The sequence below is a fragment of the Pinus tabuliformis genome, chromosome Q (genome assembly GCF_031772625.1).
Source record: "Pinus tabuliformis cultivar Carrire ecotype Pingquan chromosome Q, CPIR1, whole genome shotgun sequence".
Lineage (NCBI taxonomy): Eukaryota > Viridiplantae > Streptophyta > Pinopsida > Pinales > Pinaceae > Pinus > Pinus tabuliformis.
Window position 1 is genome coordinate 355,623,969 of NC_142296.1, and position 72,089 is coordinate 355,696,057.

The 72,089-nt window shown below is 37.1% G+C and overlaps 1 protein-coding gene across 1 annotated transcript; it reads right to left on the reverse strand.

Moving 5' to 3' along the window:
* Positions 1–8,005: 8,005 nt before the first annotated feature.
* LOC149219642 (uncharacterized) lies at positions 8,006–59,178 on the reverse strand. Its single transcript, XM_089386877.1, has 4 exons — positions 59,092–59,178; positions 58,597–58,941; positions 58,254–58,368; positions 8,006–8,073 (listed from the first exon to the last, which is right to left on the reverse strand). Exons 1-4 carry the CDS (start codon positions 59,176–59,178, stop codon positions 8,006–8,008), a joined length of 615 nt encoding a protein of 204 aa, XP_089243003.1.
* Between the last annotated feature and the right edge of the window lie 12,911 nt (positions 59,179–72,089).

Genomic DNA, 72,089 nt, shown 5'->3' on the forward strand with positions numbered 1-72,089 from the left:
AATGTATTGTATTGTATCTTATTACAGGTCACCTTCCAGTTCGAAAAACCTCAGATCCTCATTATAAAGCATTTCACCCAACATCAAAATATTTACGACCTCCTGCTTTAGGGGGCAGCTGTTATAGACATATTTGGGCACTACAACCCCAATTACATATGTCTATAATCCAAGGGATTTTAAACCCCTAAAAGTGTTGTTCCATACCCTAAAGGAACAAGTTTAGTTGATTACATCATCTCCCAGAAGTTCTCCATGAAAAACTACTCAGAAGTAGTCAAAACAGGACCATACAGACTGCTCCATGCATAAGGTGCGATGAACCTCACATATTACACACCGAGGGTGCGATGCATACTGGAAATCCCTTTTGTAGGGGTGTGATGAGTGAGAGCAGACAGATGGAAAAAGTAGTTAGCTAGGTGGAAACCCAGAGAATCTTCTAGAAATTTCTCATATGACACTTGCCTCTCTAAATTTGCCCAAGGATGAGTAAGAGATCGGAAATCTCCAAGTGGAACCAAGGACTATTAGGGAAATGAAACTAATCAAAATCCCAAAAGCTTACTCACTCTCCTGTAAACATCTATATATGGATCCCTCATCCTAGAGATCTAGAGGCTAGAATTTTGTAATTTGCAAGGAAGTGCTATTGGTTTCTCTTTGAAGACATTGTTGGGTGATCTTGCTTTGTATGAGGTGAAGAGGGCTTTCATGCTGGGAGGATGATGCTGGATCACACAACTTGGTTGTAATCCTCTCTTCTACTACTTCTATCAATAAAGCTATTTGATTTTTCCTGCACATGCTTGTATATCTCTAAATCTTGTATTTGTATATGCATTTATATGGTTAATGTACATCTGATCCTACATTGTTTATGGTTATAGATCTCTATGCTTTGATGGTATTTTTCTACCTTGACTCTACAGGTGTTCATTGAAGCTGGACAAGTGAGAAAGGAGTGGTGAAAGCTCTATCAAAGGAGAGAGGAAACAAGCAAGGAGACTAGCAAAAGACTGAGATTGGTACTCTCTGCTTCTCTCCCATCTATCTCTCAAAAAGGAAAACACAAGTAACTTTAGGTTGTTTGTTTATAAGATTGCTACCTGTCTTAGTGGGACTAGCAGCTCTAAATGGACACTTGTTTTCCCGATAATAGTTATGTACTTGTATCTCTTTTAGTTTCAGATTATTTCTTAGTTTCTTTCATTTCAATAGAGAATAATCTATCAAAGTCAATGATTGCAACCTCTACCTCATCTCTCTCATGGGAGCATGAATACAAGGATTTACAACCATAGCCGAAGAGAATTATGTTTATGATTTCTTGGAAGAATAATTGTGTTATTCATCTTATTTTGAATGTTCTTGTTGTAGCTTAGGAGCTGGTTTATTGATTAGATGAAGGTTCTAGCATATATTAGATAGTATTTTAATTCAACTCCTCTTTTCCACTACCAGTGGTTTCATCTTGTCAATAATAAGTGGATGTATGCATGTAATGATTGTAGGGTTGCTTGAATATGCATACAAGGGAACTTTCACCACTTCCATATTTGACTCCCTGACCTTCTCTTGTGAACCTAGAATTCTATCCCAAAAATTTTATTTGATGAGATCATTTTCTTTGGGTTACCGAGAGCATCTCTCCTAGTGAAAAACAAGCCTTCAAAAGGCTCTGAGCTTGGAAAGGGGACTTTTCAACCCTTCATGCATTTACCTCAAACTCCATCTACTTTTCCATACCCTTGAACAATCATTTTCACCTCTTAATCCTTCCTGTAAGCCCTCTTATAGGATTGTAGGCCCCCCTGCAGCAATGCAGGGCTCCTGTAGTAGCCACCTATAACACACCTATATGACCTCTTTCTTTGACTAGTTCTGATCCTTATTATAACTTGGACCTAGTTTAGAACGTTCTTTACCACCGGCTGTGATTTAATGATCAATGGAATCTCCTAGGCCACTCCAAAATCTGATTTTCCTTCACTGCAAAAAAATAGTAATGTTAGTTTCCTTATCACAAATTTGACACAAATAGAACATTGATTTACATGCAAGTGTGGTCTAGTTACATGGTACATACAATGTTGATTTATAGATTGGTAGTTTATGCAAGAGACAATAGCTTCCTTTCTAGAAGTAGATATGGTAACTAGATGGATGATTGCAAGATAATGTAGTTTCCTTTCTTGAAGTATTTTAACTTATTCCTTTTCATGATTCAATAGCATTTGCAAGTTGAAGTTAATAGAATTTTCCTTTTCATAGTTAGATGTAGCTTCTAAATTACATCTTCTTTAGTTAGGTTTAATTCTAATCTAGTAGGAGTGATCTAGGTCGATATTGGTGGCCACCCACCAATTCCACTTGGACCCCCACCATTGTTTCTTTCAATTTTTTAGTTTCCTTAACCATAGCACAATTTACTATTTTTAGCAGTTTTTCGGGTCCTAAACTTCCAAAGCCACGTTGATGCCATAAACGACATTTTTTTAGCGATCTTGTACCAACACTTTTCTGTCTAAAATAGTATTTTCCATCATAGTCCTTGAAGATATATTTCCAATAGGGTATCGTGCGCATAAAACAGAGATAATATGACCAAGTCACGACCCTGGGAAGTTGGATGTCCAGCTAACCCCAACGGGGCCCATAAACTCTTGGTGTTACATCTCCTCGGGTTAGGGTTTTTGTTGTTTAGGGTTTTCTCTTATTGTTCAATAATAAAAAGGCCCTTGAAGATATATTTCCAACAGGGTATCATGCGCATAAAACTGAGATAATATGACCAAGTCGCGACCCTAGGAAGTTGGATGTCTGGCTAACCCCAACGGGGCCCATAAACTCTTGCTATTACATCTCCTTGGGTTAGGGTTTTGGTTGTTTAGGGTTTGCTCTTATTTTTCACTAATAAAAAGGCCCTTGAGCCACATTGTAATGCAGTTCAAAGGCATATAGTGGCCACATCTCTTCTTAGACATAAGCTACCATCACCCGAGATAGTCTTATTTCCATTCTCTTTGTAAGCATATTTCAGTATTTGATGTTAATGAAATGAAGCGTTATTTCTACTGCATCTTTGTATTTATGGTTATATCTGCAATTTTTTGCATTCCTGTTTAAATCCGGATCAGTGTTATTAGAGCAATATGCTCTTTCTCTATTTTTCTTTGCATGTCCCCAACGAGGTTAGGATATAAGGAGTTGGGGCTTGAAATGGTCGAACATTTGCAAGCCCAACCTCGTAAATCCTGACGGCCTCCCATGGTGGATGAAAAGAAAGATGAGGGGCTGGGAGATCTTATCAAAATCTTTCTCGAAGAAGCTCTCAAGCGACAAAGGAACATGATGATTGACAACTTTTCCCAGATCCTTCAGTGACTACCCAAGGGCGATGCATCAACTTCTGACAGCTACTCTAGAAGCACCATACCCTTTAAGGTACAAGTTAGCTTTGACATTTCCATCTTTGAGGGTCAGATAGATGCAAACGGTGTAGATAAATGTTTAAATCTGCTATAAGGGTACTTTTCCATTCATTATTTTTCTACCCGAGAAAAGATAACTTTTGCACTTCTCAAAGCATCCCCCACATCAAGGACTAGTGGGAAACCTAATGTGAGTAGAAGGATGAAAGTACGAACTCACTGTTTTCAACAGCCATAACTTGGAACTCATTCCAGATGCCATCAAGCAGTAGTACTACCCTATCGGGAGCTATGAGGATAAATACATAAAGTGGACAACGTTGCAACAGGGAAGGGACCAAGATGTGCTGGAATTTACCAATTTTTTTCATACCCTTCACACAAAGTTGGGTATCAAGGATTCTGACAAGCATTTGGCTCTCAAGTACTGTGGCTTCTTGTATAGATACATCTAGGATGAGATGGAATTCCTGGACATCTCCTTGCTCGACAAGACATACCAATATGCTGTTAAGATCGAGCAAAAGTTTAAACAAAAGAAGCGAGACTTTGGATCTAAGAATCTGAAGTAAGGGAAAGGTGTCCCCCAAACTACAAAACAAAGGAAAAAGACATGGCGAGGTTGCCCAAGACAACCTACAAAAGCTACAAGCAAAGAACAATGCCATGAAGCTGAAGAAGGACACGGGAAAGTGGTGTGAATTCCATAAGATCTCAAGTCACAACACAAGTGAGTGTCTGGCCAAGTAGTCACTTATGGCCAAGCTAAAGGCTTCGAAATCAGATGCATGTTTCGAATTTGAGTCAGAACCTGACAAGGAGAATGACAAAGGGAAGCAGATTATCGATGTGGAGCCCAATGCCACCATTGCTACCACAAAGATCCAAAAGGAAGAACCCAAAGATCGAGAGGAGGAGGAGCACCTATTCCACTCCCAGATGTGGGTAAGGGGTTCCCCACTACAATTCATTGTTGACAGCGGGAGCCAAAAGAACCTCATTTTGGTAGAGGTAGTGAAGCAGCTAGGCTTACCAACCACAACACCTCCACAATTGTAAACCATCGGGTGGCTTCACCAAGGATGGGATCTTCACGTGAGCCAATGGTGCCACCTTCCATACAACATCAAGCCCTTCGCGGATGAGGTATTATGTGACGTTGCTGCCCCTAATGTTTTTTATGTATTATTAGGCCAACCATACTTATGGATCTCAGATCGGGACAGTAGGTTCCTCAATACATTTTTGTCCAGTTTCTGGTCGATGCTAGACACCAAAATCACTAAGTACACAACTTTCCATCCCCAAACTGATGGCCAAATAGAGGTTGTCAACATGATGATTGTACACATTTTGCAGATGTACAACTCAAAGCATCCACACACATGGGATGAGAGCCTCCCATATGCTCAGCATAGCTATAATCGGGCTCTCCATAGCTCAAGTGGCCACAACCCTTTTCAGGTGGGCTTGGGATTCCAGCCACTATGTCACATTGATGTGGCCATGCCATTTGCAGCTACTTAGGCAGATTCATCTCATGTCTAGTTTGAAACCGATAAGGAAAACAACTTGATTGAGAAAATCCAACATACCCGCGAGCAGGTCCATGACATTCTGGAGAAATGAAATGCCAAGTACAAGAAGCAACATGATCAACATCAAGTGCCACACAAATTTGAGGTGGGTGACAAATTCTAGTTGCATTTGCAAATGGAACGCCTTACAGGAGCCTATCGGTAACTTAGACCATTCTGATATGGTCCTTACACCATTACCAAGGTTCTGGGAGACATTGCATTTGAGCTTAGCATTTCCCATTCCTTGGCCTGCACCCAGTGTTTAACGTGGACCACCTTCGGTCGTACTCTCCACCATTACTAGACACATCCGACATTGTAGAACAACTCACACCAATAGAGTTAAATCTAGATTCCATTGAACAAGCTGCAACTGATCAGATCATGGACCCACATATTAAACACACTCATCAGCAAAAGATCCAACTATATCGAGTTTTCAAAGCAAGCCAACTCTTTCACCAGGGCAAGTGTCTCACCAGGGACCAAGTTCACTAGAAGTTTCCTTATCTCATGGAGGAAATCAAAGCAATGGGGACCATTGCTTCCTAAGGGGGGAGGAATGATCCAGGTGGATATTGATGCCCCCTCGCCAATTCCACTTGGACCCCCACCATTGTTTCCTTCAATTTTTCATTTTCCTTAATTGTATCACAATTAAGTATTTTTAGCAGTTTTTTGGGTCCTAAACTTCCAGAGCCATTTTGAGGCCCTAAACAAGGTTTTTTTGGCAATCTTGAACCAATGATTTTTATTTAAAATCGTCTTTTCTGTCGTAGTTCTCAAAGAGATATTTCCAACGGGCATCATGCTTGTCAAATAGAGATAATATGACCAAGTTGTGACCTCGGGAAGTTAGTTGTCAACTAACCCTAATGGGTCCCATAAACTCTTGCTGTTACATCTCCTCGGGTTAGGGTTTTGGTTGTTTAGAGTTTTCTCTTATTTTTCAATAATAAGAAAGCCCTTAAGCCACATTGTAATGTAGTTCAGAGGCATGTAGCCACCACATTTCTTCTTAGAGATAAGATACCATCGCCCGAGCTAGTCTTATTTCCATTCTGTTTGTAAGCATATTTCAATATTTGATATTAATGAAATGAAGTGTTATTTCTACTGCATCTTTGTATTTAAGGTTATATCTATAATTTTTTTCATTCCTGTTTAAATCCGTATCAAGGAGGAATGGTCTTGGAGGACTATTGATCACATGCCCTAGTTGAGGGTGGCATGATTAAAATCCAATCTACTATTCTTTTTTTGTGTAAGTTAGAAGATTATATTATAGAACAAGTATAATACAAAAAACTGTCGTAGCAGTGCGAGCATGGATATACAATATGCGAAGACGAATCGCCTGCTCATAAGTGAAGAACAAAACACAGCTTAACAGGCCACCTCGCAGGGTGGCTTGGTACTGAAAAAAACACAGCTTATCAGCTAGTACTGCCGATACCATACATGATAGGTAACAAAACATAAGCATATGTCGACACAGAAGATAAAGCAACAAAACAGAAAAGAAAAGCCGAGAAAGATAGAGGGTAGCAGAGAACTACAGGTTTCCCCTTAGATGTATTTTCCCATCTGGGTGATGGTATCCAGGCCTATCTCCTGTACATGGCGGTCAATCTTCTCCTGAATAGCTTCCCAAGATTCGGGCTCGTCCTCAGCAGTGGGGGCCGGCTTAGCCGCATGAGCCGTGTGAACCGTTTTGATGACATCCCTCAGAATTTTAATGAGATGCGTCAACATTCGATTATGAGTTTTGATTGCCTCATGCACAGTAGAAATTTTGCTGTCCAAGACATTGTTGTAGTCAATAATCTTCGCCATTTGAGCCTCATTTAGATTTACCTCAGTAACAATGTGTTGCCTTTCCTTTTCTATAGACTCCAGAGCTTTAGCTATCAGGGTTTTGGTTCTCCAGCTTTCCGCTTTGGTTATTACATATTGAGTTGCCCTTTTTGAAGGTGTGCCTGGGTCTGTCAGCCAGTTAACCTCCGCTGCAATTTCCTCGTCCGTTCTTCCATCTTCCTCCTGCTTTGCTTGAGCTTCTAGTTCCGCCATCTTCCTTTTGATTCTCGCAATAGTACGAGTCTCATAGCCTCCCCTGGCTTCCTGGAGGTCCCGGTTTGCATCCGCGCAGCGACTCCCTTCCGCTTCCATAACTAACACTTCGTACCTCTTCTGACTCAAGCCAATGCCAAGTAAAGGATCACTCACCTTGCAAACTCGAAAAACTGTTATGGAAGCAGGGCATTTGCCCCTTTCTTTATAGCAAAATTCCCGGTACCTCCTCATGAAAATGGAGTTGCTGCCTTTGCAAGTGGAGGTACTTTGGTGATGAATATTAAGGAGGTTCGCACAAGTGAGGCTGACGCAGACCGAATAGGAGCGCTGAAGGCTGTAGCCAGTAGACCGATCTAAATGCCAAGTGTCTGGTACCTTCCATCGGATGGGGTAGTGGCGGGTGAGGATGGATATGTCCCGTATACTGGCATGCTTGATGCTGATCCTCTGCTTGCTGTTCCACTTCTTTTCACACAAAATTGCCATTAATGTCAATGAAGACTCGTTATACGGAATCTCTCCAAGCATGGTGATGGCTCTGTTGCTGAGGTTGTTCTTCTCGTTTCTCGAATAGTTATGATCGCCCTTCTTAATGACATGCCGCCTCCAGAAGCTCCACTTTTCTAATTGTCCGATCATTTCATAAAAAGGCTTAGATTTATAACCTCCGTCGGTGTCCTTGTAATCCCGATGCCTGGGCCAAGTGTCATCCCCAATCAAGGATGGGTGGCTTGGATTAGATCTGTTGCTGCCAGCGGTTCGCATGTTTTTTTAATGATTTGGTTATCGAACTCATGCCAGCCTCTGTTTATGATTATATGCCGGTTGTCTGCTCCAATGTTCGCCAGATGGTCAGCCAGCCCATTGGCTTTTCTCCTCACCATCTGGAAGGTCAAGCCTCGCAATTCCATTATGAGTTCAGCAATGCTTTCCATCGCCTTGGCCAACCTCCAATGCCTGGTGGCTTTGCTGATACTCGTTCCTGCCTGTAGGCGTTTAGCCACCAAAAATCCAATCTACTATTCATATAACACTGTCACCTCAAATTTTGTAAGAACCCTGGGTTGATAAACAAAGTTGAGGAGCCCTTGGGAGTTTCATCACTCTTAGTGAAATACTAGGGCTCACCAGGATAAACTATTTATGAAAAAGGAATACTTTAGTCACATGACTAAAAGGTTCTCCTGGGTATTATTTTATGCATTTTTGAGCCCAAGAAAGTAAATGTACGAAAAATAAATCGAGTTATGCCTTCTCTCGACTCGCAAAATTATTAAATAATAATGGACTCGTTAAAGATGATGATATTGAACCACTCTTTATCAAGGTTCATTAAATAAACTCAGAAGGGTTTAGCCAAAGGATCACTAGTACAAAATTTCTAATTAGTTACTAAAAAAATGACTAAAATTTGCATATAAATGACCATTGTTCAATCGATGACCAATAGTAGCTAATTTATAGTATCTGATAACACGACCAACTTTTAGTCGTTTTTAGCTTAGTCGTTGATTGGTTGTCTTAATTTTATCATCTAGTAGTATATTTAGTCATAAATTTGGTCATTAATTTAATCAATAATTTAGTTGTTCATTTCCACAATTAATGACCAAATATACAACAAAATATATTATTATATGATCATCCGAGAGAGCCAACATTGACCAAAATGTTGGTTGTGTTATAAGCTACTGGAAATTAACTACTAATAGTTATATAATCAATAAATGACCAATTAATGACCAAAGAAATATGAATAATTTTTTTCATGTTATAAGATACTATAAATTATCTACAAATAGTCGTATATATGCAAAATTTAGTTCTCATTTTTAGTAAAAAATTAATCATTTTCAGTAGTCATTGATATTTTTTTGTTAGTTTCATATTCATTATATAAATGACTAATTTAGTAGTTTATATTCATTTAATTTATTTCCATTAATAATCATTATAAACAACTAATTTAGTCATATATTCATTTTATTTCTGTTCATAATTCATTAATATAAACTACTAATTTAGTAGTTTTAGATTGATCTTATGTCTTCATTATTAATCAACATAAATTAATTAGTATGATTTTGCGACTAAATTAAAAAAATTTCATACAATGTGCATTGATTCATCTAATATGAAAATGCTAACAATATCAAGTGTAATTATAAATAATTTCAACCCCATAAATTATATTATATGAATTGTCAAGTATTACAATATGAGTTTCCAACTTGACATTGGTTGGAGTAATGTTGTTTCATCACTAGAAAAGAATATCATTGTGCTGCCAAGTCATTGCAGGTGAATTCACCAACTCTGAAGACTTGAACATCAATATTTATGTGTGTCTTATGCAGTTCGTTATTTTTTTAAGGGTATCACTAGATCGTATCTCTTCTCCCTCTTTTTTCATTTGTCTCTCTAGTGTTAGTGTTCTCCTCTTTCTCCAAATCCTGCTCCTTACCATCAATACTGAGTTCCTTTTCTAAAAACGAAAGAGGATACAGTGCAGAATGTAAGACATGAAAGACAATGAACACTAGAATATAAACTAAAGTATATTATAAAGGATTTATATGACATATAACTCAACATCAACAATTTTAAATCCATTCTTACCCATAAAAGCAAGAAAATCGAACAATGTTTCCTTAGTTGAGCGATAGTAGCCACTATTTGGCCAGATGACCTTTATAAACAAATAAACGTCACCATAGAAAAGAACCCCTTAGTAACTTAGCATTCAACCTTCAGGAAGGCCTAGGCACAATCATGCCAACCAAGTTACATGCTAAAAATCTCAAGCTATAAATAACTTGTGAAAACAAATAATTTGAGGTGTGATGTCTAATCCTTGTCATTTTATTCGCAACAAAATTTTGTTCTCTTAACACATGAACTTGGTCAAGTATATAAACAACATGTGCTCAAATAACAACATGAGAGTAAACTTTTCTAATAACCATGAAAATCCTTGAAAACAAAATGGTTAAAAGGATTTTAATCAATATGAGGGAATACTAATTTCATCTTTAAGCTTTGGTTGTTGTTTAAATAGACATGATAGCAAGTATTTTCAATTTCATAGTTAAAATACAAAGCAAAATCAAAATAAACATTCAAAATATAATCAAACAATAAAGCGAGGATATTATGCAATGGACATTACAATTATAAAAAAAAATATTTACCTGTCCATTGATATCTTATCACGCATTCATAAAACATTTTCTTACCTAAAATAACAATGAGGTGAAAGAATCACATCATTAAAAACCATAGGAATACTACTAGAAACATTTCCAAAGTTTATGGTTGAAGTTCCTAAAGGATATCCAACAACAAATTAATCATATCCAAGATGCGATCTCTACATTGTCTCCCCATCATTTTTCCAATCGCATTCCGTATAGCTTGAGCACACCAGAGTCAAATAACAATCAAATGAGAGAATTGACACTTGTTTTTAACTTTTATATCTATAAAATTTGAATATAATTTGTTTTGGGAACATATTAATTCATATTTAAAGCCTTCATGTCATGATAAGGTATCAATCAAGTGGGACATAAAAAAAAAGCAACCTCAATGAGGTCCTCTAACAATTTATACAATATCAATATTTTTCTTGCTATCATATCTTAGATAGAAAAATAAAAAATCTGAAAAAAGAAAAATGCATATATTACATAGCTTAAGACTCTGAATATGGTGTATTCTTAGGTAGATTTTTAAGTTGTCCCTCTGCCTTTACCAAAGTGGATTGTAGCTTGGTTAAACTCTATATCTTTTCATTCAACATCAATTTCTACAAGATAAATGTCACACATTATTCTTTCCCCTTTCTCAACATGCTACATTTGATAAATTGAAAGTCACATAAAAGCAAGAGAAAACCCTTTTCTAACCAAAACAAACAAAAAAACAATGCGTCTAAGAAAACTTCACACCTTAGAAATTACTCTGCCACATTCTTAGACTAAAGATGATCTTATTTGAATCATATTTAGGTCATATTTAATGGGATATTCTTATGTTTACCATGATGTCAATTTGGTGCTAAAATAAATATATAAATCCAGGTTATTATCATTGAAATTCAAGTATAATTCAAAAAAATAATGTCATTCCAAGATATATAGAGAGAAACAACTTCATAATTAGGATTCTCTATTTTAGTTCGGTTTTAGTTAATTTAGTATTTGAATATATAGCTTTCTCGAAGGAAGTGAAATACAAATATGAGAATCGAAATACTCTATGAATTTTTAAGTAATTCATATTATATATCTCTAAAATAGGTAGGTCATCCTTCTCTAGTATTTGATAGAGATTTATTATGTATAGAATAATAATGCATTAACTATCAAACACAATGATGCAATATATTAACCAAGGAAAGAAAATTGATATGGTTGTGGTATTTGTGTGCTCAATGGAAATCCAACAATGGTTTCATTCATTCCTTATCATGAAATAGTATTTAAGACAAATGTCGGTTCAAAAATGAAATTCTGTTACCAATAGGAGATGGTCAAGTTGGGTAAGGAAATGATGAATTTAAGGGCTCAAGATCTAGATCCAATACATAGTTATCCTTGCCACTACAAAATAAAAAATTGTCATCATTTTCTTATCTAGGTAGAAAGAAAAGTGAGTTTATATTTGTGCACTTGTGATAGTATATGAAAAAGAGAGCACTAGTGGACATCAAAGTGTGCCGTCCCATCTTAAAACATATATATTCAGTTGTTGACTATAGTGGAAATCAAATGTAAGACCCACTCAATTTGATATTTACATCACATAAATGTAATGAAATCGTACAATAGAAGCATGCTAACTCATAAACATGAGATGATATAAAATAATAATCGAACATTGTTTCCTACCACATAATTGGCATGAATAAAATTTCCACAGAATCCATCCAAAAAATGAGAACTTATGGAAAAATAACATATCATTATGTTTTTTACCCTCTTTAAAACACATAGCCTCAAGAAGTAGAGGAATCCAAATGTAGCAATATTCCAATTGTGTGGGATATAAAAACATAAATGCCGGAAAAAAGGCCTACCAATTCACGAAATCTCACTCTAAATAATAGAACATGTTGAGGATAGTCATGATGAAAAAAAAGCATGTATGAAGATCAAGCACCTTTAACTTGCACTAAGATTCAGATTCTCCACATTTTATAATTTTATGAAAACAATCAAGAATATCTTGGGTCTACAGTTAAAGGGCTACAGTTTGTCCTTTCCAAAAATTACTCAAAAATTTATATAGTCGAAAGGCTTTCCAAATCCAAATCTCAAAGTTTTACCTATAGATTTGATTGCGCTACTTTGGTATACACATATTTTATTTGGCCTGCATATAATAAATATTTAGGTTTTTTATGATTCCATAGGAACTTACCCATCCTAAAGGTAGGCTAAAACTTGACTTTTTAAAGATAAAGTTCCCTCGAATATTTGTAACATGATTTTTTTCACGCTTGTGAAAAAATATGCAAGTTTCACTGCAAGAAATGAATCTTATAGACATATATCCACAACAGTCATGTTTATCACTTTGGAATACATATAATTTCCCCTACTCATGTGTTTAAATCTTGACACGCGCATGAGCTTGAGAAAGCCTCAACTGGAACTTACGCTTCTAGAAGGACCATGAGAGTGAATCAGGAACATGTCTTAACAGAGGGCCAAATATATCAATTTAAGGACATTCTTTGTGCTTTAACCTTGGAGATAAATCAGATAAAAGTAGCAACGTAGGTTTCTCTAGAAAATGTCGATGCAACTAGCGAGGTAGTTGAGGTACTTATAGAGTCTTTGACTCTAAAGGACATGGCTATTCCAAATAAACTTGCAAGTCTCATGTTAGTTTATTATATTCATCACAATAGTAGTTCTCCTGTGAAAATTTCTTCTACATATAGGACATAGTTTGAAGCAACATTACCTGATATTATGGAAAGCTTTAATGACTTATACTTAAACATCACTAGTCAGATTACTACAGAAGATTTGAGCGATAGAATGATGAAAGCTCTCCAGGTTCAGTTACAATGGTTTCTCTTTTCATATTCTTATGTGAATGGACTCCAAGCTGCCTTTCTTCAATCTAGAAAATTTAGGTGTCCCTCCTTTTCATCAAAATATGTGGAGATGTCCTACCATTGAAGGACCTTGATAGCTCGAAAGCCAATCTTATGGAAATAAGAAATGGATCTGGTCCAAATCAAGGTGTTACTCTCGAGATTGGAGAGGGAGCAGAAACTCAAGAATTATTTAGTATTCCTCTTTTGGAGATTGAAAGATGTTGTTGCAAAAATGGTTTATCTATTTGTGGTGGTAGGGAGGTAATGGTTTCTTGATTATCTATCTTAGAAGAAGAAGAGAAGCATAAGAACCAAGATCAAGATTAGGATGTCAGGTATCAATATAACTTTGCAATTAGAGGGAAGTGTTATCACTCAGAAGTTTTCCTTAGAAGCTATCAAAGAAGGAATCATCTAAGGTAACCACAAACCAATCTTTTAGGCTTAGGTTCTAGCCAACCTAAGTCCAGAGAGGGCTCTCTCTTTATGATTTAGCTTTGTTTTGATTATATTTTAGGCTAGTTCTTAGTGTTCATGGGGGTTTTGATTTTGGATTGAGGTTGGGTGGTGGAATTCTTGGAACAGATGGATGGAGCTAGGTTTTCAAGCCATTGGGCTATGGGGTCAATCAATGGATAGCATAACTAGATCAGATCATTAAAGGGAATGTTCACAGGGCAGGCTAGTAAAGCAAAAGGAAAATCTTTAGGTCTAATGGATGAAATGATTCTAACCAAGGTGAAGGGCACTTAAGAATCCTTGGATTGGGATTAGAATTAAGAAAAGAGGGTGATCATGAATAAAGGGCAATTAAGAATCCTTTGCTATAGACCAGGGGAGAAACTATGGAAGCTAAGGAGCAATTAAGAATTCCCTAACTAAGATAGTTTAGAAAAAAACATTCAGAATGTAAAACAGTCAAGATAAAGTGTATTCAAGCAATTTCTGAAATATCATTCCATGTTATACATTTAGGCTTTAGGTAAACAAACAATATTATGAAGAAACGTAAGAGAAACAGTAGTAAACATGAGAGAATACTTAATTGTATTTTTCTTTACACAAGAATCCTGTAAAATATCTGATCTTTATTCCTTGATCCAACAAGCCAATCCAGTCATTGATACAATAGAACTCTAATTTGAGAGAAAAAGTCTATAGAAATGTCTTCGAATCCACCCTCCATACTTCGAAATGTGAAGTATTTATACAAACAATAATTACAAAATATCTCATAGCAGTTTGAGATTTAATCTAGGGAATAAAATATCCTCATGCACGAAGATAGAGACAAATGTAAAAAAATTTCTTGATGTCCCTTTTTTTATGGCGTTGCTGGTTGTTTCTGTTAAGTCTTAAACCCTTTAAGTTGGTTGCTAGTTGTGGTATTTTCTGCACTAGAATCTACTTTACCTTGATTTCTCAATGATACTCTTTGACTCTATTACTCTTTGACCCTACTTAACTATCTTTCACATGTTTCACCTGGATGCCTTCAGATTTACTATGGTAACTTTCTGATGTAAAACCTTTCATAGTAAATCTGTCATTGTTTCCCACCATTCTGACTCAGGAAATTTCACATTTAACATTCTCCTGTAAATTTCGTTTGCCTCTGTGTACTTTGCAAATTTAGTCTTGGTGAGAAACAAATGCTTCATCTCGTATTCTAAGAAAAAGAGGTTCTCTAATCTATCTTAAAGTACTTTGCCAGTGGGCAAAGCTTTAATGCCTGAGGGATTGGCTTGTTCCTTGGTTAATTTCCCGAGTCTGTCACTAGAGTCCAATTGGGTAACGAGTTTATCATTGATGACCATAGGATTGGGAATGCCTTTGTCCCTCAAAATTTGAAATTTGACCATAAACATATCAATGGCCACCTGCATGTTGTGGCATTTTTGTTCTAAGTTGATCATAAGGTTTCTTTTGGAAGGAACCTTTTTAATCTCTAGGATAGCTTCAGTCCTATCCTCTACACCAAGCTCATGGAGCTCATACCTATTCTTACTGTTTAGGAGGTGGATGACTCGATTTGCATCCTCGGGTTGGTCTCATAATTCCTCCCTTACTTTATGGATAGCCTCAGTGGCTACCTTCACCAACTCAGTTTGTTCAAATATAACTTGAATTGATGGCCAAATATCATTGGCAGAGTCAATGATATTGGCCCAGACCATTTCTTTAGTCTATCCTAGTGGCTTCCGTACTGTCAAATCTTTCTCTAGTACTTTAATTTTCTCACCCATCCTTAGGGCTTTCTGTGTTTCTTCTCTTTGCTAAATTTGGGCATGCTTATAGTCAGTTTCTAAACTTGCCACTTTTTCCTTTAATCTTTTGAGCTCTATAGATTGGATGGACATCTCCTCCATAGCTTTTACCAGTTATGTTGTTTTTATAGTTGAAGTACTTACTTCTGTAGTGGATTGAGTTGTAATTGGTAGTGCTATGGAAGGTGGAGCTGTAGGTGCCAATGATGTTGCCAATGTGGAAGGAATTGTTGTTGTCACTGTGGGGATGGCAGTTGTGGAAGTTGTAGCCAGGTCACTTTGCTTGGACTAAATCAAAATGTCCAACTCCTTCTCTATTTATTTAAGCTGATTATTTAGCTTTAGGACTAGGTCCATAAGCTCTTCATGTCCTTTTTGTGCATCTAAGACTTCCATTGTTTGAGGGTGATGCAGCTGAGGAATTTTGAGCTGCTTCTTCAGGGAAACAATGTCATCATTCTTATTTTAATTAGCTGCTCTATTGCTTTCACATCCTTGGGATCATGTCCCAATCCTATCACTAAGTCCTCTAAGGACTTGATTCTTGTATCTTTGGCCTGTGAAGAGGCCTTCTCCAGCTGAAACTGAGCTGACATATTATTTAAAGAGTTCTGTAGTTGATGGGCTGCTATGGATTTCCCTATCAATGTAGAACAAATCATCTCACATGTTTGTTCATGGAGCTCAATCTAGTCAATGGCATGAATGTCACTTGTCAGTACTTCAAAATCCACTCTTTTAAAATTTGTTGATGCCCTTGGTTGCTAAGTAGTCGGCTTAATGAAGGTCATTTGCATCTTCCCCTCTTTTACACCATAGGCTGACATGATCCTTGTTTGATTGGTAGGGGTCATTTTCAGGTACTCTCCATAGGTCTAGGCTTTCAGCCTCTCATTTCTAGCCTTTATCTCTTTGTATCTCTCTTTGATGTCTTGGTCTTTATCTACTAGCATTCTAAAAGAGGATACCTCAACACTTTGTTGTCTTTCCAACATCTGAGTTTGTGATGTGGAAGGTTCTAGGATGCCTGCAAATGGAGTGGCATGGCTACTCCCATCTCTTTCTGTGCTGGTAACCTCAGCTGTCTCCTTTGTATATTCCTGTTCAGAAATAGGATTTATTCTTTGTCTTTTAGCCTGGCTTGTCTCTGCATAGGCTTGTGATGTTGTTCTTTCTGAAGGAGTGACCCCTTCCCTGTTTCTCTTAAGGATATTCTCCTCATTTAGAGGAGTCTATAAGACTGGTGGGGTACTCATGGTGGCCTCTCGTCTATCTGTTTTCTCTGATTGCTCTAGCTCTTCTTGTGCTTCTCATTTTTCTGGTGCTTCTGACTCTTACTGTAACTGTGATTCTTCCTGGACCTATGAATCTCCTGGCACCTGCAGGAAAGAACCCTCATCAAGCTATTTCTCTAGATAAATTAGTGTATTTTCCAAAGCGAATTCAATACTATCCCTGTCCTCTGAACTGTTTTCCACGCATTCCAATTTGTTGGCATACTTTTCTATTTCAAGGATTCGGTGATGAATATAAGGAGTTATCTTTTTTTTTTCTTCTGTTGCAGATGAAATCCAAGGGATCATATCTCCATATGAAGCTCTGTTTAGATTTAATCTTTGAAGGATTTGGTCTACCTCCTTTCTAGCTTCTCACCTATTACAAATGAAGGGACCTAATTGATCTTTGATATTGAGTTAGGTCTTCTTTTTGGGCTCTGACAAAGTGTACCTCATCTAAATTGATTATCTACCTGTATTACTCCAGACAAAATAACCTTATTGGGAGGTATTTGGGTAATTTATATGGGGCAAACTCACAACCATAAATTATAATCTCAGTGTGGTTTTGGTACAAGTACCAATCCCCCACTTTGGATTGTTTTGAGAGTTGCAAGATCCTCCTTATGTCTAAAATGATTCTTGGAGGAGGACTACCTATTAGTGTGGTCATAATGGGATGTATAAATAGGTGTATGAAGTCTGTATATGAATATGGGGAGTCATATTTATGGGTCAATGGAGTTCAGAAAATTACAGACCTAGGGTGACCTTTTGTGTCTAGCTTCTAAAGAGAAAATGGGAACTTATTAGCTTGGTAGTATAGAAAGAGGTGATACAAAACAGAGGACTACTTGAAGACTCGCTCATTACTCATCCTAAGGAACTGGTCATGCATCCTATCAGCTATAAACTTGGCATAATTATGAATAACAACAGGAGGTTGTCATGGAGTGTATATGGACATGAAAGCCAAGATAATCTCATCTATATACTCACTGGTGGTATAACCTAGGAAACTGGATATGATTGCTACAATGCCTTGGCAAAATGGGGAAAATATGGTATACACATAAGGAGGAGGATCTTTGGGAGTATACTTCTCTTCTACAATGTAGGTTTGGATTATTTGGGCCAATATTGTAGGTCTAAGCTTAGGAAATAAGCCCAATAGATCTCCAATGGAGAGGGGAGTCAAGTTCTGGCTAGGTTGAAGTTGTAGCATATCATTCATTTATTCAGTAGTGATGGTGAAATGTACAGTCTGGTTAGGGGACATCGCTGCTCTTTGGTTGGGGGTATAGTTTCCACGGCAGTAATGGATGATGTCTAGGAAAATGTGAACTTCAAGGAACTGGTAATTAGGCAAATTGGACTCCCAAAAACCAATTTTATCAACGTAGTTCAGGTATCGGTCTCTGTATTCGCAGTAGAGTTTGAGAGGGGATTCATGGACAGAGGTGTCCTTTATCTGGAAATCCTTATCTACCAAGGGGATATGGTCTTGGTATAGATGAGGAGTGGAAATAGGTCTCACATCCATGACAATTTGGGTAGCCATTATCAATTCTTGTGGATTTGAGAATGGGGGAGGTAATTTTCAATATTTTAGGGAAATGGTGGTTCAGTTAGAGTAAGCTTAAATCACTTAAGTTTCTTTAATTAATTTTTTACTTTAACTAACAAACTCAGTAACTGGTTCTGAAATTGAGAGGTTTTCTAGTGAATTATGGCTTAAATACCTGGAATTAAGGAGAGTTGGGTCTAAATAGGGAAACTGGCAACTGCAAATGGTTGAAAAGGTTCTCAGTATGCTTGAGAGCAAACTAGGTGCTTTGTGGCGACTCTAGGGTGCAATTGGACGTAGGTTGACAACTTCGACATTTGTAGGTTCCTGCATGGAGTTTTTTAGTTGAAAAATGATAAAACAAATGACTTGGGGCTTTCTTGGATTTATGCGCAAAATTCAATTTTGGCACGTACAAGCGAATAGTGGTCATTTGTCGCGTAGCGGGGTGAACAGTGGATTTTGGCACATAGCAGGCAGGTAGTAAGTGGTTTCCATCACATCGCTTTTAGGTGTTCAGTGGTATTCGGCGAAGGTTGCCCAATTCCATTCATTGAGTGACACGTAGCCTTGGGGGCCCAAAGGAAAACAACTATTTTTGGACGAGTAATGTTCAGACGTTGGGGCCTGCCCAAAATGGATAAGGGTCATAAGATGTGGAGGGGAGTGGTCGTGCTGTGATCAGGCAATAGAGCTGCATGGAGGGTAGTGGGTAGGCCTAGCGGGTAATAAATCACAACAGTTTGTAGTTAATCAAGGATTAAGGCAAGGTTAAGTCGTCGAGGTCATTAGCAGAGGTTTTAACTGGGTTTATGACGAACTTAATCACGGATTGATTAGTTATTGTGTTTGGGTAGAAAATCATAGTTTATATAATTAAACTAGGGTGAGGTTAATTAATATTGCGGGAGTTAAGTATATACAGGAAAGGGGTTTTTGTTTTGGATTTAATAAATAAATTAGTAATTAGTAAAGTGAGCGGAAAGGGGTACAATACCCTAAGTATATGATATTTCATGTTTTAATGCTTTTTTGGTAATAACATAAAAACTTAGGATATAGTGTTTTTGTGGGTTTTTGATATGAAAATGATTTATGTGGGGGAATAAAGACTTTTCCTAGGTAAAAGTAATTTAACCTTAGGAAAAGAGTATTATTAGGAAAATGAATGAACTGTAGGGGGGAATGAATGTTTATGAGGGGGTTTTAGTACTTGTTGCCTATAAGTCATTGAGTCGAGGGTCCGGTCCCTCCAAAAGTCAGAGAAATGCTCTGAGCCTCATTGACTTAGGGTTTTTTAAGCGTTTTAACTTTATTGTGGGAAATTAGTTAAGTAAAGGTGAAATGAATGAGGGAGGTTAATTAATTGACTTTGATATCCATCTGCATGCTTGATTGCCCATTCACATTTGAAATACATGTTGAAATATGATAAATATGCTTTTTTCTAATCAATCATCATAATTCTGCAACCTTTCATCTACTTACCCATCTACTCATTTTACCATTTTTACTTCTCTTTATTAGGGTGAATTTGAGCTAACAAACCCTTATCAAACATTTTTCATTCTCTTCACAATAGTAAACTAACTAAATCTAACCTTATTACATCCAAGGGTTCAGATTAAACAGTTGAGCTCCTTTTATTTACTCTACCTATCTAATTATCTACCAAGATTAAACAGTTTGGTCATATTTTTATTCTCCATCCATAGACATGAAGTTGAAACATGAAAAATCCAAGTTTAAACATTTTGACTATCATGGATTGTGGCAAAGATTACAAACTGCACACAATCATTTATTATGCAGAAAAGGTAAATAGTAGTGGCATTTTGGCTTGTTCACTTTCATGGTATTTTTCTTTTCTTGGGGTTCATATTTTTCATCTTTTTTGACCTTTTTGTTCATTTTGTCCTTTGATTATTCTTTTAGGACATACCCTCTATACATTTTTTTATTTTTTTTAATATGGAAAACATTTGTAGAAAGCAAAGGTATGTACATATTACATGTTTTAATATTAGACATTCAAAATTATGAATTCTATCCATATAGGAACCTAACAGTGGCTCCACTTGGGGATGGAATTTCTTGGTGAAATGTCAAGAACTTTGTAGACCAATGGCCTTCTGAATTGTTGTGATGTTACCCTGTAATTTTCCCTTTTCATATTTCTACATTATTTCTATTTATGACAGTAAAACTTTTGAAGCTTAGGGCCTTCTCTTTGGGCTTCAACTTCAAACATTACCATCCAATCAACTCTAGACTTTGAAAGTAAAGTATGTACAGATGATTAGTGAAATCAATAACTAGGCTCAATATAGTGTTTGAGAATTCGACCATTCACTGGTCCTCCTTTTGCTTCTGTGCCATCCATTTCTCTAAGGAAGAAATCATTATTACCTCTGAAAGCATAAATAATATATGGGTCTTTCCACAGGAAATCAAATTTCCCATGTTTACCTTTATCTTCTCCCCTTGAGTCCCATTTTAGAACTTTGTCCCTTAGGTAAAACTGTTTTGCCTTAGTCCTTTTATCAAAAGTCTTCTTGATCCTTTCCTACAGAACTTGAGATCTGATGTACACTTCTTCCCTGGTTTGCTGTAAGTGAATTGTTTGGTTGATTCTTCTTTGCATTTCATTTGGTTCAACTTGCAACTCTTGGAGTAGCTTCATCCCTGGTGTTCCGAAGGAAGATGGGAAAACAACTTCCATCCCATAAACTAATTGATAAGTAATAGTACCAATGGATTTCTTTGTGGTTATCCTGTCTGCCCATAAGGCATTTACTAGCTTCTTGTTCTATGTTTTCTTGTTATCTTCCAACAATTTTTGATGATATTTAACAGATTTTTTTTAGGACTTTGCTAGTCCATTTCCTTGTGGGTAATAATCTGTGGAATGGCCCAAGGTTATATGATACTTATTACAGAAATCAATCATTCTTCTAGATTTGGAAGCTGCTGCATTATCGGTGATGATCTTGGTTGGGCACCCAAATCTAGATAGGATGTTGGACTCAAGGAAGGTTATTATAACAGTGTTAGTGGCTTGCCCTGATGGTATGGCTTCTATCCATTTGGTAAAATAATATGTAGGAGTGAGGATCCATATGTATTGGGCAGAGGAGGGTGGGTTGATTTCACCAATGAAGTCAAGAACCCATTATTGAAAAGGTGCTTCACAAGAGATTGGTTTTAAGGGCAAGGGTAAAAGCTTTTTCTTTCCTTCAAAATTTTGACACTTATGACATGAGGTTACAAACTTCTTTACATCAAAAAACAAAGTAGGCTAATAGAAACTAGCTCTAAGAATCTTTTCGGCAGTGGTTTTCCAGTAAATATGTCCTACACAGTCACCTACATGAAACTCTTGTAACACCTTGTCATATTCTTCTTTCAATAAATAGTCAAGAAGGATACCTTCATGATTCCTCCAAAACAAAGCATTGTCAATTATGAAAAATTTTAAAGATTTCATTTTTAAAAATCATCTTTTGGTCCTGGATAATTCAGGAGGATCTCGTAGTTTTTGTAAAACGTATATGATTTCAGCATACCATCGTGATTCAATAGAGGCCTAGCTAATTTGTGGAATCACCATCTTCTCTCCATTATCCATTTCTACATTAAAATTTATATGTAAGGCTTGACAGTTCAATTCAACCATGAGCATGGCTAAACCTTGGCCTTTGATTAACTTTGTTTCTTTGATTTCTAGGTCATATTCTAATATAGTAGCAATCCATTTCCCTCTTTTTCCATATGGACCATCTTGAGTTAGGATATCCTTGACCATTGAATTGGGAACATAGGCTATTATATGAGAATATAAAATGTAAACTCTAAAATATTTGATAGCTTTGACCAAATCAAAGCCTTGCTTTTCCATTATATTGTATTTTAAAGGGGCATCTCTGAGGTCTTTGCTAAAAAAGGCAATAGGTTGTTCATAACCCTCATCATTTTTCTGCAGTATAACTGTAGCAATTGTGTGTTCTGAAGCAAAGGAAAATATAATGAAATCTCTATCAAACTTTGGACTGATCAAAACTGGTGCTTTTGTTAAGGCTAGCTTAATATCTTCAAAGGATTTCTTAGCCTCAATGGTCCATTTTATGGTCCAAACGTTTTTCAACATATTGTTTAATGCCCTATTTAATTTTGCTAAGCTAAAAATAAATCTCGTAAGAAAGTTTACTTTTCCTAAAAAGGCTTGTAATTCCCTAATGCTCCTAGGATGTTGTATCTATAAGATGGCTTCAATTCTTGCAGGATCTATTTGGATACCATATTTAGAGATTATATGGCCTAATAACTTTCCCTCTTCTAACCCAAATACATATTTTTTTGGATTCAAAAAAATTTCATACTTTCTACATTTGATGAAGACCTACCTTAGATGATCTAAATGTTGTTTATCAGATTTTGAGAATATAGTGATATCATCTAAGTATATTAATAAGAAGTCATGAATTTCCTTAGCAAAAGCTATGTCCATGGCTCTTTGGAAAGTGGCCCCTACATTCTTTAATCCAAAAGGCATCTTGACATATATGAATGTGCCCAAAGGAGTAGTAAATGCAGTTTTAGCCTGGTCATCTGAGTGAACTAGAATCTGATTGTAACCAGAAAACACATCCAATAATCAGATTCTTGTTGACCCTATTACCCTTTGTAATATATGATCCATTTTAGGGAGAGGGTAATTTTCTTTGAGTGAAACTTTATTAAGATTCCTAATATCAACACAAAGTCTGATCTCACTAGTTTTCTTCCTTGTTGGCACCAAATTTGAAACCCAATCAAAGAATCTAATTGGTGCTATTATCTTGGCCTCATACATCCTTCAGATTTCCTTTTCAATAGAAGGCAATAGGATGGGATTGATCCTCCTAAGCTTCTGCCTGAAAGGTTTCTAGTTTTCTTTTATGGGGATAGTGTGTTGTATGATGCTGGTGTCATAGGACTTGAGGTCCTCATAACTCCAAGCAAAGACATCTTGGAATTCCTTTAATAGTTCAATGTATTCCCTTTTTTCTGTAGGAGGTAAGGACTTTGAGAGCTTGATCAATTTCAGATTTTCCTTAGTGCCTATATTACACTCCTATATATCAAATTTCAAGGGTTCCATCTTTGGCTTCCTAGGGACATCATTTGAATCAAACAAATCTTCCAAAGGGGTCAATCCTTTGGCCAAAAATTTGTCTTTAAGATTAATGATTTCAAAGTCTTCATTAATTATCTCATCAATTTCAACTTGCTTTAGGTTTTGTACATCAAATTTTGTAAATTTAGTTGGGTGAAATCTATCTATCTTTTCATCTTCTATTTCATTAATTTATATTTTATCTTCAAAATCAGGATCTAATGTCATATCAGTATCTATATTACAATTTACAAATACTTCCTCCAAGGTTAAAAAATTGTTTATCTGTTTGTCATTAGCAAATACTTGTCAGTTTTTCATGTTTTCTGGGACAACGGGTCTTTGCCTTACCTTAGTCATGTACTAATGGTTAGGTTGAAATGGTAACTTACAAGTGCTAGCAAACATTGCTAAACTATGAGCCTGCATATTATGCTTCCTAGTATTACAACAACTTTGGTTTCTAGGAAAGTGTTTAGTATTTCTATAATAGTTCCTCTGTAACAACTTAATATAGGGTATTTGGTCATATCGACAACTTTAATCTGATTTATCACTAATTTAGAGTCTCGCATAATAGAAACTCTTATAGCTCCTAACTTTCTAACTAATTTAAGACCTAAAAGAAGTGCTTCATAATCAGCGATGTTGTTAGTGCATTTGAAATTTAGTCTATAAGCATGGCCCTCTAAGTGATCATTCTCCAGATTATATATCCACAATCTTGCTACTGCTCCTAACTTATTTACTGATCCATCAAATTCAAGGTGCCATAATATCTCATGTTCATAATTTTCACTTTCAGGGGGAAGAAAATTTGTTTGAGGTGTTTTGGTTATATTGTTTATTGGAAATTTCTTGAGTTTGGAAAGTTTCTTTCTTCGTTGTAACTACAATTTATTTTGGCTCCAAAATAATACTATTTGAAGTGGTCTATTGTGTTTGTTCGGCATTATACAAAATGAAAGAATCAATGTCAGAATGCATGGAGTAGATAAGAAAATTTTGAGATCTATCCCGTCTACTCACCACATATTTCATTAAGGTCTCTTTGTACAACATTTTAGGTTGTCTAAAGACTAATATTGTGGCATATGACATGTAAAGCTGCAAAGATCCTTGAAGTTTAGCTCCCCAAGATCTAGATAATAGCATGCCATATTTAGGTGGGATATCAGCGGCTACTATATCGATGAGAATTCTCTTAGTAGGATATTGTACTAAGGAAACAAACGGGTCTTTAATTAATCCTAGACACTTTACTTGACTTGAATCAAATGAAAATAAGTCCTTGTAAGGTCTAGTGATATCCAAGTTTAACTTTTCCATAACTGATTTAGGCATTAAATTGTGTGAAGCCCCTAAATCTAACATTGCATTCTGTAGGATTTTATCATGAATGCTAAGGCTAATATAAAGGGGTGGTATCCCTCCTTCTAGTGGTTTGCCATTAACATCAGGACTGAATATAAGCTCAGGTTGACCATCAAACAAGTTGACAGAGTCTTCATTCTCAAAAAAGTTTAAGGTTTTGTTTATTTGAGACTTATAGGTTTCACTTTTAATCATCTTTGTTAAGGGAACTGAATTTTTCAGTTTAGCTACCGCCACTCCCACATTGAAAGGCAAAGGGGCTTTTTCTATTTGAGTGTTTGGAATTTTCATAGCAGGATTTGGAGTATGTTGCTCTTCTTTTTCTGCATTGGAGGTCCTTTTCTGTGGATTTTCTAATATGTTGTTTGGATATTTCTCCACTGTCTCCTTGGAGTGGATTGAAGTGGATTGTTGATCATTAAGGGGTTGGTCGTGGGTTATATCTACAATGGTGGGACCAGAAGGGCTCTGAATTGGTCTAGGGAGGATTTTGAGAGTCTTAGAAACTGGAGTTGTTTTCATTTTCTTAGGTTGATTTGGTATTGTTTTCTTAGTTTGGTCAAGAGTATCATAATTCTTTTTACTCCTTAAATTGTATTGTTTTTGTACTTCAAAAATAGTATAATCATATCCTTGTTTATAGTCAAATGATTCTCTAGGTAAGGTTTGCAATTGCTGCAGCATATGCAACTCCTACTCATCTTGGGTCAATAAGATAGTTTCCTCATCATCTAATCCCATTAAGTTAATTTGTGTTCTTGTTAAAGGTCTTCTGAATGGGATGTTTCAACATAGCTTTCTTGAAAAGGAGGCCTAATATTCTGATCAGGTCTATTCTTTCCAGTATTTTGATTTTGATTCTTTCTAAAGTTTGGATTTCTCACTCGAGGTGCCTGTTGATTATCTCAGTGAGGCTTCCTCTCAATTTTCTCTACACTATCCATTATTTTTTCCATACCCTTGGTTAGAACATCTATTTTAAGGTCAGAGGGTGAGGCTTCATCTTTGGCAGATCCTCTCCTCTCATTCCTAACCCTAGCTCTTTTTGCTAGCAAGTTAGCTTCTTCACTAACTACTACACTTTGCATGTCTTCTAAAGTTGGGGGATTTCTCTCTCTGAGTTGAAATGCCATATCAGTATCAAAGCCATAAGAGCTAAGTCAGGTGGGGGTCTAAGATATACTAGTATTGCATTGTATATATTGTTAAATCTAGTACAATAATCTTGGACTCTTTCATTTGGTCCTCTTCTGATGTTTTCGTATTCTGAAAGGCTCCGCAAAGGGTTCCTTTTCTTTTCCCATCATTTTAAAAATTGCTGATAAAATATATCTAAACTATCTATGCTATTACTAGGTAATTCTCTAATCCATTTTCTAACATCACCAACTAGATTCTGAGCAAAAAGTCTCATTTGAACATCTCCAATATCAATTTCATGTAATTAAAAGTAATCTATCATTTTGTTCACATGATGTTGTGTTGTATAAGGTACTATGCCATCAAATTGGACAATTTTGTTTTGGTAATCTTGTTGCATGGCACCAAGTGGGGTAGGTAACACAAGACGAGCATATCTATTTGCCATGGCTCTAAGTTCAACAGGGCTAAGAATTGGGGTTGGGGTACTAGGAGATGACAAAGTAGTTGATGGAGAACTGGGAGTAATAGGTGATTGATGTGTAATGATAGGTTGGTATGGAAGTGAAGGTATAAATGGAGATGAGGAATGAAATTCAGAGGTGGAAGGGAATAATGGTGAACTAAGAGTAGTTGACATTGGTTCAGAAAGCTCAGGGATCTTAGCAATAATAAGGGATGACTGAGGGGAATTTAGAATATACTCATCAACTAACTAGTTTTCCTTTTGGACTTCAAGATCTGCAATAAACTCTGAATCTAAAACTGTGTCATCAAGTGCACTTTCAGACCTAGTTCTAAATAGGGAAAGGTCAAATGACTCATCAAAGGGGAGGTCTTGTAAAAACAACCACTCATCAAGGCATGAATCTTCTTTGATTGAAGGTGTTGGATTTACTGAACTTTCTTGTCTTTTGGATCTTCTAGAAATCTATTTGGGATTATCCACTACTGGGGCAGGGTTTTGATCTAGATTTGCCCTAGTATAGTGAGTTCTCCTTGAAGCCAGAATTTCAAACTTTTCTAGTTACTTTGTTTTTGTGAAATTTTGTAAATAACTTCTAATAAACCCTTCAAGAGGCTTGAAATAAAGATTTGAAATTTTCTCAAAGGTTTATTAAGATTGAGGATTTGATTCCCCAATATGGTCGCCGCTATGTTATCACTCAGAAGTTTTCCTTAGAAGTTATCAAAGAAGGAATCATCCTAGGTAACCACAAACCAATCTTTTTGGCTTAGATTCTAGCCAACCTAAGTCCAGAGAGGGCTCTCTCTTTATGATTTAGCTTTGTTTTTATTAGATTTTAGGCTAGTTCTTAGTGTTCATGGGGGTTTTTATTTTGGATTGAAGGCTGGGTGGTGGATGTGGAGCGATAAAAAGGTGTCTTTTGAACTCCTAATTACCTTCACATTAATTGTCAACCCAGGGACGACTTTTTATTTCAAGAGTGTACTCAGTCTGAGGCGGCTATTTACTCAAGAGTAATGGTTTGTGAAAGTTGTAGCTAGGTCACTTTTCTTGGACTGAATCAAAATGTCCAACTCCTTCTCTGTTTCTTTATGCTGATCATTTAGCTTTAGGACTAGGTCTATAAGCTCTTCATGTCCTTTTTGTGCTTCTAGGACTTCCATTGTTTGAGGGTGATGCAGCTGAGGAATTTTGAGCTACTTCTTCAGGGCAACAATGTCATCATTCTTCTTTTTAATTAGCTGCTTTTTTGCTTTCACATCCTTGGGATCATGTCCCAATCCTATCACTAAGTCCTCTAAGGACTTGATTCTTGTATCTTTGGCCTGTGAAGAGGCCTTCTCCAACTGAAACTGAGCTGACATATTATTTAAAGAGTTCTGTAGTTGGTGGGCTACTATGGATTTCCCTGTCAATGTAGAATAAATCATCTCACCTGTTTTTTTATGTAGCTCAATCTGGTCAATGGGATGAATGTCCCTTGCCAGTACTTCAAAATCCACTCTTTTGAAATCTGTTGTTTTCCTTGGTTGCTGAGTGGTAGGCTTGATGAAGGTCATTTGCATCTTAACCTATTTTACATGATAGGCTAACATGAGCCTCATTTGATTGGTAGTAGTCATTTTCAGGTACTGTGCATAGGTCTTGGCTTTCAACCTCTCATTTCTGGCCTTTGTCTCTTTGTATCTCTCTTTGATGTCTTCATCTTTATCTATTGGCATTCTAAAAGAGGATACCTCGACACTTTTTTGTCTTTCCAACATTTGACTGTGTGATGTGGAAGGTTCTACGATGCCTCTAGATGGAGTGGCATGCCTAATCCCATCTCTTTCTATGCTGGTAACCTTAGCTGTCTCCTATGTATATTCCTATTCAGTAACAGGATTTATTCTTTGTCTTTTAGCCTAGCTTGTCTCTGCATAGGCTTGTGATGTTGTTCTTTCTGAAGGAGTGACCCTTTCCCTATTTCTCTTGAGGCTTTTATCCTCATTTAGAGGAGTCTATAACATTGGTGGGATCCTCATGGCGGCCTCTCATCTATCTATTTTCTCTAATTGCTCTGTTTATTCTAGTACTTCTGATTTTTCTAGTGCTTCTAACTCTTGTTGTACCTATGATTCTTCCTGGACCTGTGATTCTGCTGGCAACTGTAGGAAAGAACCCTCATCAAGTTGTTTCGTTATATCAATTAGTGTGTTTTCCACAACGACTTCAATATTATCCCTGTATTCTAAAGTTTTTTCCACCCATTCCAATTGGTTGGCATACTTTTCTATTTCAGGGATTCAATGATGAATATTACGAGCCATCTAGTTTTTTTTTTTTTTTTTTTTTTTTTTTTTTTTTTTTTTTTTTTGCAGATGAAATCCAAGGGATGATATCTCCATGTGAAGCTCTGTCTTAGATTTAATATTTGAAGGATTTCCTCTACCTCCTTTCCAAATTCTCGGCAATTACAAATGAAGGGACCTGATTGGTCTTTGATCCTGAGCTGGGCCTTCTTTTTGGCTCTAGCAAAGTGTACCTCATCTGAATTGATTATCTGCCTGTAGTACTCCACAAAAAATAACCTCATTAGGAGATATTTGGGTAGTTTATATGGGGCCAGCTCACAGCCATAAATTCTAATCTCACTGTGGTTTTGGTACAAGTACCAATCCCCCACTTTGGATTGTTTTGAGAGTTGCAGGATCCTCCTTATATCTGAACTGATTCTTGGAGGAAGGCTGCCTATTATCATGGTCGTAATGGGATGTACAAATAGGTCTATGAAGTCTGTATATGAATATGGGGATTCATATTTATGGGTCAATGGAGTCCAGAGAATTACTGACCTAGGGTGACCATTTGTTTCCAGCTTCTGAAGAGTAAATGGGAACTTATCAGCTTGGTAGTATAGAAAGAGGTGATACAAAACAAAGGAATACTTGAAGACTCGCTCATTAGTCATCCTAAAGAACTGGTCATGCATCCTATCAGCTATAAACTTGGCATAATCATAAATAACAACAAGAAGCTATCCTGGATTGTATTTCGACATGAACGCCAAGATAATCTCTTCTATATACTCACTGGTGGTATAACCTAGGACACTGGATATCATTGCTGCAATGTCTTGGCCAAATGGGGAAAATATGTTATACACAGATGGAGGAGGATCTTTAGGAGTATACTTCTCTTCTACAAAATGGGTTTGGATTATTTGGGAAATAATTCCATCAGATCTCCAACAGAGAGGGGAGTCAATTTGTGGCCAGGTTGAAGTTGCAGCATCTCATTTATTGATTCAGCAGTGATGGTGAAAAGTATAGTCTGGTTAAGGGACATCACTGCTCTTTGGCTGGGGATATAGTTTTCATGGGAGCAATGGACAATTTCTGGGAAAATTTGAACTTCAGGGAATTGGTACTTGGGCAAATTGGACTCCAAAAAACCAATTTTATCAGCACGATTCAAGTATTGGTCTTTGTACTGGTAGTGGAGTTTGAGAGGGGATGTTGTAAATAATATTGAGGGGGGGGGAGGGGTGAATCAGTATTATCAAATCAATATAAATTTTTCATTTCCAAATTTAGATTCATATACGCTCCTTCAGTTAAGGAAAACCGTGTGTATATGCAACTGTGTGTAATGCAACAAGCATATATCTAGTAAACTTATAATTCAGTTAGTTGCTTCTTAATGAGTGCATCAAAGCATTATTAACAATATGGACAATAAACAAGAGCAGTAAAGCAGAACAAATCATCACACATAAGCAACACACATGAACACCAAGATGTAAGGTGGAAACCCAATGTGGGTAAAAACCACCTACTGCAATTCGTCTCTATCTTCTTTTAATTAGAAAATTCTTTTTACAATGATTCTGTACTGGTGCAGTCTTATACCAGTACAAAAGTTGCTACCTGCAGAAGGCTACAACCTTCTCTCGTTCTCTAGCTTCTCCTGGAAGGGAGCTACAACCCCCTTAGCTCTTGTATTAGCTAAGGTACTAGTATGTAGGTGCTGACCTACAGAAGGCTACAACCTTCTCTTTTCTTTCAGGGGCCACGTTTCATAACTTTTCTAACTGGATCCATGAATAACATCAATCAAACATCAAGTATATCTGCATCAACCAATCTCCTCTGCACCAAACAAAACTGAATCAAATAGTCACTTCTCTAAATGTTGTACCCAGAAAACCATAACAGTAACCAGACACCAATTCTGAACCTAGAACACTGCAGCAATAAACATAAGTAGCTAAAACATATTTCAAGAGACGTACGCTACTTCAATGCATACAACCTGTGTGCATACGCTTCTGAATTAAGGCCAACCTGCGCACACGCTATTTTGAATTATAGAACCAGCGTGTATATGCACCTTTGCTTCGCTCAAACTGCGTACAAATCTATAAAATATAATTCATTCTTTCAAATATCCAGACATCAGTTATAGCCCAATTATCAGTTTTATAGATCAATTCATGTGCCAAATATAATAGATCAAAATCACACAAAGATACTACTATTCAAGTCTTAAGTTTTGACCCATCAATAGAACTTATCCATCTTCTTGTGCTCAGGTTCCTCCTTGATTCAGATTTAGCTATGCACCATAAACCAATCACCAGTATTCCAGATCTTTCTCTTCATAAGATATTTGATCCTTGAGTCAATACCTTTGCAAAATGATCTCTTCTTTTTTATAATCTAAGGCCTTACTGAAACCATGGTCCAAAACCATAAAGAACCAATACTAGGAACCCAATTACTGGGTTCAATACTTCATACGCAATACCAAGGTCCAAAACCATAGGTTCAAATACCATGGACCCAAAAATAAGCTTTCCCACATGTACGCGCTTTTCTGTGCATGAAAGTGTGTGCATATGCATGCGCGACTTTTGATCATCAATCTCGTGTGTATACGCGATCTGGTTAAGAGGAACCTGCGTATATGTATTTTTCTTCCATTCTGAGAGCTTGGACTATGATCTGCCATCTAAGTGAGTTGCCATCAAGGACAACACTTGTGCCATAGTGCCATACATGTGTCATAATGCCAAAAATCTCCTCCTTTAGACTTGATGGAAACCCCAAATATTCAAATTCATTCTCACCCTTTGACATCAAGGGAAAAGGGCTATGCTTCCCCTAAGCACATGCTGAAATCTCTGCTCTGCTGTGCTGCCCATGCTCCCCCTAACTATAGGCAACGTCTGCACAAAAATGATCTATAAGAAATACCATGACTCTATACGTCATAAGCAACCTTCCTATCACCAAAGTCTCATACATACATACATCTCCCAACCAAGTGGGGATATACCAATATTAACTCATCCACCCAACCAAGTGGGGATACACCAAAAGTTTACAGAAGACAAAACAAGAAAATTACATTATCCATCCCAAGCATAGTGGGGAAACCAAAGTAGGTTGTTACATGACCTTGATAAGAAAAGAAATAGAGACGAAATATCTACAACCAGACTATGATAGTTATCAACAACTATCATCGGCAGCATCTGTCAATCATCATTCAAACCAGCAACCATGTTCTCCTTCTGTACCTGTTCCCCCTAAAACCAAAACACTATGATCTTAAACCAAGATCTTCTAAGATAATGCCAACAATGCATTATTAGAAGAATATATATGCTCCCCTTGAACCTATGCCAGATGGTCTCTGTCAGACTCATATCAGACTCCTTTCATCCTGAGCCTGGCCCACTGTTTGTCTTCAAACCAACATATACATGACTGAAACCACATAAACCAACGTGTGTACGTGGATTCTCCTTATTAAACTGGTGTAAAACCACTTTTCTCTAAAACAGACAAGTTTAAACAACAAGACGATGCATCAACTACTCCCAGCTTCTGTCTGAGGTATTTAAATGTCTCCCTGGGCAGTGGTTTGGTGAGTATATCAACAACCTGTTCCTTGGAGGGAACATACTCGAATTTGACCTTTTTTTCAAGCACTTGTTCTCAGAGAGAATGCATGACTAGATTTTTTGAAATGTTGATTGCACTTGTATTATCACATAAAATAGAGATAGTTGGAGTACAAGTGATTTGAAAATCTTGCAAAATTTGCATCATCCAAAGGAGTTGTGTGCAGCAAGATACAACAGCCACATATTCCGCTTCAGCTGTAGATAAAGCAATTGAACTTTGCTTCTTGCTGAACAAAGAGACTAATCTGGAACCCATAAAGAATGCACCACCACTAATGCTTTTTCTGTCATCCATGCTTACTGCCTAATCTGCATCTGTATATGCATGAAGTGTAAGATCTGTATCTCTAAGATACCATAAGCCATAGTTTTGTGTCCCTTGAAGATATTTGAAGATTCTTTTCAATGCCTGAAGGTGTGCTTCTTTTGGATTTGCCTGGAATCTTCCAATTATTCCCACTACATGCATGATGTCTGGTCGGGCACCTATCAGATAGAGCAGACCACCAATCATGGATCTATAGGTTGGTTGATGTACTGTAGCTGAATCATCATTGGCGTTGAGGCTGCATCCTATTACCATAGGGGTACATACTGGTTTTGAATCTTCCATGCCATATTTCTTCAAGATCTACTTGAGGTACTTGATTTGTGACAAAAAGATACTGTCTTTATTTTGTTGGACTTGTAAACCAAGAAAATATGTCAGCTCACCAAGCAAGGACATTTCAAACTCTTTCTGCATTAGCAAAGCAAAATTTTGACTCATCGCTTCTTCATTGCTACCAAAGATGATATCATCAACATACACAACAAGTATTAGCAATTTATCATTACCAATTTTGACATATAGATTGCTATCTGTTATTCCTTTTGAAAAACCTTTTTGATGGAGGTATTTGTCCAGAGGATAATACCAAGCCCTTGGAGCCTGTTTAAGACCATTGAGTGCCTTCTTAAGTCTGCATATAAGTTTTGGATCATTTCCAAGGATGAATCCATATAGTTGCTCAATATACACTTCTTCTTCCAAGTCTCCATTTAAAAAGGCAGATTTCACATCCATTTGAAAATCTTTGAACTTCTGAAAGCTAGAAAGAGCAAGGAACATTCTTATGGCCTCAATTCTAGAAACTGGTGCAAACGCTTCTTCAAAGTCTATACCTTCTTGTTGAGAATACCCTTTACAAACAAGTCTGGCCTTGTTTGTAATAACTTCTCCATTTTCATTCAGCGTATTTTTGAATATCCATTTTGTCCCTATGACATTCTTATCTTTTGGTCTAGGAACCAACTCCCAAGTGTTGTTATTTTCAATCTACTCAAGTTCTTCATCCATGGCCTTGACCCAGCATTCATCTTTGCATGCTTCTCTTACATTTTGTTGTTCAGTGGAGGAGAGCAATGCTAGATAGCTTGAAGCTTCAGAAATAATTCTTCTTGTTTGTACACCTGCCTCTTTCTGCCCCAAAATTTGATTATATGGACGATTCTTCTGGACATACCTGGATGGGGTCTTTTCTTCCACCTTTATCTGTTCTTCTAGTGCCTCATAGGTTTCTTCTTCTTCATCATAAGTCTGATTTTATGTTGAAGGATAGTCCTCATCATCTTCGAAATCTTTGGATTTTACCTACCTTGGAGTGTTTCCTTCTTCATCAATCACTACATCAATACTTTCAACAATTTTTCCAAGTCTTTTATTGTAGCACTTATATCCTTTGCTATGGGGAGAGTAACCAAGGAGAATGCCTTCATCTGCTCTTGGTTCAAACTTGCCAGGGTTTTCATCAGTCCTTTTGATGTAACATTTGCTTCCAAAAATTTTGAAGTATCTTACCGTAGGAGTCTTACCATACCAAAGTTCATGAGGAGTTTGAGTGTTATTCACCCAGACGTTTGTCTTGTTGAGAATAGTGATGGCAACAAATGCAGCTTCACCCCAGAAGGTTGCAGGAGCTACAGACTTATCAAGCATAGCTCGAGCCATTTTTTGAACTGTTTTGTCCATCCTTTCTACTACTACATTCTGCTGAGGAGTCCTAGCAGTAGAGAAATGCCTTCTTATTCCATGTTCTTCATAGAAATCGAAAAATTCAATCGAGGTAAATTCCCCACCTCTATCAGACCTGATGAATTTGATTCTGAGATATGATTCATTTTCAACCAAGGCTTTGAATGCTTTGAATTTCTCGAAAGCTTTGTCTTTATGCTTCATAAGTCCTATCCAACACATCCTGGAAAGTTCATCAACGAATAATATAAAGTATTCTTCTCCTCGAGGTGACCTTTTCCTAAATGGACCACATACATCAGTATGGAAAAGTTCAAGTGGCCTACTAGCTGATCCTTCCTTCTCAGGGAAATTAGTTCTGGTTTGCTTCCCAAACTGACATGATTTTCATATTGTATTGTCTGGAATTCTGATGTCAGGGAGATCAGGAACTGCCTAATATTTGCATGCTTTCCTTATCTAAGAGAAGCTTAGATGCCCCAATCTTCTGTGCCATAGCCAATGTTCATCATCCTTGCTTAGATAGCATTGTTGTTGTCCTCCCTCGAGTATGTATAAATTATTTGGTGTTCTTATGCCTTTAATAGTTGTTTCTCCTGTATCAAGCTCACGAACAATACATCCATTTGATCAAAATATTACCTCATTTCCTTGATCACACATTTGACTGACACTTAATAGATTATGCTTTAAACCATCAACATACATAAAATTCTAAGCTTTAACCTTTTCTTTTAAAAGAACAAAACCTTTCCCTTTTATGAGTGCAGGGGTGTCATTTCCAAATGAGACCTTCCTTTCCTTTTCTAAGGCACTATATGACTGAAGTTTTTCTTTATCACCTATCATATGTTTCGAGCATCCACTATCGATGTACCACTGATTTTCCCATCCTTCCACATATAAGGCTATCCCACATCTTTCTGGTTGCGGTTCTTTCTTTCTCCATGTTTTGGGACTCAATGAAGCTTGCTCCTTCTGAGTTGTTTGCCGAAACCTACTCCTGCATTCAGAATATTCATGACCAAAGTTGTTACAAATAGAACATTCTATTTCATTCTCAAGAGAAGAAAAGTTATTGTAGGTCCTTTTCATGATCCCAGTCATAATCCTTTGTTTTTGAGCTTCTCTAGTCATGATGGTATTATAGGAAACACATTGAGCAGCTTTGTGACTAAAGTTATGACAAGAGAAACATTGGCCATTGAAGAAATTCCTGCGATTATCAAACCTACCGATCAAATGATTCTAGTTTCTATTGACATCCATTCTTGAGGCAAATTGAGAATGATTTACCTATGGTTGGTTGTAGCATCTATTCATCCTTGAAGTAGATTTCCCCCAATTTACTTGGTAATATTTGTTCATTCTTGAAGTAAATTGTCCCTGATTTACCTGGTGATCTGCATTATGTTTTTGTTGTTGATTGTCAACCTGTTCACTTCTCCTTGCTGCATCAAGATAACTTTTGGAGGTGGATGGCTTCTGTGCTTGCTTCTATACTTGAGATGCTTCTTCAGTATATCCAAGACCTATCTTGATTAGAGGAGAACACTGCACTTTGATAATCTCATCTAAAGGTTTAGATCCTTTAGCAAAGTTAAGATTAAGAGCATTTGATTTCTCATTATCTTTTCTAAGTCCCACAATTTCACATTCTAACTTTTCATTGTGTTTTTCTCTTTCAGCAAGTTGGAATGTCAGAGTATCTATAATCATATTCTTTTCCTCTAAACAAATTTTAAGTTTAGAAATTTCTTCATAAAGACCTTCTTCATCTATAGCATCCAAGAAATCATCATCTTCAAAGGCCATCAAAAGTCTATAATCATTACATTGTTCATCTTCATCACTATTTGAAAATCCATCACTGTCTTCATGTGTGTAATATCTCTTCTTACTTACATTCTATTTTCTATTCCATCTAACTGGTTCCTTACCTTTGTCAAGCTTATCTTTATGAGGACACTTGGCAGCATAGTGACTGACTCTTCCACAAGGAAAACATTTGAAAAGTAGCTTACTTCTGAATCTTCCAAAACCCCGTTGAAGGTTCTTGACAAAATTTGATTCTTCCTCTTCTTCTGACATATGTCTTGAGTCATTCTAATCTCCTTTTCCTGAGGCTTTGAATGCAGCTTCTCTCTTGTTTGATGGTCCCCCTTGTCTCATTTCGTAAGCGGTTAGGATTTCATGTAGCTGTGACATGGTAATGCTCTGTAGATTCTGTTTTTCTTCTATGGCAGAAACTTTTGATTCAAACTTAGAGGACAAAGATCTTAGAACCTTTTAAACCAAAACAACTTCTTTAATTTCTTCACCAAAGTTTTTCATACAACTAACAATCTCATCTATACGTAGGAAATAGTTAGCCACACTTTCATCATTGTGCATTCTGAGATTTTCATATTGAATTCTGAGATTTTGTAGTTTTGCTCGTTTTACCTGATCATCTCCTTCATAGCTCAGAACAATCTTGTCCCATATTTCTTTTGCAGTTTTGAGCTGCATAACCTTGATGAATTCTGATTGAGATAGACTCCCTAATATAGTATTAACAACCTTTGCATTTGTTTCATATTGCTTCTTACCAGCCGTTTCTGTAGGAGTTTCTGATGGAAATGTGTATCCTATTTCCACAATATCCTAGACTTCTGTACCAAGAGATTGAAGATAGGTTGTGATTCTTACCTTCCAATAGACGAAGTTGTTCCCGTCAAAAATTGGTGGCCTGAACGATGCCTCTTTCTCGTAGTTGCTCATGATGATAGATCCTCCTTCAAGCGATCAAGCTTCTTCTGAAGGACCTGCCCTGATGCCAATTGTTGTAAATAATACTAAGACGGGGGGGTGAATTAGTATTATCAAATCAATATAACCTTTTCATTCCCAAATTCAGATTCATGTGCTCCTTCAGTTAAGGAAAACCGCGTGTATACACAATTGTGTGTAATGCAACAAGCGTATATCCAGTAAACTTATAATTCAGTTAGTTGCTTGTTAATGAGTGCATCAGAACATTATTATCCATATGAACAATAAACACGAGTAGTAAAGTAGAACAAATCATCACACATGAACACCAAGATGTAAGGTGGAAACCCAATGTGGGTGAAAACCACTTGCTGCAAATCGTCTCTATCTTCTTTTAATTAGAAACTTCTTTTTACAATGATTTTTTACTGGTGTAGTCTTATACCAGTATGTAGGCTGCTACCTGCAGAAGGCTACAACCTTCTCTCATTCTACAGCTTCTCCTGGAAGGGAGCTACAACCCCCTTAGCTCTTGTACCAGTTGAGGTACTAGTACGTAGGTGCTAACCTAAAAAAGTCTACAACCTTCTCTTTTCTTTCAGGGACCACGTTTCATAAATTTTCAGATTGGATCCATGAATAAAATCAATCAAATATCAAGTATATCTACATCAACCGATCTCCTTTGCACCAAACAAAACTGAATCAAATAGTCACTTCTCTGAATGTTGTACCCAGAAAACTGTAACAATAACCAGACACCAATTTTGAGCCCACAACACTGCAGCAATAAACAGAAGTAGCTAAAACATATTTGAAGAGACGTACACTACTTCAATGTGTACAACCTGCGTGCATATGCTTCTGAATTAAGGCCAACATGCATATACGCTATTTTGAATTACAGAACCAGCATGTATACGCGCCTTTTCTTCGCTGAACCTGCGTGCAGATCTATAAAAGATAACTCATTCTTTCAAATATTTAGACATTAGTTATACCCAAATTATCAGTTTTATAGATCAAGTCATGCGCTAAATATAACATATCAAAATCACACAAAGATATTACTATTCAAGTCTTGAGTTTTGACCCATCAATAGAACTTATCCATCTTCTTGTGCTCAGGTTCCTCCTTGATTTAGATTCAGCTATGCACCATAAACCAATCACCGTTATTCAAGATTTTTCTCTTCATAATATATTTGATCCTTGAGTCAATACCTTTGCCAAATGATCTCATCCTTTTTATAGTCTAAGGCCTTACTCAAACCATGGTCCAAAACCATAGAGAACCAATACTAGGAACCCAATTCCTAGGTTCAATACTTCAGACACAATACCAAGGTCCAAAACCATAGGTCCAAATATCATGGACCCAAAAATAAGCTTTCCCACATGTACGCACTTTTCCATGCATGAAAGTGCTTGCATACGCATACACGACTTTTGATCATCAATCCTGCATGTATACGTAATCTAGTTAAGAGGAACCTGTGTATATGTCTTTGTCTTCCATTCTGAGAGCTTGAATTGTGATCTACCATCTAAGTGAGTTTCCATCAAGGACAACACCTGTCCCATAGTGCCAAACCTGTGTCATAATGCCAACAGGGTATTCACAGACAAAAGTTTCCTTTATCTGGAAATCCTTGTCTGCTAGGGGGAGATGGTCTAGGTCTAATTGAGGAGTGGAAATAGGTCTCACATCCTTGGCAATTGGGGCAACCATTCTTAGTTCTTGTGGAGTTGAGAATGGGAGAGGTAATTTTCAGTTTTTAAGGGTGATGGTGGTTCATTGAGAGTAATCTTAAGTCACTTAAGTTTCTTTAATCAATTTTTTACTTTAACTAACAAACTTAGTAACTGGTTCTGAAATTGAGAGGTTTTCCAGTGAATATGGCTAAAATACCTCTAATTAAGGGAAGTTGGCTCTGAATAGGGAAACTGGAGACTGTGAATGGTTGAAAAGGTTCTAAGTAGGCTGGAGAGAAATCTAGGTGCCTTTTGGCGATTCTAGGGTGCAATTGGACGTAGGTTGACAACTTCGAAGTTCGTAGGTGCATGCATGGAGTTTTTCAATTGAAAAATGATAAAACAAATGATTTCAGGAATTTTTGGCTTTATACGCAAAAGTCAATTTTGGTAGGTACGAATGAATAGTGGTCGTTTGTCGCATATTTGGGTGAACAATGGCTTTTTAGTGCGTAGCAGGTCAGTGGTAAGTGGTTTCCATCACACCGCTTTTGGGCGCTCGGTGGTATTGGGTGGGAGGCCACCCGATCCATTCATTGAGTGATACATAGCCTCGGGGGCCCAAAGGAAAACAACTCTTTTCGGGCGAGTAATATTCGGACATTTGGGCCTGCCCAAAATGGATAAGGGCCATTAGATATGGAGGGGAGTGATCGTGCGGTGATCGGGTAGGGGGCCTGACGAGTAATTAAGCGTGATAGTTTGTAGTTAATGATGGATTAAGGCAGGGTTAATGCATCGGGGTCATTAGCGAAGGGTTTAACTGGGTTTATGACTAACTTAATCATTGATCGATTAGTTAGTGGGTTTGGGTAGAAAATCATAGTTTATATAATTAAACAAGGATGAGGTTAATTAGTATTGCGGGAGTTAATTATATACGAGAAACGGGTTTTTTTTTGGGATTTAATAAATAAATTAGTAATTAGTAACGTGAGCAGAAAGGGGTACAATACCCTAAGTATGTGACATTTCATGTTTTAATGCTTTTCTAGTAATAACATAAAAACTTTGGATATAGTGCTTTTGTGGTTTTTGGATATGAAAATGATTTATGTGGGGGAATAAATACTTTTCCTTCGTAAAAGTAATTTAACCTTTGGAAAAGAGTATTATTAGGGAAAATGAATTAACTGTAGGGGGAACGAATGTTTATGAGGGGGTTTTAGTACTTGTTGCCTATAATTCATTGAGCTGAGGGTTTGGTCCCTCCAAAAGTCAGAGAAATGCTCTAAGCCTCATTGACTTAGGACTTTTTAAGCACTTTGAACTTTATTATGGAAAATTAGTTAAGTAAAGGTCAAATAAATGAGGGAGGTTAATTAATTGACTTTGATATCCATCTGCATGCTTGATTTCCCATTCACATTTGAAATACATTTTGAAAGGTGATAAATGTTCTTTTGTCTAATCGATCATCATACTTATGCAACCTTTCTTCTACTTGCCCATCTAGTAATTGTACCATTTTTACTTCTCTTTATTACGGTGCATTTGAGCTAGCAAACCCTTATCAAACATTTTTCTTTGTCCTTAAAATAGTAAGCTAACTAAATCTAACCTTATTACATCCAAGGGTTCAGATTAAACAATTGAGCTCCTTTTATTTACTCTACCTATCTAATTATCTGCCAAGACTAAACAGTTTGGTCAGATTTTTATTCTCTATCTATAGACATGATACTGAAACATGAAAAAGCCAAGTTTAAACATTTTGACTATCATGGATTGTGGCAAAGATTACAAATTGCACACAATCATTTATTATGCACAAAAGGTAAATAGTAGTGGCATTTTGGCTTGCTCACTTTCATGGTCTTTTTCTTTTCTTGGGGTTCATATTTTTCATCTTTTTTTACCATTTTGTTCTTTTCGTCCTTTGATTATTCTTTTAGGACATACCTTCTTTACATTTTTTATTTTTATTTTTAATATGGAAAACATTTGTAGAAATCAAAGGTATGTACATATTACAAGTTTTAATATTAGACATTCAAAATTATGACTCGTATTGGTATAGGAACCTAACAGGAAGCATTCAAGAGAAACTAATGCTTATTTAAAATTGGGAGGGGGAAAGTGGAGCAAAGGTGAAGAAAAAAATGCATACTTGATGATGATAAAGACTATATGTCCATATCTAGGAAAAATGTTTAGGAAGAATTATCTTTACGGTCATGAGATGACGAACGTGAATCAATGAATGCCTCTTGCAGTGGAAATTTACCAAAAAATGTTGGTGTCATGTTGACCTCAAAGTCATCAATCCCAAATCTAGATCTAAAATCTTTAATAGGAAATTCTATAAAAACACAGCCTATACTACAGGCTTCAAAGTGGACTCGTGCAGATGTTGGAACTGATACAGAGGACTAGACAAAACTTAAGGTACTTGGTTTTAGTTACTCTTCTTTTGGTAGTGATGACATATTTTGGGGTTCTAGGAAAGAAGATAAACAAGAAGTCACACTCGACAACATTGTCTCTACACTTAATGACAATGGAATGGATGAAGGTCGCAGATGATTCTCAATGCCTCTAGGATGCTAATTTATTTTCTGCCTTTATATACATATACCATCTAGTTTGATACTGTAAATGTGTAGTATCAGGAAAAATATACGTCAATTGAAGGTAACACTTGTGGAGTATCGTGAGCCTTTTGAAGAAAATGGCACTAAGAATGCCGAAGAAATTGAAAGAAAAGTCTCTTCCCACAAAAAGATATTAGAAGTTGAATATTGGTTAATAGATATTATCATTAATAAAGGCACTAGATCAGATTCTGGATACTATAGGCATTCATCTCGCAAGGAAGGTAAATCATGAAATTGTATATCTAATGGATTGCATTTGATTGAAGTGGGTTCCATATAAAGTCTCTCATGCTTGGAAATTGTATCTAATTTTAAGTTTGATTTATAACAATTGGTATCTACACGATTAATATCTTTGTGGATTACTTTTTTTTCTTTGTGATGGGAATCGTAACCAATGTCCCTCATAAAGATTTAGTAAAGATAGGGAAAGAGAGTATGAGGAGAAGGTTTTTGGATGGGAGTGGGGAACAAGATCCTAATACTTTTTATGTTCGTCATGAAAGAGATGGTAGTAGAGATAGACTTCGTGATTCTAATGCTAGAAGGGGGAGAGGGAGGAGCGACAGTAGAGAACATGACAATTATGAAAGGGATAGGGACAAAGTCAGGGAGAGGGGAAACGGAAGAGAGAGGGATATGGATTGTTATAGAGAAAGAGAGAGGAAAAAGGAAAGGGATTACCTCCCCATGTTTCAAAGGGTTTTGTTCTTCAACTCACTAGCCTTCTAAAGGAGTATTCAAACCATCAGTGTTTATGTAGTGGAGCATAACTATTACCATATTATATGTATTTTCTCTCTTGAACTCAGGGGTCATGGAAGTGAATTATATGAAATACGTTGTCATTATCACGTGACTAAGTGACAAGTTTCATGGAATCTAATGAGGGACCTTAATTTTAATTTTCCCATGATTGTAGGTGTCGTTGTTAGTGAGTGTATTTTATTGCTAGCCTCTTTCTTCCATTTTTATGTTTTCTAATTTAAATTCTTTGAAGGATATAAAGTCTATAGGAATTTTAGTCTCTTTTTAAACATAACGTTTTTTAGATTTAACCGGTGTAGATATTGATATACTCTGTAAAAATGAGATTAAATACAAATATAGTGGTGAGAATTTGAAAGATGAGAATTATTGTAATAGTTTGATAGGTGAGCCTAAATGTTTTAGAATCAAGCCATGAAAATATAATACTACCTGCAAGGATGATTTTATTATAATAGTCAATAGTAAACACACCCCTATTTTAGTAATTCTTGCATGAATATCTCTATCCTGCATTTCTTTGTGTGTTGATCCCTTTTTTGTAATTATAAATAAATATTGAAAAAATTCTTGAAGGGTAATATGGGAATATTCCCCTTATCCTCTCACAGGGTTGAATCTAAACATATGCTTACTATCATAAATTACTAGTAAACACCCCTGATTTTCAACCAATGTTTGCATGAAGATAAGTCACCCTTCATATGAAAATTATATAGAGAATCATACTTCAATATTAATGACCATATATATTATTTTGAATTTATTATTAAAGGCTATCTTTTTCTTTTATGCTTGGGCCTTCTTTAATGTGTTAAAAAGCCTTGATGGGATGTGTAGACTTCAAAATTGATTTCTAATACCTTCCAAAAAACTTTGATTGCAATTGTGAGACCATCTTGCAATAATTTTGTTTAGAGTCACCTGGACTAGCTGCAGAACATCGACTCAATATTTAGTTTTACTTGAATGATGCATCACAACTTTGGATGAAAGAAACAATATTTTATATAAATATATTGATTTTGAATCATCATATCTTCAATTATTGACTGTATATTTTGTTATCTAGGTGGATACCACCACGTTTACCACAACAAAGTACAAAGAGTCCAGAGCATGAGAAAGACTCAAATGCAACTTATGAGCACCATATCATCTGTTGGGATTTTAATTTTTTTAATACTTTATTAAAGGTCATTTCAATATTTTTGAGACATTGACACCCATTGACTTTTAGTAATGTTAAACTTCACCAAATATTCTAAAGGGTCAACATCTAATCAAATTTCTTTGAGTTTGAAGTTTGAATAGATTTCTACCCCATTGTTTCTTATTTGTAGTCTGATGTAATTGTTTGAGATTGGATTAGGAACATTCCTTAACAAAGGGCCAAAGAGATGAATTTGAGGACATGCTTCATGCTTTAACCTTGGAGAGAAATCAGATAAAAGAAGCAATGGGGTTTTCTCTAGACAATGTCGACACAGATGGCGAGGTATTATTGTCATGATGATGATGTAGTTGTGGGCTTTATCTTGTCTCTTGGTTAAGCACTTTCACAACAATATTTATTTACAACTTAATTGGTACCTTGCATGCATTGTAGGTAGTTGAGGTACTTACAGAGTCTTTGACTCTAAAGGAGACACCTATTCCAACTAAAGTTGCAAGGCTCATGTTAGTTTATGATATTTTTCACAATAGTAGTGCTCCTATGAAAAATGATTTTGCATATAGGACCGTGTTTGAAGTAGCATTGCTTGATATTATGGAAAGCTTTAAAGCATGAAACATGTCCTCAAATTCATCTCTTTGGCCCTTTTATAAGGGTTGTTCCGGATCCACTCTTTGGTACAATTACATCATACTTGTTATGAAACCAACTCACAAAATAGAATAATAGATAGAGCAATGACTTCAAAATTAGCCTCTTCGAGGGTGAAACCTCCTTTACATTACAGAAATCAACAATTCTTGGATGATACAAATGATAAAACCTCGTTTCTATATATAGGGGTTTAAGGGGTCATAATATATTGAAAGCCAAAATAAAAATAATAATATAAGGGCACAAAAATAACAATAGTGGCCTTCTATGGGGCACAATAATAACAATATGGGGACAATAGGGGCACACCAATAACAATAAGGGCTACAATGAAAATAGTAATGGGGGAATCACTAGTATTATAGGGACCTAACATGCCCCTCTCCTTCAAAAACGTGTTGTACTCAGCGCTTGACTAGTTCTGGATGCTTTTGTATAAAATTCTCATCCCCCCATGTGGAATCTTTAGTGGGTAAGTTCTTCCACTTGATGAGATACTATGAATTGATCAATTTCGTAGCTGTCAAATTCTTGTTTATGTGCCTGCTCTAGGTTCCAATATGATTTTTCCTTCCTTGTCAAGCTCTGGCAATATTGTTTGAACTGGGAGCTTGTCACCTATAGCCTTATTTAAGAATGAAACATGGAAATATGGGTGCACTCGGGAAGCTGCAGGAAGCTCCAATTTATATGCCATAGTACCAATCTTTTGAAACACCTTTTATGGACCATAATACTTTGGTGAAAAATTATTATCGTTCTTATCTTGCTTGAGGGAAATTTTTCATATGGTTGTAGTTGTAGGAATACCCAGTCACGTACATCAAAACTTCTTTCGTTGCGATGTTGATCTTCCTATTGTTTCATTCTATTTTGCACCAAGGTGAGGTTATCCTTTAAGAGTTGGAGAACTTCTTGTTAATGCTCGATGTGATCTTCCACTGCCTAAACCTTAGAATATTATCTTAAATATGATGTGAGGGATGGTGGATGATATCCATAAAGTGCCATAAATGGGATCATTTTTTCTGCAATATGGAAGGAAGCGTTATACCAGCATTCGACCAGAGGCAACCATTTTAACCATTGTGTCTATTTATCATATACATAGAAATGAAGATATCCTTCCAAAAATTTATTTACTATATTAGTTTGCCCATCAAATTGACTATGATAAGATGAGCTATGAGCTAATTGAGTACTAAGATAAGAAAATAATCCTATCCAAAAATTTCCAGTGAAAATGGGATCTCTATCGCTTACAATAATCTTTGGTTTTCCATGTAGCTTTTAAATTATTTCCATAAATGCAGTAGAAACTGTACTAGCTTTAAATCTATGAGATAATGCACAAAAGTGTGCATACCTGCTAAGTCTGTCAACTACCACAATGATGATGCACTTTCCTTTGGACCTGAGTAAACCTATGATAAAATCCATTGAAACCTCCTCCCAACGTTGCCTTGGAATAGAAAGAGGTTGTAATAGACCTAGGGTCTTAATTGTTTCAAATTTATTTTGTTGGAAAACCAAACGTTTTGCCACAAACCTTTGAATATTCAATTTAAGGCCATCCCAAAAAAATTCCTTCTTAACATTGTGGTAAGTTTTTAAAAATATTGAGTTCCCTCCTAAGGGAAAGGTGTGCAATTCCATAAGAATATTTTTTTGAGTTGGGAATTCTTACATAGGTATAAGCAATATTTGTACTGTAACGAATCATTTTTCTAGCTAAATGTATCAGATGTACTAGGATATCTTTCTAACGTTTGAATGAATGTCCACACTTCTTCTTCATTCTCCCATTCACCCCTTACTTTGTTTATCCAATCTGGTTGGATAATAGAAATGGTGCAAAGCAATGCTTCCACATCCTCATCCTCTCTTGAGAGTGCATCTGCCACAACATTTTTATTCCCTTTTTTGTAGATGATTTCAAAGTCATAACGCAACATCTTTGTGACCCATTTTTTTTCTCTTTTGAAGATAATTTTTCTTCTAAAAATATTTTAAGACCATCATGATTAATTTTTACCTTCAAGTGTCTTTATGTTAGGTAGGGTCACCATTTCTTAAGTTTATGTAATATTACCAACATTTCCTTCTCAAAAATATCTTTGTGTAAATACTTTCCTTTGATTGGACAACTTTCAAAAGTAATGGGTATTTCTTCTTGCATCAAAACAACACCAATTCCATTTCCCAAGGCATCGCATTCCACAATAAAGGTTTTTGTGAAGTCCGACATAGCTAAGACTGGTGCTTGGCACATTTCCTCTTTAAGATGTTTAAAGGCCTTCGTTGCTTCTAGAGTCTGTGAAAATTCTTATTTCTTTAATAATGTTGTTAGAGGTTCTTCTATTCTCCCATAAGCCTTAACCAACTTGCGATAATACCCTGTCAACTGAAGAAATCCTCACAAATGATTTATGGATGTGGGGATTTTCAATTCATTAATGGATTTAATTTCTAGGGTCTACCTTAACACCTTCATGAGATACAATATGACCCAGATATTCCACCTCTTGCATTCCAAAGAAACATTTGGAGCTTTTTGCATATAATTGTTTCTCTTCAAATAGTTTGAGCACCCTCTTAACATGTTGAACATGATCCTTCCAAGACTTGTTGTAGATTAGGATATCATCAAAAAATTCTAACATAAATTTTCTAAGGAATGGTTTGAAAATGGAATTCATAAAACATTGAAATGTAGAAGGTGCATTGGTAAGGCAAAAAGGCATGACCAAAAATTCGTAATGACCCTCATGAGTTCTAAAAGTTGTTTTTAGAATGTCTTTATTCTTCATTATGATTTGATGAAATTGTCAGCAAAGATCCAACTTGGTGAAGTAAATTGATCCATGAAATTCATCCAATAATTCATCAATGACAAGAATGGGAAATTTATTTTTAATAGTGAGCTTGTTGAGCTCCCTATAATCCAGACACATGCGTCATTATCCATCCTTCTTGTGCACTAATACTACTCGAGCAGAGAAAGAATTTTGACTAGGTTTAATTATACCAGCCTCTAGCATTTCTGCAACCATACGTTCAATTTCACTCTTTTGGGCATAGGGATATCTGTAAGGCCTGATGTTTCAAGGAACACTTCCTGGAATCAAATGAATAGCATGATCATGATCATGAATAGGTGGGAGGAATTTGAGAGTCTCAAATACCTTCGAATGATTGTCCAAGGCATTTTTGGGATCTGGAGAATAAATGATTTCGATGTGGGAAACTCTAGCGGACATAATTGTGAAATTATGCCTCGTTGTTCTTTCTTTAAAATATTTTTCATTCTGTTAGAGTTGCTTATCTTTCTTGGTTTCCTTGTGATACACCTTAATTCAATTTCCTTTACTTCTGAAACAAATTTCATGATTTTTTTTAAAAATTTAAATCTATTATACCCAAGGATTGTATCTATTGAACTCCTTGTACAACACTAGAACCACCCATTGGAATGGAAAGAATTGGGCTATTCAATACATATTATCCGATGGATAGCTTGATATTATGGCACTTTCAAGAGAAATTTATGGCTCCTCCAATTGCAACCATCACTTGACACTCTAGTCTTTCACATAGGACGCAATTAAATTCCTTGGCTATTGTTGACAAGGCTAATCCTCTCTGCAGACAGAGACAATCCCTCTAGCCCAATGAGTGAGTCTAGAAACTGGAGTGACAATCAACTAGACAACTTCCTAGATTATAATTGAAAAGTAGAACAAGAGAGATGACCCACCTCATTCTGATGTTATTCTCATTTTCTTTGTTGAGATCCTCAAACTACTTCTGTCATGGATTTGTTCCTACTTCTCTCAGCACTTATGTAACTACAAAAGTAATCAAGAGACAAAAAAGCATGCCAAAATCAATAGAAAATCCAATAATAACCTACATAGCTAATCAAGGAATGCCAAGCTAATACATACGTGAACACATATATTTTGGGAAGATGAAACATCAGTTGTATATTATTTAAAGAATAAAGGGAAGCTTAAAACCATAGCCTTGATGTTGAAAGGCTCTCCTTGAGTGGTATTCCAATTCCAAGCCAAGAAACCTTTCCAAAAACTTCTTCTCTAAGTCTAATGAATAGCCTCTAAGGACAAGCTCAACATAGTGGCGCAAATGGACATAGACTAACCATTTTGGAATGGGAGAAGAGGAATTTATAGGCTTGGAGAGGGAGTTAGGACTCCTCCAAAGATAGGATTAGGTGAACATACAAGGAGGTAGCGGATAGGGGATAAGACAAATAGGTCAAGTTAGGAGGATTCGACCTCATCTATGTGTAACCAACCCCAGCTCATTACTAGGGAAGATTCTAGATCACGAAGCTTCTCATTGTCTTTGGGAAAATTACCTTTTTGGGATCATCGCGGGCATGACAAGGAACATAGCGATGCCATCACAGTTCAAACACAGTGAAACAAGCGACCATCGTGGTTTTGAGCTTCATAAGAGTGATGACCCTCATTTTATGGTTTTAAGAGCTATTTCTTCAGGGAAAGCTCAAGAAATTTTCCAAGCAAAGTTAAAGGAGGGATCTGAGTTGTATACATGGATGAGTATACTATATAATGATCATGTTTCAGACACTTCAGGTTATCTCAAAGGGAAGTGCGTGAGGCATGAAAAAATAATGTGTAATAGATTCCCCCTAAAGTAATAAGGAAAAATGAGGAGTGTTGACTAATATGTTGTACGAGCTTTTCTCAAGGACGAAGACATCCACTATCAGGAGAATTCAAAATCAAGGACGCTTATACATATACATATCTGAGATGAAGACATGAATGCATGGCATGGATGCAACCATCTGGATGATGAAGACTAGATAAAAAGATACATGGTATGGGCGGAGCCATCCAGATAATAAGGATCATCATAAATATAAAGTCTCACAGTATGGTCATAGCCATCTGTATAGTAGAAAAATCTATACAATCATGAATGACATATAACTCCATACAACCTGAGCCATAATAGACAAGACTCAAGGTCTTGTGCTCCATCCCGATCCAATCAATGTATGAATCCTAACATGTGAATAAGTGTGTCGAAGTTGAACATGCTAGAAAACCACCTCATTACCAGCAAATGATGTCAACCATTAACAGATACAAGAGAAACCACTGATAATGACAATGGATCTCAAGGTACAATAGTACAATCCGTGAATGTGATAATGAAGTTAAGGTCGAAAACTCATGGAATCACCCGATCAAAAGCCAATAACGAAGACCAGTCATTGGATGTGAAGAACTGGACATTAGGGCATGCCAGCTCTAAGGTACTGAAAGGGAGTTCCTAAGTCATCTTCCTAGATAATGAGCTGAAGTCGACAGGAAGTGACCCGTCGAAGGAGGCTAATGATGAATTCCCTATCATTGACACGAAACAAGGGATAAAGTGGAATAATATTCAGGACTATACAAATGACTCAAAATAATGTATCAGTAAATAACTACAGATTGGACTTCCCTTGAACATTGGCGATACGACTCCAGAGTGTGGCAGCATTTGACTTGACATAGGACTAAAGGTCATGATGCCAGAATGGAATAGTAAAAAATAGAGGCAAAATGGATCACCCAAACCTAGGAGGATAAGTGACTGAGTGAGGATATCCCAAACCTGACACAAGAGCAAAAGAGTGTCATGTTCAAGAGTAACATGATGCCTATGCAAAGGATGTCTCATCTTCATTTTTCCCTCGCTATTTCTAGTGATTACCCCAATTATTTTTATCACATGCTTGAAGGGGATAACATATGATTGTCATATAATTTCATTTTTTCAATGAATCCATCCTCGTAATTTTTACAAGCCCTAGGAAGGAGAAGTTCAGTCGCACCATGGTGACGAGTCTTTCGTCGTAGAGTTTTAATGAGTTTGATATAAGAATAAATCAGTCTATTTTTCATATTTAGAGAGCTTTAGAAATAAACAGAAAAGAAAAACTCCATCTTGTCCCTTTTCGTAATTTGTCCCTCTAACCTGAAAAGGTAGAAAAAAATATCCGATGGAACCTCTTTACCATGTCGACCAAGGTGTACCTTTTTGGTAAATAGTCAATCTCAACCTGAAAAAGGGGTAAATGTATACTGAGGTGACTTCGATTCATTTACTTTAACGATTTCAAAATGACAAATACTCATAAATATTTTCACTTTTAGAGAGTCAAAAAACAGTTGAAAGATGACTCGAGGGAGTTTCCATTTTTGTTTATTTAATGAGTTTGAACAAGTGATAAAATAAAATTCGCAAGAATCGGTCAATAATGATCATTATTCAATTTAAAGTTACTTGTAACTGCACAAGAAACACACCCATTACTGATATCGAGAGAAAATATTAAACTATTACAAAAATATCAACAAAAATGACTTGGAAAACTTATAAATAGGCAAAAGTAATTTTATTTTTTGCCCTTTTACCAAAGTGAGCTCTGAAAGTGCATTTTGTGCCCTAATTCTCTTGATTTTCCCATGGGTTTTACAGGATATCTAGGGTACCGTCTCCAGCAGGTAAGAGCCTCATCCCTGCTCTGGCACTTTATCACTTTTTTATGAATTTTAAATGGTAATTTTGATGCTAGGAAGGAGGATTTCAAAAATTTACGGCGTTGGTGACCATCACAAGTATGGTCATCAGACCCGCGATGGTCACACTTGAGCCTAAAGGCTCACGTGATGCCATTTCATTGTTTGTAAAAATAGGCATGAAGAAGCCAAGGGTGGTTTTTTCAAAAAAAAAAAAAAAAAAAAACTCTATTTCAAGAAAAAATTGATGTTTTTGATCCATGAAAAAGGCATTAATAGGTGTTAAATTTTGTTTTTGTAGGATAATATGGTCTTGGAGTGGAAAGAAAGAGGCCATGAGGCCGAAGATCATCATGCAGCTGAAGATCCTGCATGCATAAATTCTCTAAGGAATTGCAGACTGCTAAAATTCTTTAGGAACAGAGGGTTAAGGGCTCAGATGGAGTTTCTACCCTATGTGATTAGTATCTTAGTTGTAGATCAAGAGATATTCATCATAATAGGCCAGGAACTAGAACTGGAGGAGATCGATATTTACTTCATTAGGGGATTGTCCCGACGAGGGGAAGTAGTTCAACTCTTTGGATGTCGCCAAGGAGGTGAGAGTACCAGGGGTTTAGTCCAAAGGTATTATCTAAGTGCTGAAATAACCAATGGAGGTAAGGTGAAGATAGTGACAATCACCAACAACCTTATCTTGAGAACGATTTTGTTCACTATGGTGCGTGTATCCATCATGCAAGCCTTGCATCAGGCTTCAAAATCCTAGTTCCAATATGCTATCGCATGTTTGACCTCCAACATCTTCAACTGGTGAGGAGGAATTTTGGAAAACATGAAATGGAAATTGACTAAGGCGAATAATGGACATTCAAGGCAATTTGGGTTTGGTTTTATACTAGTGACATTCTTTCTGGAGCGAGTTCCCCTATTCTAGTATCAGTGGGCAAAGGTGTTACACAACATTTTGTCATTGTCCTTGTACTCCCTGTTCCTTGATCTTGGAGGACCTCTATAGTAAAACCTGTGTACTTCCCTATCATGAAGAACATCTCTTTGAGTCACTTTCCATCTACAAATCATTTTCCCTTTACATCATTTCTAGAGATACTTCCTTTAAACCTAGTTTTAAAGGTTGACGTTATCCCTTAGTTTCTTCCCCGCACCGATTTGTTGAGAATAACACTTAGCCCTGTGCTGATTAGCGTTGTTCTCCCTTGATTACCCATGTTGATCCTCTTTTGGAAATCTTCTAAAGATGGATTCGAAGCTTCCAGGTCTAGAAGCTTCGTGAACGAAAGTCTGGTAAATGGTTAGTCGAGATAGAGCTGAGAGAGATTGTTTGGGCTCCTTTGGACCCTATTAAAAAGGAACTAACCCAGGAGATAAGGATTATTCCCATCATAAGAGAAACCATATCCCCTCTCTCATGCCTATATAAACTTCTCCCATTCCAACCTCAAAGGTTAGAATGGAAGGGCTGGAATAATCTGCAAAAATTTTCTAGTCTTACCTCTTAGTTTATGCTTATTAAGAGCTTGTTAAAGGGAGAATAGCTTCTAAGATGTTTTGGTGTGAATAAGGAGAAAGAGACCTTAAAGTCCCATCATTGAGGTGTTTTAGGGGATGTTAGAGTGATGCTTGGAATCCAGACCCATCGAAGGATACCTTCAATGCTAAGGAAAAGGTTGTAGTTTCCTTTTTGTCATATTAATACAACTAATATTTTGTTTCCTATATAAATTGCAATACTGTATTTGGTAGCTTAAAACTCCTTAGCCTCTTAAGTAGATTGAACTCTATGGAATGCTATCATGTGTACATCGATTTCTTGTCTATTTTCTTCGGGTGTTTGATTAATAAGTAAGGAGCTGATCACTGGAAAAAAAACACAAGGATATCATCGAACAAGGATAAGAGATACAAGAGGAAGGATCTTATCCATTCTCAATCTAAGGGAACTTATGTCAAATTTTCTTGTTTTTGGCTAGACCCTCTCCCCTAGGTAAGAGGGATTATATTTGTCTACAGAGAGAATCTTCCTACTCCACAAGAGGTACGAGATCTTTCCCCTCGAGATCTGAGACTCATGCGATGGAGTCAACTAATGCCTCGAGGAGGAACAGGTCAGCACATGCATTATCCACCACAATTCTTCATTTAACGAGAACACCAACTACTCGTGGTGGATGATTATGTTTGTGATGGCAAAAATTTTAGGTGGGATCCATATCTCCCTCTACCACCACGAGAACAGTGCACCGATGCAAGTAAAAACTTGTTTTTTTGGATTTTTTCAAGCTTTATATTTTTTGTAAAAGTGTAAGCTTAGACTCAAATTTGTTAAACACACATGGCAAAGACAAAATAGGAAGGATAAACATGAGATTACATTTATTATTGACGATGATATACATTTATAGTACATTCGTACGACCATTGGGTTCCACATCCCAAGGTCTCTTGGACTCTCATGGTTGTTCACATTCTACACCAAACCATAGAGGAATAGGCGACCAACATTCCCCCCCTTAATCCAAAGTGTTATGTATGTTTCCAAGAAGAGAGTTGTAATACAAAATGTGAAAAAATGCATGGTAACACTAGGTTTAATGTGCTCTCTGAAATGTTGGTATAAATGGTGGTGGTTTAAGGATGACCACCAACATTGGAATGCTTAGTGCGGTTCTGAGAACTCTTCCAAGTCTGCCATGAAACTCAGGTTTTCTACTAGAGGAAGTTCTCCTAATGATTTGAAGAGGGAAATATTCAACAATGAAAGGGAGGTCTCACCCGCATAGAAGGAAGCACCTCAACCTGAAAATGAAGGTCTCCACCTGTGATGGTTTAAGGATGACCAACAACTCTTGAATGCTTAATGCAATTCCTAGAACTCTTCTAAAACTAGCAAGAAGCTGAAGTCTTCTACTAGAGGAAGTCTCCCCAATTCTTTGAAGAGGTGTCATAGAATGAAGGCATGCTCAGGGGCATCTTTGTCTCTGGCTACAACTATGAATTTGGTATGGCAGGGTGTGGCTCAGTCTCTCTTGATGTGGCTTTGAAGATTGTATATGACCATCATTTCCTCCCCTGTCAAATATAAGGTGAGATGATGGAGAAAACTCAATTGCAAGACTGTTCAATACTCTAGAACAAGTTCAGACATATGAATGAAATATCTTCTTGGCTGTTGATGCCCATTCCCAAGAAGCAATCCATCCAAGATGAATCTTTTTTCTTGCAAAAGGCTTTTTTCTAAAGCATCTATGTGAAGAATGAGTGGTTTTATGACAATTCTCACATGGATGAAGATTAAAAAAAAATGCTCTTTCATATGGCCAACATGGTCACAACGTTGGCATTTCACAATCTTTTGTTGTTGTTGTGGAAGAGGAGTAGAATCTGGAACAGCTGAAGGTGAACTGTCATGAAGAAATCCGACACTCTTAAACTAAATGGGCTTTGAGTAATCTGGAATATGAAAGGAAACCTCCTTATCATATCCAAGACCTGTTCTGTGCTTGTTATGGACAAGCTCTTCCCAAGGTCTGATGATAGGCTTGAGAAGTGCAGATTGAATTTTTTTTGTCTGCATGTAATTGTGATGCTTCATTAGGTACTGGATCTGAATCAATTTGTTTCTTATGGGAGTTTGTTTCAATGTTCTGAACAGAAACAGGTTCAGAATGTTGACTCCACTGCTGTAATTCTTCTTGCTGAAGCTGAGATTCAAGTTCCAAAAATTCTACCTTTTCCTGTGTATGTTGCAGACAAGTTTGAATATCAACAAGAGTGGTTTTGTTGATTTCAATTGTGTTGTCATTGGTGGACATGATTAGAGTTCCTAATAACTCCAATAGTCCATGAATTTTTGTCATTATTCAAACAATTCAAGTCGATAAATGATCACAAATGTAATTGTAAAGGAAGGTAGCTAGAAATGAAATATTTTCCAAAATTAAATGTGCCTAATTATAATAGGGAAATCCTTGAAGCTATCTGCTTTCTGGTTGCTGGTAATATTCAACAAATTTTAAAAGTATATCCAAGCTCTCATGTGAATAAACTACACCATCCACATCACTGTCATCTACCAGAGTTCTGTTTTCTCTTCAATTTCTTCAAATTTCAATGAGCATTTTATGTCTAACAATCACGATCTCACTGTTAAAGCTAAAGATCCAACAACTTCAATGGTGCAAAAATGTCATGGGGCCCAAGCAGATAGCTAGGTGTTGTTCGAATAAGCAAATCACAACCTATTTCTTCTGAATCAAATGGGATGACTTCAAGCTTCAACTCGTTATGATCGATGGAGGTAGTAGGTCAACCTTTCTTGTATGCTTAAACCCAAACCATAATTCTACAATGGGCGTGTATCAGACGGTATCTCTATCCACTTGATTTGCATACCAATGTACCAATTTTGTATGCTTTCATGTCTAGTTATGATGAAAATCTAACTTATGTGCTCGATTTGTTTGGAGTGGACACCCACAAACAGATCATCCAACAGGCATAAGTTGATAGAGCTAGTTGTTAAAATGCTTCGCGTATTTGAAGTTGGGAGGAGGAATCCTCATGGGTCCTACTACTCAGCGGTGGCATCAGCTCCTCCTCCTAAATATGGTCAACTGTGCAAGGCCTTATTCGTCCTGCAAGACACTGCAGATAAAATTTTTAACACTATTTCACACAAGGTTATAACTGAGTACCAATGCCTCAAGGGTTTTTTTCGAGCAGAATCGATATTGCCAAATTCCAAGTTAATTCTATTTTAGGCACAGAGCATGCGAATCTAGTTCAAGATATCCTTCAATGTCCTCTGATGTAGAATATTTTCATGCAGTTTTTGGTGATAAATTTGGAGAAGTTCAAATTGACTATCCTTTGGTAACCTTGTCATTGAATGGAGGACTTAGTCGAGAATCTAGTGAAGATGGAACTCTAGAACTTTTTCATTTTTTTCTTCGAAAAAAATCCATGAGTACCTCTATAATGATAAATTTAGAAAGGTTGGTCTTGGAAATATGCCATCAAATATAGATTCAGTGATGAAGATGCTCCCTTTCAATTCAAGTGAACTACTGTATCACACGTCTATGACAGTGGATAACCTTGATGTAGGAGATCCCTTCATTGAAGAGTGCAAAGAGCTAAAGCAAATCCCTTTGCCTCCACCACCTGAAAGTGTGCTTTGAGGAAGCACATTGTCATCCTCAAAGCCAGAAGATTTTATCTTTAGACATATACATCAACAAGTTCCAACTTTCATTTTACCAAGCAATTTAGTCTGAAACACTTGGATTAGCTAACATGCATTGGAAAATATAGATAAACACTTGTGAATATAGGGAAACTCTCATTTAAAACTAACACACAAATTTCTCTGTCTTGCTTTCTGTCCCGAGAGATTATTCCTTTGCCTCAATTTTGCCTCGTTTAGAGTCGAAAAGAGGAGAAAATGGTGCCAACTCCACGGTGGAATATGTAACACTGAAATGGTGTGGAAGTGTACTAGATAGTGGTTTAATTAATGGTGGTATCAACAACTTATGGAGTTATGACTGGTGTTATGATACCGCAACTACAACGATACCGCTGTTAATAGACTATAAAACTGGCCGGTGGAGGTATTACGGTATAGTGGAGAGAAGAGTTGCATCTGCAATTTCTTCACTAGAATCTTTAATTGACAGTTATTATTTTCCTAAAGCAAGAAAAATTCTAAACAACAACTTGTGGGTGGAATCTTCCATTTCTAACTTTCTGACCAAGAATCAAAAGACAAAACAAGATGCAATAAATGTTAAATGTATTTTATTCATATCTATGAATTCCATGGCTGTTTGAAAAAATCCTACATAGCTCCGAAGAGGATTCTAGAAATCATGAATGTTCTAGGACCTCCATGAGAGAAAACTACAAGCCATTTGCAGAAATACCTACTGTACTTGAAGTGTTTGAGTGGAAGTATCCCATAGCCATGTGCAGTCGCCTTGTTTCACGCTACCAGAGATGGAAAATTCAACAGTACCAAGCAAATACGAAAGCATGGTAAACCAACTCCTTCATCTTCATCATCATCAACCTCATCCTCTACTCTGAAAACATCTCCTTTACATCGCCCAACTCAGCCAATGATGAGATCTAACAATATCCAACGTATATACCAAGATTTAGCAGCGCAAAGACCCAAATTTAGGTCTTGTGTTCTCATAAGTGCATATTTCTTAGAGTATTGATAACACCAAGGTCTGAAAACAAGAACACAAAGAATGGCCACAAAAAACAGTGGCTCAAATGTGAACTGGGCAAGAGATCGTCCGCTCTGATACCATGTTAAACACACACATGGTAGAGACAAAATAGGAAGGTTAAAGATGAGATTACATTTATTATTGACAATGATATACATTTATAGTACATTCGTGTGACCATTGGGTTCCACATCCCAAGGTCTCTTGGACTCTCGTGGCTGTTCACATTCTACACCAACCCATAAAGGATTAGGTGTCCAACAAACTTGTGATAAATGTGCATATGTCGGACCATAGAGACCATCAAGAATGTTTCCAATAGAACAGTGAGATTCTCATCCGATAGTGGGTGTGGACTATGAAGAAGGGGTTGTCCCCTTAGCTGAGACAAAGTGCAATCTTAAGGCAATAACTCGAGAAGTTCCAGATTATGCCACTATTGATGATGTTCTACTGCATTGGCAAAGACACACTGTGGGATTTTTTGTGAGACTGTGTTGGATTCTAGGCCGAGTGATCAGGGTGGTCTCATGCTATCATGAGAACCATGCAGTCTTATAGTTTATCTTGTCTTTTTCACATTTTGTAGGCTTTGAAATCCAAGTGTCCCAGAACACTCTCTTTTTTTATATTTTGATGTAAACACTCTAGTAGACGTGATATATATATATATATATATATATATATATATATATATATATATATATAGATGCGGATTTTTTGTGAGACTGTGTTGGATTCTAGGCCGAGTGATCAGGGTGGTCTCATGCTATCATGAGAACCATGCAGTCTTATAGTTTATCTTGTCTTTTTCACATTTTGTAGGCTTTGAAATCCAAGTGTTCCAGAACGCTCTATTTTTTTATATTTTGATGTAAACACTCTAGTAGACGTGATATATATATATATATATATATATATATATATATATATATATATATATATATATATATATATAGATGCATGTTTTATTTTCTACTTATGTGTCCATAATCATGATCAGTTTTATATATGACACAAATGCCTATCAAGAACAAAATTAGCTAATGCATCTATTAGTGTATTTAAATTACATGGAATATGTTGATATGTAATGAAATCAAAATTTATTTCTAACAATCTAATATGTAGATACATACACAATATTTGTGGATTTCTCACTCAGTAGTGATTATTTAATTATAACGCAATGAGATGTGAATCCAACTTGACAACTAAATCCCTAATGCCAGGAGTAACTACTTCTCACAAGAGTTCAATAAATGAATTATATTCAACAATATTATTGGTTGTTTGACCAAGGCATATACCTTCTAAGTTAATCAGCTGGCCATCAGGGTCATAGAGTACCCATGTTGCGGAAGGCAGATTTTGTGTGATACAATGAGCACCATCAGCAAAACCAACGTAAAGGTTTGGCAGCATCTGCAAAAGAAGACAAACACACCAAAATAAAAAACACACACTAATGAATTAACACACTAATGTACAAAAGTTATTACATGAATTTCATGCATAATACTTCTTGACATACAACCCATTACAGGGTTGTGACAATGCATTTCCCTCATAATCACATAGCTCATAGGCACCCTTTTGTAAGACACACTTAACGATATAGGGCATATGACACATGGGTTCTAACTTTCCTACTCCCAATTTATCGTTGTCTTGATTGTAAAGAAGGACCAAGCCACCTTGGTCAAAATGAGCTTTAACTTGCTCCTTTTGAGCCTCGATGACCATTGCAGCAATGTGACAAGTCTTGTCAAGCCTCTCAACATATTGTAAATGTTCCTCTTCAGGAAAGGTATTCGGAAAAAGTTGGATAGCTACCTTAAGTGAAGGGATTTCGCATTCGATTGGAAGAGTTCCTACTAAACCATACACCAACTGGAATGGATTGAATCCAGTAGTTGTCTTAACAGAAGTTCTGTAAGCCCAAAGGGCTAAGAATATCATTAAATTCCCATCCTTTCTGTGCTTCCCAATGGTATGCTGAAGCATAGTAATCAAAACGTTATTAACTACGTCAACCTCGCCATTGGCCTCTGGATAATAAGTAGTTTAGTTATCATGTTCAAGGCCCAACTCAGGAGTAAGCTTTGCCATCATGTGCTGATGAAAATTTGATCCATGGTTAGTCACGATATATTGAGGGACACCAAAACGTGCTATGACATGGTTAAAACAGAACAGAGCAGCTATAATACCGTCATCATTGTATGTAGACATCGCCTCAACCCATTTAGTAAAATAGTTGATGACGACGATTATATAACCATGGTCCCCGACCGATCGAGGGTTGCATGTCATGAAATCAATTCCCCAATTGGAAAATGGGCCAACAATAATTACTAGGCATAGGGGTGCGGATGCGGCGCACTGCCTACGGTTGAAAATCTGGCATTCGTGGCATTTTTGGAGAGATAGAATGCAATCTTTGAAGATAGAAGGCAAAAAATAACCAGCGCGAAGGATTTTCTTAGTAGTGGCATATCCACACATATGACAACCACAGGCACCGGAGTGGCAATAATTTAAGACCCGCTCAACCTCTTATAGGGTGAGACACTTGCAAAGGACAGAGTCCACACCAGCCCGATACAATGTATCACTAAGGATCTAATACAGTTGTGACTGATGTTGAATGCAACATCGGTAAGATTAGGACAACTTCGATCGGAAAGTCTTGGTTTAGAGATAAACAATAATATCTCCATACTATGGGTCAAGAGTGATGATCAGAAATGGATTTTCATCGGGTATCTACTCAGTCAAATTAGTTGGGGTGCTTGTAGATGGAAGAGCATAGATTACCTCAACAAAGATGAGTGATTTATTTGATTTGGAAATAGTAAATTCCAAATCAAACTCTTGTAGGATTATGATCCATTTGGAGTATTTTGCCCCAGTAACTAGCAAGTCAGTATATATGTCATGGGGTTGCAATCAAAAATCACGATGGTTTTCCATAAAAGGATATAATTTCAAAATCTTTGGATGCCATGAACTGCGGCCAAGGCAACCTTATTGACATGAACATATCGAGACTCAATATCGAGAAGATTTTGTCTTAGCTAATGAACCACGTGCTCATTTCCATCATCATCGTCTTAAACTAATATCATAGAAATAGTAGTATCAGTTGCAGCCAAGTACAGGAAGCAATCACATCGATAATCAGGGGGATGCATTAAAGGAGCACTAATTAGTGTGTTTTTTAAAGCATTGAAGGATTTTTGGGAAACTTCATCCCAAATGAAATGGATCCCTTTCTTAAGTAAGCGAGTAAAGCCCTTGGAAAGTTTGGCATAATTAGGGACAAATCGACGGAGAAAATTAGCCTTTCCCTACAAGCTCTGCAGTTGCAGTAATGATGTAGGGGGGGGGGGGGGTAAATTTACAATGGCCTCAACTTTCAAAGGATCAATCTTGATACCTTCATGAGACACCACAAAACCCAAGAGCCATCTAGACTTGACACAAAACACACACTTTTGTGGATTGAGAAGGATATTCAAATTTCAACATCGTAAAAGATGGATCTTAAGTGATTGGATGGTCACGACGCTTAGCGGAATGAGCTGGTAAGTCGTTGAGGTATGGCTGAACAATGTGTTGAATGTCATGAAATTCATAAGACATTGCTTGTTGGAAGGTAATGCCAGCATTCTTCAAATCGAAAGGAATCTTTTTACAAGCAAAAGTACCCTAGGGATAAATAAACGTTGTATTATGTTGATGGGTAGGTGAAATTTTAACTTTGTTATAGCCAGAAAAACTACTCATGAACGAAAAAATCTCACTCCTAGCAAATTTTTCAATGATTTTGTCGATAAAGAGAGTAGAATAATTGTCCTTAGGAGAGGCACAATTGATATCGAGGTAATCAACACAAACATTTATTGTGCCCTGCTTTTTGGCAACAGGGACAATATTGCATACCCAATCCGTCAATGGAATAGGATAAATGAGGCTCACTTTTAAAAGCTTCTCCACTTCTACTTTGATAGTAGTAGCCTTTTGAGGTTGCACAAGGCAAAGCCATTGTCGAACAAGCTTAGCACCAAGATAAGTCGAAATCTCATGCACCAATTTTGCTGGATCGATACCAGTAACTTCCTCGTATGACCAAGCGAAAACGCCTCAGAATTCTTTAAAAATCTTAGTATAAATTTTGACCTCATCTAGAGAACAGGAAACCCCAATATGAATGTTCTTGACAATTCTCAGTTTAATAGAAATGTCGAGAGGCATTGTACCAATGATTTTCCCCATATTACCCTTTGAAACAACTTTATGGACCAAGAGAGGTTTCTAAAGTGGAGGTGTAGGATAATGAGAAATAGATGCTTCAACAAGAACACATCTCATTGAGGCTGGGAAGAAAATAAGAACGATGATGTAGACTATTCCATGGATTTTCATCTAGAGACATGACCTCAATGATGCTTTCATCACTGGGGAACATCTCATTCAAAGGATCTAGAGAATCCCAAGAACTAAGACAAGGAGATGGCACGTAAGTGTCCAAGTTCATACTGAAAACAGTAGGAATTTTTGAAGCGGCCATTGAAGCCAATACAATTTCTTGATAATTTAGCACCAATGGGACTTAAAGGCATAGTGTCATCAAATGAATCAATCTAATTTAGGGTAGGGATAATCCAAGGATCCATACAATCTGAGATCATACTGACTGAATGAACATTCGGATGTGGGAGAGTGAAAGTACCCATTAAAATAGAGTCTTTAAAGAGACTTTCCCTCACGCTCTCATAAGGAATCTCAGTGTTTCCCACACAAGGAATGTTTTCATTTGATGAGCCAGAAGAAAAGAAGGATAGTTGATCAATCGTGACAATTTTTCATTCATGAGAAAAGCAAAGCATGTAGAACAAAGAAGACACCACATAAAACATGGTGTGGGTCCATCTTCGGCCAAGAAGAATGTTGTAGTTCATATTTGCATCTACAACTTATAATTCTAATTCAACAATCTTTCCTTCTAATGTAATTGGCAAGTTTTTGAGAATAGAGTATGGACGTGAATCTCTGCTGTCAAAATCATCCAAGGTGTTGGGATACTGGTTAAGAGGAAAGACAATGGCTTTCCAACACGAAATTGACATGTTGCAAGTAGAAGCACCTTCATCAATAACCATTCGATGAAGCATCTTTCCTCTCATAAGAACTTGTATCAAAAATGAAATTTGATGACGAAGACGAGGTACGTGTTTTTCTAGATCGAATTTGGGGCAATCGCCCAAATTTTTCATTGGAATTGGAGGCCAGTAAGGCAAATGAAGAATGGGATCTTTCATGAGCCTCAAGACATTGGGCAATTTCAACGTAGCTAAGAAAGGAAATTGCATGTTAAATGACATATAGGGCCTTTGAGGAGACCCAAACTGCAGAGACCGTCCTTGTTGGTAACAATTTTTGCCACAACAGTGAAGGATTTTGTCCATATGGAACCTGATTTGGTACCCACTGAGGGTTCCCTTGACCGTAAGGTGGATTTGGTCTAGGGTACGCCTGATATTGTCCTACCATAGGCCATTGATAAGCATTATATGCGACATATGGGTTATAAGGTTACTGAAATTGTTGACCCTAGACTTAAGGAGACTAACTCTATTGTTGTAGGGGTTGAACTTGGCCTTGCAAAGGCTGGCCTTACTACTACCAAGGTTGACTTTGTTGCTGCAAAGGCTCACTTTTCTGCTGTAAAGGTTGACCTTGTTGTTGCAACGGTTGTTCGTGCGAGGACAAAGGTTGGGAGGACTGATGAAGAAATTGAGTTTGCAGCTGTGAAGGCTGCTCCAATTACAGAAAAGGTTTCCCTTGTTGTTGCAATGCTTTCCCTTACTACTGCAAATATTTACCTTGATGCTGCAAAGGTTACCCTTGCTGTTGCAAAGGTTGTCCTTGTTGCTGCAAGGGTAGCTCAACAGTTCCTTGGATTATACCCTGAGGGTATTGATAGTTCCCCAATTGAAAGTATCCATATCCACCAGGAATAGTGGACTGACCAGGCTGGACATAAGGTCTAGCTTGAGGAATTTAAGGCAGATTAACCAAGGCTTGTGAACCATATGGGACATAAGACAGTTGGATTACACCTAAGCCATATAAAACTGTTGATATTGGATTTGACCTGACCTGGATGGGCTAGCAAGGTTAGGAGTGGCACCATAATAAGGTTGATTAACTCCAACCATGTGAGCTTGCAATCCACTCACACTGGTTTCACCTAGCACAAGAGGAGTATTCAAATCTTGGCCCCAAGGTAGTGGCATAATCTATCCACTTAATGGAGAGATAGAATAACTTACTGAGACTTGACCTGAGATAGTTGGTTGAACGATAAGAGTTGGTTGAAACAGCGAAACGAGTTGCGATGGAATCATAGGTTGAACAAGAACTGAAGTGATTGTAGTTTTTATAGTAGTTTAAGAGGTCATGTTTGGAATGAATGGACCTGATGTAGGCATGTCATTGGAAGACCAGATAGAGTTCTGATAGAATGATGAGGCACTAGGAGTGCCCGAAACTAACTAAGCTACAGTGGTATAGCCATGTGCCAACATATGTCCACTAGTTTTAGGATAGGTTAGAGATGGGAATCTTCCTGTATAACGAAAGCCTTCTCGAGGAAATTCATATCCTTTCTCATGATCAATGTGAGGAGTATGGGTAGCGAAAACTTTCAAATGACCCATAGAAGGGACTGGAATTTCACCTTCTGACTCCATAGAAAAAAACAATTAGTGACAAGTAACCTGAGATGTACGAGGAGATAACTCCAAAGGAATACTAGGCCAGTCGTATAGATTGGAAGGGCGTTGAGTACATATCACAATACAATCGAACAATGGATTTGATGAATAGACAATAAGCCTCTGCGAACTCTTAGGAGTCTACACACTATCACGGGTCTGAATAGGATTATCAGAGGAATCTGGATCAAATTCTTGAGGTGACCAGGAATTTGATGGAGGTGGATGAGAAGATAATGGTTGGATACTTGGAATGATACCAAGCTCAAAACCTTGATCCTATAGTGACTGAGGATGTTCCGGATGAACTCCTTGGGAGGACCCTTTAGTATCAGACAATGAAGGGGAACTATGAGATGAACTCAATGGTTCAACAAGGATGACTTCCTCTCAACAACAAAAAAGGAAAGGAGAATCATTTAGGGCTTTTAACAATCTTGAAATTAACAAGGAATTACTTAATTTTGGTCTAAGAAGCAACTCCTTAGGTTCGACATGTTTATCATGCACAATTATTTTTAGAAAGAAAAACTTTTCCTTTTCATCTTTTAAGAGTCGAGAAAAGGGCGAAAAGGTGACTCTAGTCTCTTTCAATGGTTTCACGAGCTTGGAAGGACAAGTTGCTCGATGATTTTTTAAAATTTAATGAGTCAAAAAGTATCGAAATGAAAACTCACGTGAATCTAGGTAGAAGGAGTACCAAGTAACCGTGAACTACAATATACACCTCAATAAATGAATTTATGAAGGACTTGACGTATGTGCAGACAATCGCTAAATATTGTGTTCCGTGTATCACATTTACAGGGTGGAAGAATCAACTTCCTATGGATAAAGGTTTGCAACCTATGTGAGTTTCCCTTTATATACATGACGATATGGGGAGCACAAGTCCATGCTAGCATTGTCTAATGTCGAAGCAAACATGTTAGGTCCCTATACTACTAGTGTAACCCCTTATTGTTGTTAGTGCAATCCCCTTATTATATTTTTGTGCCCATGTAGTCTACATATTGTTATTATTGTGCCCCATAGAAGCCCACTATTGTTATTGTCGTGCCCTTACATTATTATGGTTATGTCGGCTCTGATTATATTATGAACCCTTAGACTCGTATATATAAAAAGGAGGTCTTGTCATTTGTATCATCCAAGAATTGTTCATTTCTGTAATGTAAAGGAGGTTTCCCACTCAAAGAGGTTGATTTCTAAGGCATTGTTCTTTCTTTTCTATACTTTTGTGAGCTGGTTTGATAACATTTGGTATCAGGGCTTTCACTTCTAGGGTTCCGCTTCTCCAAACAGGTCATCGTAGAATTTTTGCTATAACATTTTTTCTGTGATGTTTCAGAAGCTAAAAAAAAAACCGTTGGAAATGAGATCATTTGGAACCTAGGGTATGACTTTCAAATCTTGTCCCATTATATTTTTGGATACATGATCTTAAGAAGTTAGGGTTTTTGCAGACTCCCAAATTACATCCCAAATAGGTGGCGTTGGAAAAATCATCACAATTCTCTCTCGGAGCATTGGATTCAAATTTTGTAAAAGGTGATAGAAAGCAGATTGATTTTTTGTTGGATATCATTTTCAGAACCTAAGGTCGAAACAGTGACACGTTCCACGTCGTACAATTTTTCTCTAATGAACTAGTCTATAACTAGACCATCGTGGGAGATTGGGCATAAGTCTTTCTTCGGGAATCCAATTGTAATCAAAATTGTGGGGTTAGAAAGATTACTCATAGGTCTATCACAGGCTAAAATTTTAGAACCTAAATATATGAAATTACAGAGTAACAATCATTTCAAGATCGAGCTCCTAAAATCAAGAAAAAGTAATATAAGGAAGTTTGATGGCAAGGATCCAATAAATTGGATACTACATATGAAGCAATATTTTTATCTACATGAGGTTGAACTATTACAATAGGTATGTATTGCATATATTTAGAACCGAATCAATTTTTATGGTATAAAGGACTTTGTTCTCATAAACCACTTGTCACGTTGTTATAGACATTTTTGGGCACTGCAACCCCAAGAATAAAATGTCCATAAACTTAGGGCTCCTAAGTCCCTAAAAGTGTTGTTCCAACCCCTAAAGGAACAAGGTCAAATGATTATAGTTTCTCCCAGAAGTTCTCCATAAAAAACTACTCAGAACTAGTCAAAACTGGATCATTTCACCTGCTCCATAGGCAAAGTGCGTTGCATCTCACCAAAGTACACTCAGTGGGTGTGTTGCATTTCAAAAAGCCCTTCTATGGGGTGCGATGGGTGAGAAGAGACAAATGGAAATGTCAATCTGCGAGCTAGAAAAGCATGGAATCTTCCAGAAACTTCTCCTGTGACACTTGCCTCTCTGAATTCGACCAAGGATGAGTAAGAGATCATCAATCTCCAAGTTGAAGCAACAACTATCAGAGGGAAAACACTAATCAAATCACAAGCTGACTCATCTCCCTTACAGACATCTATATATGGATCCCTCATCCCAGAGATCCACAGCCTGGAATTTTGCATCTTCTAAGGAATTGTTGTTGGTTTCTTGAGGCAACATCATAGTGTTGGGTGATCTAAGCTTTGCATGAGGTGAGGAAGGTCTTACTTACTAAGAGGATGATGCTGGGTCAGAACAACTGGTTGTAACTCTCTTGGCTCTTTCTTGATTATCAATAGAGCTATTCAAGTTTTCCTCCATACTCTTGTGTCATTTATGTTTTATGCATTTGTATGTTCAACTTACATTTGATCCTAGATTGTTTATGATAATAGATCCATGTTCTTGTATAGTGTTATGGTGATTTGATTCTATAGGTACTCTGTGAAGCTAGGTATATAAGAAAGCGAGCAGCAAAAGGACTATCAAAAGAGAGAGGAATCGAACGAGGAACCAAGCGTAAGACAGGGGTTGGTCTCTTTTATTCTTCTCTCATCTCTCTTTCATAAAGGAAAACGAAAGTAGCTTTACTTTGTTTGTTTCTAAGGTAGCTACCCGCCTTAGTGGGATTATCAGTTCTGCATAGACACTTTTCCCTGTAACAAAATGGCGACTCCGCTGGGGAGCGACTAGGTTGTTTGTCTATCTAAATTTGTTTACTTTATAAACTTACAGATGGAGCCTGAAGTTGAGCCAGGTAGCTTTTGAACTGAGTTTTTTATGCAAATGCAAAGTAGATAAGTGCTGCTTCAGTCAATCTCCATGTTTTTTTTATGAATTAAACAACTGATTTACAAACTCTCTAATTTCCCTTGTGGTGGCTCTAGTAACCTCCTTAGATCTACCCCTGTTGTTGATTTACTGATTACCACTTGCTCGGCCAAAATCCCCGAATTGAACTGCAAACTATGACCCGGAACCCAAGAAAAGTCTCGTCCTTGGCCCAGCACACTCTCTGTTCTGTGAATCTCAAATTCAGCGCACTTCCCGAGTGTAGTAGGTGCGCTGCATTTCAAATTCACTGTGTTACAGGTGCGCTGATCAGACTAGGCATTGTTCCTAAATTTTGGTTTCTGTGTTCACTCTTTTCAGATCTATTCAAGAATTTTGCTGCCTGTAGTCAATACACCTCTGTTCGAAACCCCTTTCCTTGCTGTTATTCTACCTCCATTGTGCAAAGAACTGTAAATGTTTTTGTGTATTTGTTGAGTCATTTTCAGTTCTCCTTTGCAAAAAAGTAACGTAATTGTACTGTCGCTTCTTGATTTGAAAGTGTCGCAAGTGTCGTTTTCAGTCATAGAAGAGAGTCTGATTGCTCTTGATAGTCGATTACCCTGTTACTATTGTATTTGATCTAAATTAGTAGCTTTTCTAGTGTCGAAAGCAATTTTTCATTTCCAAATCGCAAAGTGTCGTCATTGTCTTCATTTTGATTTTGAAAAGAAACTTGTTAGTAATTGTCGCTTTGAAAAGTAATTTAGATTTGAGCACTAGCTTTCTTTTTATCATTCTCATATTAAGAAGGCTGAAAAAAAATACATGCATGTGCATTTGCATTTACACTATTTGATTGGTTTGATTTAGGACAATGTATATAGTGTGTGCTCTATGCTCTTTGCTGAAAGAATACTATCTCTCTTTCCTTAGTAGCTAGGATTTTCATTGCACAAAGAAGATAAAAAGACTATTTATCATCTTAGATTGCATTTTAGGAATTGTACAGCTACATCACGCGGTGAACCTAAAAGGAAAATTTCTTTAGCAAGATCAACTATAAAATAGATTTAATGAATCTAACAACACTTTGGAACCTAGTGCACAACATCTAGAAGTCTAGGCTAGAGACATATTCCGGCGTCGTCAAGCCTGGTAACTGTTGTTCTCACTATCAGTTGGGTGATTCCTCCACTTTGAGACGATAAGTGCCAGTGCGAACTTGCGCTCCCACGTACCATCGAGTATATTTTGGGAGACCATAATAGGCTTAATCCTTTATCCATAGGAAGCCGTGTCTGCTGCCCTATCGATCGCAATGCACTAAACACAACATTCGGGAAGATTGACTTCCATACCGTAAAAAGTATTCTGCAGTTTTGCGTTTGGTTTGGTAATCCCTCTGCCTAGATTTCCAAAGCAATCCCTTTTGTTCCTTTTCAAACTCCTTAATGGAAAAGATCCATCTGAGCACTTGTCACTTCAAGCTCATTAAAAATAAAAGGCGACTAGAGTCATCTTTTGTTTTTTCTCGACTCTTAAAAATTGAAAAAACAAGTTGTGTCAAAGTGTCTAAAATTCATCTAATTCGGAAACATACTTCCCCTTGATTTTAGTTGATCGAGTAATCCGCAATCATGGAAGAAAGTCAATTGAAACCCCATCGTTCGTGGAGGCTTATGAGTCAACCGTCTTTGTCTCCGGAATCGAAACTATTACAGACAAAGCGAACTCGTTTAACCAGTTCCAAATCTCCTGGTAAAGTTAGAACAAGTGTTCCAACAACATCAGAGACTCCGGTTACTCCAAACATTTCTGGTATCCCTGCCTTTACCAAAGAAGTTCAGCAGCCACCGGAGGACAGTAGTGCTGATCTTAGTTTGAGGATAAACACTTGTGTTACTGAACCAGTTTCATCTACAACCATTTCGGAAAGTGTTGTTCCCCAAACATCTATCGCTATAGATTCCATACCTTCTTCAGCACGAGAGGTATTTTATGAACCTGACGGTCTACCTCTTCCACCTGGTCTGATTGCTATAGAAGAGATTGTGGAGGATCCTCCATCGAAATTTGGAGTCGGGATCACTATGTATCCATGTTCATCAGAAATTAGTCTACCACCAGCGGAAGCTCCTGTAGAATCGGTAGGTAATCTTTTGGATAGACTAGAAATGTCTGAACAACCGTTGACATCTAGGATCGTGTCATCCAAAATAGCGACGGCAAAACTTCCTGCTATCACTCCAAAAATGTTCGCCGGTATACCATCTGTCCCAACTAGCTCTCAATCGCTAGAAGGGGCCCACTCAGGGGCTATTTTGACAGTATGGTCCGTTCCTGTTTGTTCATCCAGAATAGTATCTAGAAACTCTTATTTTGAGTCTAAACAAATTGATCCTTCAGGATGTCAATTTTGGCAGTCCGGTCCTCAAGGGAAAACCATTCCTTTAAGTACCAGATTACCGCCGTATGGGGGGCAGTGTACCCTTTCATTGTCTCCTCCGGGAGGACAACCATACGGGAGTTCACAACAAAATTCAGGTTATGTTGGAATTACATCTAGCGGTTGGGTACCGATACTACCTCAACAACCACGAGTTGTATATTCGATGCAACAATGTTTACCTATGTCAAATATACCAACTATGTCAGCTATTGTGATGGTGTCGCAAGTACAAGCGTTACTTGTCGTATGCCAACCTCAGGTTTCTCAGGTCGTAATGCAACAGCCTCTTGACCCTGCGACTCAACCACAATCGCCAACTGGTGGAGTGACATAGGCCCAAATGGGTACAATTACCCCTCATCTTGGTCAAATAGTTAGTATCGGGCAACAACACATGGCTTCACAACCATGGCCGGTGCAATACCAACAACCACAATTCCAACAAGTATACCAAGGATTTGAGCAACAAATCTTTGCAAATAGCGGACAGCCATATATTCAAAACGGTCAAAATCAACCATTCTACAATGGTTATGCCCACCAACCTTACCAAAGTTACCAGCATCAAATGCATTATGCTGGTATGCAAAGACCAACTGCTCAGGCGATTCCATCTTATCTTGGGTATGCTTCACCTAACCTAAATCAACAGTTACCCTTCGTGGCAACTTTAGAGTTACCGGATCTATATCGGTTAACAAACCATCCAATCGCTTACGCCTCTTGGTGGCTAGCGATTCCGCATAAACTTCCGTCAGATATTCCTAAATTTAATGGAAATCTGGGTGACGATCCATCAAATCATGTGATGACCTTTCATCTATGGTGTTCATCAAACACCCTAAATGATGATTTGATTAGGCTTCACCTTTTTCAGAGGACATTAACTGGTCCGGCAGCAAAATGGTATATCGAATTTCCCAGAGCTTCATTTGACAACTTCAGTACCCTAGCCACAACCTTTTTAACCCGTTTTCAGTTACCGATAAGGTACGACACGGGAGCAGAAATTCTTACCAATTTCAAACAAACAACGGCCACTCACATATCTGATCATATACATGAGTGGCGACATTGTCGTAGAATGGTAAAAATGTATGTTCCTAATCAGCTTTTAGCTGAATGGTTTATTAAGTCATTATTGCCTTCCATCACGGAAGATGTGGCAAAAGGGGGAGTCATCACCGAAGAGCAAGTTATCGCTCGTGCACAATATTTAGACTTGATTTACACTCAGTCTGGCATGCTCTATGATAAAATAATTGATGCTCCTAGATCAGAATTCTTGGTCCCTCCCCCTCCTAAATCAAACAATGACTCTCATGCCGGCGATGACATGATTGGTGCAACAGACATGAAATCGACAAAGGCTACATCTAAAAAGGCCTATAAGGTTTCCAGTCAAAATGAAAAAGAGGAACTTCTTGCCTCGAAAGTAAATTCCATCTCGAGAGGTAAAGGCAAAGAAACCAAGCAACCAGGAGGCAAGAAGAAAACCAAAGGGAAGAAGAAGAAATAGGAGGAATCATCACCTGAAAAATCCTCTACAAACCCTCATAGAAATAGGAAACCAAAAAATCCATGCTTTATATGCGACGAGGATCATTGGACATCAGATTGTCCACACATAGGTGAGCTTAAAAATTTCTTCAAGAATTCAAAAACCTCGGCAGTATTAACTGATCCATTTCCAAATCCAGGAACAAATCTGGTTGACAGTGGAAATGCTTCCCCGTCTCAAGTGCTGATGTTGTCGGTTTCCAAACGTCAAAATGATGCTTTGATATCGATAAGGAACAAAGATTATGGGAATCCACAGCTATCGAACAACAATGATAAAGATCAACCTAGTTGTTCGACAACAACTTCGACAGAAGTTGCGCCGCCCATCATTCCCGAACTGACAATAAAACCGCCAAAGGGAATAGTACACAAGTCGACATTTAATCCTCGTGCTAGAGTGGCATAGCATTATAATATAGTGGAAGATCTGGCCCAATCACCATCCGCTATGTCGACACTTGAGGTACTGCAAAATTTCCCATCCCAAAAGCAGGCTTTATTATCAGCTATCGGTGGGATAGACCCAAAGGATTCCAATCTTGTGTCCTTTAATCATAAAGGATACGATCCTCAGTTACCAGCTCAACTTGCTTTCCTCGTTCAAGTGAAATCGCTCAGCAAAACTATTCACCGAACAATTATTGATGAGGGGGCATCTACATGTATTATGTCGATGAGTTGCTGGAAAACTTTAGGATCTCCAACCTTGTCGCGATCTTCGACGACATTAAAAGCATTCGACGGGAAAACATATACCCCATATGGTATTCTAAGTAACTTGCAAGTTGAACTAGGGGGGGAAATAGTAGAAATAGATGTCGAACTAATCGACGGAAACCTCGATTACAACATCCTATTGGGAAGACCATGGATATATGCTATGGCAGCTATTGTGTTGACCTATTTTAGGAAGATTGCATTTCCCTTTCAAGGAAGGATTACAATCGTCGATCAACAAAATTTCCTCCCCAATGGTTCTCAAGTTACGGGAAGCATTCCAATGATCCATGGAAGCCCCCATTCGCTTCAAAATATCGGAGTAGGCCTACTAAAAGACCCTATATTAATGGGAACTTTTGCCCTTCCACCTCCAATAAATCCGACGGAAGTAGCATCGGTAGGAACCTGAAATATGATATCTTCGATTGAAAATATCTCAGAAAACATATAAACATGGATCATATGCAGGTATT

Bases quoted from the DNA above. Each gene is read 5' to 3' on its own strand.
- LOC149219642 (XM_089386877.1), bottom strand. From the start codon at position 59,178: ATGTCTACATACAATGATGACGGTATTATAGCTGCTCTGTTCTGTTTT. The intron at 58,369-58,596 runs GTAGGAAAGTTA...CTTCTTTTGCAG, and splicing joins AAGACAACGATAAATTGGGA to ATGCTGCCAAACCTTTACGT. The intron at 8,074-58,253 runs GTATATGCCTTG...AAACGCCTACAG, and splicing joins CCAGCTGATTAACTTAGAAG to GCAGGAACGAGTATCAGCAA.